At 41.0% G+C, this 72,089-nt stretch overlaps 1 protein-coding gene and 3 long non-coding RNA genes across 8 annotated transcripts in view; 3 read left to right on the top strand and 1 right to left on the bottom strand.

Moving 5' to 3' along the window:
* Positions 1–12,390, bottom strand: part of LOC308701507 — a 34,156-nt gene extending 21,766 nt beyond the window's left edge. The window contains exon 1 of the long non-coding RNA XR_014031459.1: positions 12,345–12,390. This is a non-coding gene — a long non-coding RNA (uncharacterized lncRNA). The remainder of the gene's footprint in view (positions 1–12,344) is intronic.
* A 10,485-nt stretch (positions 12,391–22,875) lies between these two features.
* On the top strand, positions 22,876–41,934 carry LOC308701502 (uncharacterized protein). 4 transcript variants are annotated; one of them, XM_081383826.1, is made up of 6 exons: positions 22,888–22,925; positions 23,047–23,086; positions 23,411–23,458; positions 23,704–23,809; positions 24,372–24,472; positions 37,976–41,934. In XM_081383826.1, exon 6 carries the CDS (start codon positions 37,981–37,983, stop codon positions 38,956–38,958), a length of 978 nt encoding a protein of 325 aa, XP_081239952.1. In that variant the 5' UTR covers positions 22,888–22,925; positions 23,047–23,086; positions 23,411–23,458; positions 23,704–23,809; positions 24,372–24,472; positions 37,976–37,980; the 3' UTR covers positions 38,959–41,934. The 4 variants fall into 4 exon arrangements, with proteins under 4 accessions (XP_081239949.1, XP_081239950.1, XP_081239952.1 ...); XM_081383823.1 differs by lacking the exon at positions 24,372–24,472 and having other exon boundaries at positions 22,876–22,925; XM_081383825.1 differs by having other exon boundaries at positions 22,923–23,086.
* A 2,313-nt stretch (positions 41,935–44,247) lies between these two features.
* Positions 44,248–50,124, top strand: LOC308701503. Of its 2 annotated transcripts, XR_014031454.1 has the most exons (4): positions 44,248–44,333; positions 45,819–45,866; positions 46,105–46,345; positions 48,596–50,124. It is a non-coding gene; the product is annotated as an uncharacterized lncRNA (long non-coding RNA). The 2 variants fall into 2 exon arrangements; XR_014031455.1 differs by lacking the exon at positions 44,248–44,333 and having other exon boundaries at positions 44,967–45,866.
* Positions 50,125–57,269: 7,145 nt separating this feature from the next.
* Positions 57,270–66,947, top strand: LOC308701505. The gene is made up of 4 exons (XR_014031457.1): positions 57,270–57,405; positions 57,649–57,750; positions 57,994–58,197; positions 65,390–66,947. It is a non-coding gene; the product is annotated as an uncharacterized lncRNA (long non-coding RNA).
* Positions 66,948–72,089: the final 5,142 nt, after the last annotated feature.

Below are 72,089 nucleotides of genomic sequence, written 5' to 3'. Positions count from 1 at the left end.
TCATATCAAAACATTTTACTGCAGCATTTTGGAGTTATGTCACATTTTACTACTTCAGAGGCTTATAAAGACCTCATTTTAAATAAGTAGAAATTCAGAATTTGTAGAGTGGTTGCTGGCATCTTTTGAATGCTTGTGACGCCATTCACCGTCGTAACTGTGGACAACAACGCCAGTCCCACTCACAACCCAGTTCCCAGCCAAGATCACCCAGACTGTGAGGATCAGCAGCATGAACCCACCGAAAGCAGCGAGAATGAATTCAATTGTCCCGTCCAACCTCCCTCTCCCACCACCTCTCCAAACCACTTGTAATAAATGTGTATGTTTCCTCAGTATCTGTATGTTTCTGCAGTCCCAAGACACTCCTGCCACCCAGTCATCTCCTCCTCCCATTTGTCCCGCAGTGCATCTCAGCCTCCTCTCAGTGGCACGGCTACATCTTGGGCCTGCTGGGAGCCATCTCCTCCTGGGAGTGTGGAGACTGTGGCTCCGCCTCCAGCCTCTGAGTGCACCGCCTCCTCTCCACCTCTACCCGTCGCCCTGGCTCCTGTGCTCTTACCACCCTCGACTCCAACGTGGACCATTGGCCATTCGGCCTCGCCGGGCTCCCTCGGCACGTCGGCTCCACTTGGGTTGGTCATCGCACCACTTTTGCCATGGACTTGTGACCCATTTGTTGCCCTGTGGCCCTCCACCTCTTCAGCTTTGGCTAGCCCCACACTCCCTCAGGCTCCACCTTCACATATGGTCGCTCCAGCTCAGCCTCTAACCTCAGGATCCCTGCTTCCACCTCAGGGGGTCGTCGCTGCGGCCCAGCTACGGTCGCATAGGTCTTTGTGTCTCACTGCCTCATGGCTTCTCTGGCTACGCGGTGTGCTCTACATCCATCACTGTCGTCACCACCGGCAGTCCCCATGGTGGCGTCTGGACTCTTCACTCCATGGCTACTGCCTCCTGCACCGCCGCCGTGGGAGGCAGTCCTGGCTGTGGTCTACTTATTAGAAATAAGTTATTTATAGGCCTCTAAAGTAGTAAAATGTTACAAAACTCCAAAATGCTGCAGTAAAATGTATTGATATGAGGTGTGCATACTGTATGGGACGTCCCCTATAAGAAATGGCCATTAGTTTTTTCTACTTATTAGAAATAAGGTCTTTATAGGCCTCTGAAGTAGTAAAATGTGACAAAACTCCAAAATGCTGCAGTAAAATGCTTTGATTTGAGGTGTGCATACTGTATGGGACGTCCCCTATAAGAACTGACCATTAGTTTTTTCTACTTATTAGAAATGAGGTGTTTATGGGCCTCTGAAGTAGTAAAATGTGACAAAACTCCAAAACGCTACAGTAAAATGCTTTGAAATGAGGTGTGCATACCGTATGGGACGTCCCCTATAAGAACTGACCATTAGTTTTTTCTACTTATTAGAATTGAGGTGTTTATGGGCCTCTGAAGTAGTAAAATGTGACATATCTCCAAAATGCTACAGTAAAATGTTTTGATATGAGGTGTACATACTGTATGGGACGTCCCCTATAAGAACTGACCATTAATTTTTTCTACTTATTAGAAATGAGGTGTTTATGGGCCTCTGAAGTTGTAAAATTTGACAAAACTCCAAAATGCTGCAGTAAAATGTTTTGATATGAGGTGTGCATACTGTATGGGACCTCCCCTATAAGAACTGACCATTAGTTTTTTCTACTTATTAGAAATGAGGTGTTTATGGGCCTCTGAAGTTGTAAAATTTGACAAAACTCCAAAATGCTGCAGTAAAATGTTTTGATATGAGGTGTGCATACTGTATGGGATGTCCCCTATAAAAACTGACCATCAGTTTTTTCTACTTATTATAAATTAGGTTTTTATAGGCCTCTAAAGTAGTAAAATGTGACAAAACTCCAAAACGCTACAGTAAAATGCTTTGATATGAGGTGTGCATACCGTATGGGACGTCCCCTATAAGAACTGACCATTAGTTTTTTCTACTTATTAGAAATGAGGTGTTTATGGGCCTCTGAAGTAGTAAAATGTGACAAAACTCAAATGCTACAGTAAAATGTTTTGATATGAGGTGTGCATACCGTATGGGACGTCCCCTATAAGAACTGACCAGTAGTTTTTTCTACTTATTAGAAATAAGGTCTTTATAGGCCTCTAAAGTAGTAAACTGTGACAAAACTCCAAAATGCTGCAGTAAAATGTTTTGATATGAGGTGTGCATACCGTATGGGACGTCCCCTATAAGAACTGACCATTAGTTTTTTCTACTTATTAGAAATAAGGTCTTTATAGGCCTCTAAAGTAGTAAAATGTGACATATCTCCAAAATGCTGCAGTAAAATGTTTTGATATGAGGCGTGCATACTGTATGGGATGTCCCCTATAAGAACTGACGATTAGTTTTTTCTACTTATTAGAAATGAGGTCTTTATAGGCCTCTAAAGTAGTAAAATGTGACAAAACTCCAAAACGCTACAGTAAAATGCTTTGATATGAGGTGTGCATACTGTATGGGACGTCCCCTATAATAGCTGACCATTAGTTTTTTCTACTTATTAGAAATGAGGTGTTTATAGGCCTCTAAAGTATTAAAATATGACATATCTCCAAAATGCTACAGTAAAATGTTTTGATATGAGGTGTGCATACCGTATGGGATGTCCCCTATAAGGACTGACCATTAGTTTTTTCTACTTATTAGAAATGAGGTCTTTATAGGCCTCTGATAGTAAAATGTGACATATCTCCAAAATGCTACAGTAAAATGTTTTGATATGAGGTGTACATACTGTATGGGACGTCCCCTATAAAAAATGGCCATTAGTTTTTTCTACTTATTAGAAATGAGGTCCTTATAGGCCCCTAAAGTAGTAAAATGTGACATAACTCCAAAATGCTGCAGTAAAATGTTTTGATTTGAGGTGTAAATACTGTATGGGGCGTCCCCTGTAAGAAATGGCCATTAGTTTTTTCTACTTATTAGAAATGAGGTGTTTATGGGCCTCTAAAGTAGTAAAATGTGACATAACTCTAAAATGCTGCAGTAAAATGTTTCGATATGAGGCGTACATACCCTATGGGGTGTCCCCTATAAGAAATGGCCATTAGTTTTTTCTACTTATTAGAAATGAGGTGTTTATAGGCCTCTGATATTAAAATGTGACATATCTCCAAAATGCTACAGTAAAATGTTTTGATATGAGGTGTACATACTGTATGGGACGTCCCCTATAAAAAATGGCCATTAGTTTTTTCTACTTATTAGAAATGAGGTCCTTATAGGCCTCTAAAGTAGTAAAATGTGACATAACTCCAAAATGCTGCAGTAAAATGTTTTGATTTGAGGTGTAAATACTGTATGGGGCGTCCCCTGTAAGAAATGGCCATTAGTTTTTTCTACTTATTAGAAATGAGGTGTTTATGGGCCTCTAAAGTAGTAAAATGTGACATAACTCTAAAATGCTGCAGTAAAATGTTTCGATATGAGGCGTACATACCCTATGGGGTGTCCCCTATAAGAAATGGCCATTAGTTTTTTCTACTTATTAGAAATGAGATCTTTATAGGCCTCTAAAGTTGTAAAATGTGACATAACTCCAAAACGCTGCAGTAAAATGCTTTGATATGAGGCGTGCATATTGTATGGGGACGTCCCCTGTAAGAAATGGCCATTAGTTTTTTCTACTTATTAGAAATGAGGTCTTTATAGGCCTCTAAAATAGTAAAATGTGACATATCTCCAAAATGATACAGTAAAATGTTTTGATATGAGGTGTACAATACTGTATGGGACGTCCCCTATAAGAACTGACCATTCGTTTTTTCTACTGTTTAGAAATGAGGTGTTTATGGGCCTCTGAAGTAGTAAAATGTGACAAAACTCCAAAATGCTGCAGTAAAATGTGTTGATATGAGGTGTGCATACTGTATGGGATGTCCCCTATAAGAACTGACCATTAGTTTTTTCTACTTATTAGAAATTAGGTCTTTAAAGCCCTCTGATAGTAAAATGTGACATATCTCCAAAATGCTACAGTAAAATGGTTTGATATGAGGTATGCATACTGTATGGGACGTCCCCTATAAGAAATGGCCATTAGTTGTTTCTACTTTTTACTAATGAGGTCTTTATAGACCTCTAAAATAGTAAAATGTGACATATCTCCAAAATGCTACAATAAAATGTTTTGATATGAGGTGTACATACTGTATGGGACGTCCCCTATAAGAAATGGCCATTCGTTTTTTCTACTTATTAGAAATTAGGTCTTTACAGGCCTCTAAAGTAGCAAAATGTGACATGACTCCAAAATGCTACAGTAAAATGTTTTGATATGAGGCGTGTATACTGTATGGGACGTCCCCTATAAGAAATGGCCATCAGTTTTTTCTACTTTTTAGAAATGAGAACTTTATAGGCCTCTAAAGTAGTGACATAACTCCAAAATGCTGCAGTAAAATGCTTTGATATGAGTTTTGCATATTGTATGGGACGTCCCCTATAAGAAATGGCCATTAGTTGTTTCTACTTTTTACTAATGAGGTCTTAATAGACCTCTAAAATAGTAAAATGTGACATATCTCCAAAATGCTACAGTAAAATGTTTTGATATGAGGTGTGCATACTGTATGGGACGTCCCCTATAAGAAATGGCCATTCGTTTTTTCTACTTATTAGAAATGAGGTCTTTATAGGCCTCTAAAGTAGCAAAATGTGACATAACTCCAAAATGCTACAGTAAAATGTTTTGATATGAGGTGTGTATACTGTATGGGACGTCCCCTATAAGAAATGGCCATTCGTTTTTTCTACTTATTAGAAATGAGGTCTTTATAGGCCTCTAAAGTAGCAAAATGTGACATAACTCCAAAATGCTACAGTAAAATGGTTTGATATGAGGTGTACATACTGTATGGGACGTCCCCTATAAGAAATGGCCATTCGTTTTTTCTACTTATTAGAAATGAGGTCTTTATAGGCCTCTAAAGTAGCAAAATGTGACATAACTCCAAAATGCTACAGTAAAATGGTTTGATATGAGGTGTACATACTGTATGGGATGTCCCCTGTAAAAAAATGGCCATTAGTTTTTTCTACTTATTAGAAATGAGGTGTTTATAGGCCTCTAAAGTAGCAAAATGTGACATAACTCCAAAATGCTGCAGTAAAATGTTTTGAAATGAGGCGTGTATACTGTATGGGACGTCCCCTATAAGAACTGACCATTAGTTTTTTCTACTCATTAGAAATGAAGTCTTTATAGGCCTCTAAAATAGTAAAATGTTACATATCTCCAAAACGCTGCAGTAAAATGCTTTGATATGAGGTGTACATACTGTATGGGACATCCCCTATAAGAAATGGCCATTAGTTTTTTCTACTTATTAGAAATGAGGTCTTTATAGGCCTATAAAATGGTAAAATGTGACATATCTCCAAAATGCTACAGTAAAATGTTTTGATATGAGGTGTGCATACTGTATGGGACGTCCCCTATAAGAAATGGCCATTAGTTTTTTCTACTTATTAGAAATGAGGTGTTTATAGGCCTCTGAATTAGTAAAAATGTGACAAAACTCTAAAATGCTGCAGTAAAATGTTTTGATATGAGGTGTGCATACTGTATGGGACGTCCCCTATAAGAACTGACTATTAGTTTTTTCTACTTATTAGAAATTATGTCTTTAAAGGCCTCTAAAGTTGTAAAATGTGACAAAACTTCTAAATGCTGCAGTAAAATGTTTTGATATGAGGCGTGTATACAGTATGGGACATCGCCTATAAGAACTGACCATTAGTTTTTTCTACTTATAAGAAATGAGGTCTTTATAGGACTCTGAAGTAGTAAAATGTGACATATCTCCAAAACGCTGCAGTAAAAATTGTTACATATGAGGTTTGCATACTGTATGGGATGTCCCCTATAAAAACTGACCATTCATTTTTTCTACTTATTAGAAATGTGGACTTTATAGGCCTCCAAAGTCGAATAAATTGACGTATCTCCAAAACGCTGCAGTAAAATGGTTTTAAATGAGGTGTGCATACTAGGTGGGACATTGAATTCCAGAAACTTTTAATGTAGTAAAAAATATATATGAAAACAAAAACCAAAAGATGTATTTAGAAAGAATGTATACTTTATTTTACTGCTTTTTTGCAAATAATTATGTTGTAAACCTCTACATAAAATTCTCTAGATATGACCTACAAAGAAAAATAAAAAACATTAGTCAAAGAAATACACAACTTGCAATGACAACATGTATATTAAAAGGATAACAAAGTACAAAAACTCTCGAAATATGGCATCTTATTATATAGTCTCTCACAGATAGATAGATAGATAGATAGATAGATAGATAGATAGATAGATAGATAGATAGATAGATAGATAGATAGATAGATAGATAGATAGATAGATAGATAAAGAAGAAGAAAAAGATAGAAAAAAAGAAAAAAAGAAAGAAAGAGAGAGAGAGAGAAGAAAGAAAAAAGATAGATAGATAGATAGATAGATAGATAGATAGATAGATAGATAGATAGATAGATAGATAGATAGATAGATAGATAGATAGATAGATAGATAAAGAAGAAGAAAAAGATAGAAAAAAAGAAAAAAAGAAAGAAAGAGAGAGAGAGAGAGAAGAAAGAAAAAAGATAGATAGATAGATAGATAGATAGATAGATAGATAGATAGATAGATAGATAGATAGATAGATAGATAGATAAAGAAGAAGAAAAAGATAGAAAAAAGAAAGAGAGAGAGAAAAAATAAAGAAAAAGGATAGAGAGAGAGAGAGAGAGAGAGAGAGAGAGAGAGAGAGAGAGAGAGAGAGAGAGAGAGAGAGAGAGAGAGAGAGAGAGAGAGAGAGAGAGAGAGAGAGAGAGAGAGAGAGAGAGAGATTTTTTTTGATTTTTCAAAATTACATTTATTACAATAAAAAATTACCAACCATAAAAAAACAATTTTTCACAATTAATTAATTCTTTACAAATTTAAAGCAAAACACAACTCTCCGTTCACAACTGAACATAAGGCTTCTCTGTAACACCATACAGATTCAAACTTCATTAAGTTATTCATTACTTTATAAAATCGAAAATCAACAACAATTCTGGATTTCACCATTACTTTAAACACCTGTACCACATCACTATCATTCCTTTGTTCTACATGATTTCTCCTACTAATGTATATAGCCATTTTCGCTTTTCCAAGTACAAAATTCAACAGCTGACATTCCCCACTTCTACTTCTCGCATATTTAAAGCCACAAATTAAAATCTGTACAGAAAATACTTCATTAAAACAATTGAAAATTGCTTTTAACATTTCAAACAAAGGCTTTAATCTAAAACAATAAGTAAAACAATGGAAAACAGTTTCTCTTTCAGAACAAAAAGGGCAATCTTGACTTGATTCAGAATTTAAAATAGAAACAAAAGCATTGACTGCAATTATTCCATGCAAAACCCTCCAATGAATGTCAGCTGTTTTTTTAGTTAATGGTGGCTTATATAACGCTCTCCACTCTGGTCTTACATTCTCATTCAATCTCAAAACATCACGCCACGGTGTATCAACTTTTTTATGTAAACCTTTTTTGTTAAAAAACTTTACACATACCTTATACAACTGTTTTCCATTAACATCATTAAAATCTAAACACAAACTCTTTAGTTGTAGGAAAATTCCAGAATGATCATTTAAATTGGGGGATAAAACCATTTTAGGAAAGGGATCCAAATCATTAGGACAAACAAGTCCTTCACAATAGTCTTTGAGCATATTAGATTCCTCTGATGTAAGAGCAGATCGCATCCTCTGTAATATTTGAGCCATTGTTCGAACAGATTTCATCTTCAGACAAGCAGTCACTTCTTCAGCATTAGCAAATTCAGCCCCCACCAAAGTTACAAGTTTTTTTAAAGTTGTGATTCCAGCTTGAATAAAAAGTTCAGTAAATGTGCTGCTTGTGCTCATTACATCCAGTCTCGCACCATTTATCAGGGGTTCTTCCAACAACCAAAATAAGGAGTTTATATTTTCAGATTTCACATTAAAACAACTCCAAACCTTAAAAAGATTTTGATAAAAAACAGGTAAACATGAAATTTCAATCTTTTTAGGATCCATTAAAAACAAGGATTTGTCGAGGTTCATCTTTTGAACAGATTTTAAAATACTGCTGGTCACTGTTCTCCAACTTTCATTTTCTGAAGTTTTTAGAAATCTCTGCAAAAACTGCAATCGAAAAGTAGCAGTTCTGCTTTGCAGATGGACCAGTCCTTGTCCACCTTCCTCTTTTGGTAAATACAAAATACTTTGTATTACCCAATGTAGCTTGTCCCAAAAGAATTCTATCAAAATTGATTGTATCTTTGACAACAAATATGTTGGTGGATCAACACAAGACAACCGATGCCACAAAAAGGATGCAACCAAGTTATTTATTATGATCGTCCTTCCTCTATAAGACATTGCTGATTTAAGCCACTTCCACCTATCCAATCGACCTTTTATCTTCTCAATTACTCCTTCCCAATTCTTCTGCACAGTAGCTTCATCACCCAGATGCACCCCCAGATATTTAAAACCATTGTTTTTCCATATTAAACCACCTGGTAGATCTGGCGTTTTTTCTTTCCATTTTCCCAGTAACACTGCATCACTCTTTTTCCAATTGATTTTTGCAGAAGAAATAGATTCAAAATCATTGGCTACTCTTATTAAACTTTGTATATCTTTCTGGCCTTCGATCATTACAACAATGTCATCAGCATACGCCGATAACTTGATTGCATTATCACATTTTGGAATTTTTAAACCAGCCAACTCTTTTCGCAGTTTATGTAAAAAAGGTTCAATTGCCAGTGCATAAAGCATTCCGGACAAAGAACAACCTTGTCTTATCCCACGATGAACCTTAAAAGGAGCGCATAAGCCACCATTAAACTTCAACACACCCTCAATGTCATTATACAAAGTTTTGATTTTATCACTAAAAGCCGAATTAAAACCGAAAGCTTTCATAACTTTCCATAAATAATCATGTTCAACACGATCAAAAGCCTTCTCTTGATCAATGGAAATCAAGCCTGCATTTAAACCAAATATTTTAACTACTTCAAAAATATCTCTAATTAATGAAATGTTATCAATTATTGACCTCCCAGGGATGCAATAAGACTGATCTGGATATATAACCTCTGCTAAAACCTTACCAAGTCTTGTTGCTAACACTTTCGAAAGTATCTTGTAATCACAGCATAACAAAGAAACAGGTCGCCAACTTGTTATTTGAGTTAAGTCACCTTTTTTTGGTAAAAGAGTGAGAACTGCTCTTCGACAACTTAAAGGTAGACATCCTTCAGTTAAACTGTTATTTAGAACTTCCAATAAATCCTCACCTATTATATTCCAATAAGATTTATAAAACTCAATTGGCAGTCCGTCCATTCCAGGAACTCGACCACATTCCATGTTTTGAAGATTCTTATACAACTCTTCCAATGTTATGGGTTTATTAAGATCCTCATTAGATTCTTCAGAAATCTGGGGTAAATCTCTAAAGAAACATTGTTCTATACACTGATCTTCTTTGGACTCATTTTTATACAACTTTTCATAAAAACTGACTGCTCTCTTACGCATTTCAATTGGATCTGAAAGTAAAACCCCACTTTCAGATTGTAAAACGTTAATAAATCTTCGTTGGCCATTTTTCTTTTCTAACCCAAAAAAAAATTTGGATGGAGCATCCATCTCATTTGAGTTTTGAAAACGTGATCTTATTAATGCTCCTTGTGCTTTTAACCCCAACAGATCCGATAAGGCTGATTTTTTAAGTTTAAAATCATCAATAAGGTCTTGATTTCCAGTTTGTGCTGAACTTTGAAGTCTCAAAACTTCAGCTTCTAAAATCTGAACAGATCTAGTCAATTCTTTGGTGACATTCAGGGTGTATTGTTGACATAGTTGTTTTATTCGAATTTTTCCAAAATCCCACCAGTTCTTTAAAGATTGAAAATTATTTTTTTCCTCTTTAAAATTAATCCAGAAACATTCTAAAATTTCTTTAAACTTACTATCATCTAAAAGTGTTGTATTAAGATGCCAATAGGCACTATTTGGCTTGACAGAATTCATGGAGATAACATATCCTATTAGACTATGATCTGAAATACCAACCGGAGAAATAAAACATCTTTTAAAAATATTAAGGTGGTGTTTAAAGACAAATAACTTGTCTAACCTTGCTAATGATAACAAGTTATCTCGAGCATGAACCCAAGTATATTGTCTAACATCTTTGTTAAAATTTCTCCATACATCACTTAAATCATGCGTTTCAATCATTTGAATGAGCCTTCTACGTGATGGCATATGTGGCTCAATATGATTTCTGTCTAGACTGCTTACTGCACAATTGAAATCACCTCCCAAGAACAAGTATTCTTCCCCTTTACACTCTTCTAAAGTTTTACAAAGAGTATCTAAAAAACACATTCTTTGTATTGGTTGACTTGGGGCATAAATACATAAAAAAATGAATACATATTTTTCAAAGTTCGCAATCACTTTTAAAATTCTTCCTTTTATGATTTCTTCCATTTTAACTGAACTGGGAACAAATTTTTTATCAAATAAAATACCAACTCCACCACTAAGAGAAGTATTATGGCTTAAAAAAGATAAACCTTTCCATTCTTTAAACCATTCAACAGCATTTTTATCATCACTATGGGTCTCTTGCATAAATAAAACATCAATTTGTTTCTGTCTCACTACCTCATATATTTCCAATCTTTTCCTCACATCTCTGGCTCCATTCACATTTAAAGAGGCAATGCGAAATTCACCCATAGTACAGGATAAGATTAGCCATAAAAAACTGAGTATGAGACAGGCCCCAAACATCATTAAATCAAGCTTCATTGTCGCTATTACTCAGTTGATTTTGAACCTTAGTGACAATTTTTTTCAGACGATACACTTCTTTGTCTAAGAAGCATCCTTCATTCATTGAACTCTTAGTCACTTCAACAAATCTTTTAAGATTTGGAAAATAATCAACGACTTGTACACCTCTTAGATTTTTTGTCACTCTTAAAAAAATCTTGATTTTTTCAGTGCTGCAGTCGTGACATGGCCAATCACTCTGAGAACAGATTGAAGCAGTGGAATCAGAAGAATCGCTCTCACTTCCAGCACCTTGGTCAATTTCATAGGCCTGTGCTTTTGTTTTTCTTACTTGTTTATTTACAATACATTCATTTCTCTTCTTCCTTTTCAGGGGTGTTTTAAACAGGTCTACTTGATCCACTTCCATCAATAAAACATTACCCTCATTATTTGGATTTTCAGTGGCAGAATCAACATCAAACAACTGACTCACTGGGACCAACTCCATTTTACTATTCACAGACTCATTTTTCGCCGATTCTAACTGTTCGCCATGCTCTTCAACGACAGTTTTTTCATTTCTTGATTCAACCACAGACTCTTGATTTACACCAGCATCAGTTGAAACTGATTCATCATTAGAAAGAACCACTTCACGCTGTACACCCGAAGGCCCGGGTTTATTGACATTCGCGTTGCTGGTCGGACAAGCACGAATCTGATGACCCGTCTTTCCACACCCAAAACATCTCATAGAGTCAGTCGATACAAAGACTGTATAGTCAAATTCATCTATTCTGAATTTTAAATTCAGATCAAGTTCGTTCCCATTGTTTAAAACCATGTATGTAAACCTTCTAAATGAAACAACATGTTTCAAAAGTTCAGATTTACTACCAATTGCGATCTTCTTAACAGGTGAAACAAGTTTGCCAAAGCGTGAAAGCTCTCTTGCTAACACCTCATCCTTGATAAAAGGTGGAACATTTGACAAAGTCACCTTCTTAGCAGGTGTAGAAAGTGGAAGTACAGATGCAAAAGAACCCCTCAATTCAATGCCCTTTTCTACCACCTCATTTGCTTTTTCTACCGTGCTCAGAAAAAGTACAATTGCATTGTTCATCTTTGAAGCAGCCAAAACGCATGCATGCCCAATCACATTTCCAACAGCTAAACTGCATTCCTCTGCACTGCCCGCCGCCACGATTTTAACTCCATGCCGACGCGTGAGGGAATCTAAAACACCACCTGTATGGGCCGCCATAGTGTACGAAAACACCGGCGTAAAGCGCCCTTAAACTTTTAACAGTCCTTTTATCACCCAGTCACAACACATACGGTTTAAACAAAAATACAAAACAACAACATACAACAAAAAAGAAAGTTTGAAAAGAGAAGCCACAGCGGGCACAAACACCTCGCACTCACCACGCGCTCAGCTGTCCACTCACTCTCACCACCATTCGCTTCGCACATGCGCACAAAGAGAGAGAGAGAGAGAGAGAGAGAGAGAGAGAGAGATCTGGGCAACTCAAGCGCTCTGAAAGCGCGTTCTCTCTGCTGTTACTGAAATTACCGTTTTCACAGTAATAGGCGCACACGCTTTTTTTTTTGGCGGCTGGCTAGAACTTCAAAATGAGTTTTAAATTCATGATTTAATAATGAGATTTTTATTCAAGTAAGGTTCTAATTCTAAATGTTTATGTTTGTAAATGCTGTGTGACTGTGACGCGTTATAATGTGCGTGCGCGTGAACACTCGAGTCGCCTTCAAACACTGGAGCGGAGATGAGTTGCCATGGAAACGGCGCGGCACCGCACTACCTCAACTGTCAGCAAAACTCCGTCTCTCGCTGTTGTTTTCACTGCTTTCAGGTGAGTTTAGCCTCTAAAATCACACAAATAATACACACAACTGTTCTTGACACTGCTCTTATTTATAATTGACACGCTTCTGTTGAATATTTACTTTATAGAAATGGTTTAGTGTCTTCGAAAAAGTCCGTTAGCATCTCAACCGTTTTCAGAAGAGTTAACGTTAAGGTTAGGCTAACTTTATAGCTTGCTTTTGTTTATGAAAGTTTGGGCCTTTAATCACATCTTATGTGTAGATGAGAGGTTTTGATAGTTTTGTAAAGATTTTGCTTTGAAGTGAGCTAATTTATTTAAAATAAACGTACTGTTAATCGGTGACGTCACTTAAGTTAAGTTACATGGAGTGCTAAAATTAGCTGAAACTAGCTAAATGGTTAACAAATATTGATAAAAATTGTTCTGTGATTTCAGCAGCAACAAAATAATCCCTCTACAACAGAGGGAAGCTCCACGACTTCAACATTTCTGAAGAAAGCTGCTGCCAGAGAAGTGGGAGACACAGGTGAAGTGAGGAAGCTCTTTAAATAACTTCATCCATTTTCATATCTGGAGAAGATGTTATTTTTCCCAAAAATACTAGTTAATGTTATCACATTGGACTGAAACTTAGTGACTTTTTGTTCGCAAAGGGTATAACTGCTTCTCAAATATTTTACAATTTTTGTTCTTTTTTACTACACTTGTGGTGTTCCTGGTCAAAAATGACTGGCCTACAAAAATAGCTTATAAATCACTTGTTATGCTATATTATCACCCAATTTTGGATTCAATCTTTCGTCAACTTGTTCTCTTGCAATTAGGACTGGTTTTATATTTCTATTTGCATCTGATTAATCGTAGGCCTCATTTATCTGAGAGAAGGCATTTATGAATAATTTTGGAAATATGAAATAAAATATGAAAACATTTGCACTGTTATATCAAACTATTCTACTTAAATGTTTCACAAGGAAGTTTGATTTGTTTTGTGTGTCTATGAATGTCAGACGGATGAATTAATATTAGATGCAGGTCAGGGTAGGATCAAGTTTCTCTCTGTGAAAAAGAATGTGTGTAATACTCAAAATAGTTTGTGTGTTTTAATGTGTGTGTGTGTTTGGGTAGCGTCTGTATGCATTTGGGTAGTGTGTGTATGCATGTATCGACACATGCACAGGTCCAAGGCCCGATGTTTGCAAGCACACATGCACATATGTGTACATGAACATAATGCACATGTTCATATTTTACTTAATACTTCCAAAATTATTCATAAATGCCTACTCTCAGATAAATGAGACCTACCATTAATCAGATGCAAATAGAAATATAAAACCAGTCCTAACTGCAAGAGAACAAGTTGACAAAAGATTGAATCCAAAATTTGGTGATAATATAGCATAACAAGTGATTTATAAGCTATTTTTTGTAGACCTATCATTTTTGACCGGGAACACCACAAGTGTTATAGGGTTTTGAACACAACACAATGGGCCCTATTTTGCACCCAGCGCAATTGACTTTGTACACCGACGCATGTTTCATTTCCCTCATTCCCTCATTTCATCTTTTCCCTCCACAGACGCACGTCGGTAAATTAGGGAATGAACTTGCGCTCCCCGGGGCGGTTCAGCGCAAAGATGAGGCGTGTTCCGGCGCAAACGTTCCCTCATGCTATTTTGCAGGTTTAGAAAACAATTCCGCCACTGACCGAAAAAAAATAGTTTAAAGTCAGTGTTGGTTGCGCATGTTATTCATATGCTATTTTAAGGGCGCATGCTTGGCCGTAATCAATGAAATGTGAGCACAACGCACACACACTTTGATTCTCTCATCTACACAGAAGCAGCAGTAAAGGAGCAGGGCTACATAAAGTCTATACTGGACTTCCCTTCATCTTTTACGCGCATTAATATCATCCTTAGGAAGAGTCCTGGTGGTAAGTTGGGGTTAGTCTTGAGCAGGAGTAAGTGCTGTGGGGTAAGAGCTTCCAGATCATTAATATCATTGGAAGGCATGGTAATAGCCCTACTATTCAGAATGGCTTCACATTCACAGAAGAACGTCTGAAGACATCCAAGTTTTGTTCTCTCAGTGTAGCACCCATGATTTTCCTGGTGGACCGGATGATTCTCTCCCACACCCCTCCATGGTGGGATCCGGATGGTGGATTGAATAACCGTCTGATGTCACGTTGGAGCAAGCTGTTCTCGATTTGTGAAGTATTCCACTCTATTATTGCCTTTCTGAGCTCATGATCAGCTCCAACAAAGTTGGTCCCATTATCAGATCTCATCTCCTTCACCTGACCTCTTCTCGCAATGAAGCGACGCAGAGCTTGAATAAAGGAGTCTGTTTCCAATGATGTTGCCATTTCTATGTGGACCGCACGACAAGCAAGGCAAGTAAATATCACCCCATATCTTTTTACAGATGATCTTCCACGTTTAATGTTGAATGGCCCAAATAGATCCACTCCAGTTCTGGTGAAGGGTGGCTCGTCTGGTACAACTCTGTTTCTTGGTAAGTCCGCCATCATTTGTGTGCCTGATGCACCATGTTGTCTTCGACAGATAGTACAACGTGATAGCATTCTTCTGATTGACGAGGGAGCATCGATAATCCAGTACTTTTGACGTACATGAGACAAGACATGATTAAGTCCACTGTGTCCCAGCCGCTCATGCGAATCCTGGAGAATCAGATCAGCCACACGATGATACTTAGGCAGGATCATCGGGTGCTTGGCTTTGGCTGGCATGGATGCTCGATTGAGCCTCCCTCCAACACGAAGGATTCCCTCTTCAAGTTGTGGATTCAGTCTGAAGATTCGACTACTCTTCTTGATGGAGTCCTTTCTCCGAAGAGCAGATATCTCTTCCTGAAACCTACTTTGCTGACAATGGCTGATGATATCCGTCTCAGCTTGTCGCAGATTGTCCACGGTCAGGTAAGTCTGTTTGAGACTCTTTTTGTAGCTCAACATCTCCCTGTTCACCCGTTGTTGATCACTGTACAATCCATTCATCTCCTTTCTCTTCCTTGACAGGTTTACCAGGGTTCCCTTGAGTTGTGTGAGCCTTCACAGCCTTCTTGAGGTGTATCCATGAAGAATAGTATTGAATTAGTTGTTGCATTGCATCAGTGCTTTCTTCTGCTGTTGTAGCATTGACAAGTATGCCTTTCTTGACCTCAGGATCTTCAGCTGTGAGCTCTTCTAGGTGATCATGTTTGTCTGGCCATTCCCTTTCAGGTTTAATGAGGAAGACAGGCCCTGCAATCCAAACTTCGTTCTTCATGAAGACACTCACCTTTTGTCCCCTGGAGGCGCAATCAGCAGGATTCAACTGAGTGTTGATGTAGCTCCATTGCTGCACTTTTAATGCTTGCAAAATTATGGCAATCCTGTTCACCACAAATGTCTTAAATCTGATGTTCTCATTTGCTAAGTACTTGAGTACGGCAGTACTGTCCGTCCAAAACCTGGAATCTGACAGTGGCAACTGTAGTTCTTTCTTCAGCATGACATCCACCTTCACAGCTAAGGCAGCCGCCGTCAGCTCCATCCACGGGATAGTTGGTGGTTTGAGAGGGGCAACCCTTGACTTTCCCAAGACAAATGAGCAGAATATTTGGTTGCTACTGTTCTTCTGGACTAAGTAAGTAACAGTACCATAGCCTGTTTCGCACGCGTCACAAAAGTGATGCAGCCGAGCTTGCACTGTTTTCCCAAACTCAGGTGGTTTAAAGCACCGATCCACCTTAAAGTCAGTGAGCTGTTGAAGTTCTTCAGTCCACTCTGTCCATTGTTGTGCGAAATGTTCTGGCACATTGTCATCCCAGCCTGTTCTTAGTCTACACAATTCTTGCAGGATGTTTCTAGCAGGCAGTATGACTGGCGACAACATTCCCAGTGGGTCGTAGACTGAACTCATCGTAGACAGGATTCCTCTCCTGGTGAGAGGCTTCTGCTCTATGTGCACGTGGAACTTGAACTGATCTGACCGGATACACCACTGTACTCCCAAAGCTCTCTTGATGGCGAGTGAATCCTGGTCAAGATCGAGATCTTTGAGGCCATCCTTAAAAATATTCTTGTTTGCCGTAACCCGACCGACCCTGTCAATTTAGTACCGACCCAATTATTTTTTTTTTTCCCTTTCAGTCCGACCGACTTGCCGGTTGTAAACTTGCGTTTAGACCGACCGATTTTTTTTTTAACTCTTCAAACAACTAATACAACTGCAATAAAATAATATTAGTTATTAAGTATTGTGAATATAAATTGCCTAGACCTACATACAAACATAAGCTACGTTCTTTCTTTTAAATAAAAACCCGTGGCGCGTCATCTATGATTATGTTTACACCATTGGTTAACCGTAAACGCATGTCACACTACTGCCTGCAAGCTAAGTTTGCTTCGTTTCATTCACTGTCAATGGTTCGCGCTTGGTAATGATGGCTGCGGCTTTACTCTAAAGATTATTTCATTTTTATATGTTGTTGAATATGGTTTATTAAAAATAAACATGCGAGAGCATGTTATAAGCTATATGTCATGTTTTAGTCAGATATGACGACGACGCTACTGCAACACGCATCGCCGCAGATGAGAAGCTGAGCATCAACGTGCAAACTATCGCAAATCAAAGTGAAAGTAAGTCGCAGACGCTTAACACACAATCATCATCATTAAATGTAAAGAAACGAAATGATCTTACCAGGGCTGTTTCCGCTTTCTCTTATTGCGGGCTTTGATTCAGAAATTTTAGCTGATGATAAATAAAATAATGTAGTCATAACTGTTGCTTTCGGTGACGTGCACTCCATTAAATCTACATATAGCGGTAATTGAAGATCGGATTTATATCCGCAAAAAAACAACACACATTTAGCCTATGTAACCAGGTGTAAATGGAATCGTTTTGATAAATCAGATTGCAATCCGATCTGAGAAAACGCATGAAGTGGCTTGGTGTAAACAGCCCTTAGACATAGGTGAAAAATGTCCCCCCCCCCCCCCACCGACCCTGATTTTTTTTTTAAAAATGAAAAAATATATACTTTTTTATATTATTTTTTATATATATAAAAAAATATAGACCGACCTACCGACCCTTTTTTTCTTTTTTTTTGCTGTTACTGCAAACCAAAATATTTTTAAGGATGGCCTGACTTCTGTTGCCCGGTCCTCAAATTTTTAACAACACATTTCGATTGTTCGTCGTCCATTTTGTCAGTCTAAAACCTCCTGTTTGACAGATGGCCTTCAAGTCTTGGAGTAGTCTGACTGCTTCTTGTTCAGTGGCAACTGATCTCAAACAATCATCTAGATAAAAATGATTTAAGACTGTATCCACTACTGCTGCACCAAACATGTTCTTGTTGTCCTCGGCACACCTTCTCAATGCATTACAAAACACCTGTAAGCTCGATAAAGTCATCACTTTCTAGGCTACTCACTTCTAGGTCTGATACAGCTTTACATGAGACTGTCTTTTGGTCTCCCATAGTAGTGAGTAGGATGTTCACATTTTTTCCTTGCAGGTGAAGGTCGTTTGCCAGCTTGTTAGTGCAGAAGGAGGCATTACTCCCTGGATCCATGAATGCATAACAAGTCAACACCTTGTTGCCTTTCTTTGCCTTTACTCTCACAGGAACGATGGCGAGGACACTACCTGTACCCCCGACCCCAGTCTGAGAGCATGCTTCCCCTGCATCCACGAATCCACTGACAACGGTTTGCTCTTTCTTTGGAGACTCCTCTTTTTGCTTCTCCTGTGAAGCCTCTTCCTTTGGTAAGTCTTTAAATTTCTGCTTTATGTGTAAGAGCGTAGGGTGTGTCGCTGAACATATCTGACAGCTCTTCTTTTCTTCACAGGCATTACTCATGTGTCCTCCTATAAGACAACTGAAACCAAGTCCTTTGCTCTTAAGTAATTCAAGCTTTTCTTTGTGCAACTTTCTTTGGAGTTTCTTGCACTGTTCCATGGTATGATCTCCCAGACAGAAGATACAAGGTTTCATGAAGGCTTTGTCCATGTTTGTTCCCTTCTCCTGAGCTTTCTTGTTTCCGGCACCAGCAGCATCTTTCTCAGCTTTTTGTTCTTTTACTTCAGTGGCTAGTTTTGTGATATTTTTCTTTCCACTTGACCTTTCAGTCTGACGCTTTGTTTGTCCTGAGATTTCACCAAACACAGGGTGTGCTGCCATTTCAGCCTGTGTGTTGACAAATGACACTACGTCTTTGAACTTTGTCCGCCGATCTTGCTTTTTCTGAATGTCTATGGCGACACTCCTGAATCTCTCTCTCAGCCTGTATGGGAGCTTTGAGATGATCGTGCGCATGTTAGCAGCATTTTCCATCTCTTCTAAGTACTGCAGATCTGACATTGCATTATTGCAGTTTGTCAAAAAGAGGGCATATGCTTCAAGTGCCTTGGTGTCATCTGCTTTAATGGCAGGCCAGTTTAAAGCCTTGTCTAGATATGCCACGGATATCTTATATTAATCACCAAAGCGTTCCTTTAGCAGTCTCTTGGCTTCAGGGTAGCCCTGATCTGGATCCATATGAAAACAGCTGCGCACTAAGTCATTAGGATGTCCATATGTGTGCTGTTCTAGATAGTAAAGCCGATCTTTGCTGTTTTCAGTCTTACTTTCTATGCGGTGCTCAAAGGCTCTCATGAAGAGATGTTTTTTTTTACAGGTTCCACTTGCAACAGTCATGCAGCAGCAACGACGAACTTGTTGAGACCGCTAGCAATCCACTTAGCACTCACCAGCCATGAGCACAGCGCATGATAAGGCTAGTAGCCGAAAGTCGGATAGTTTTTCCAATTTACAAAAAAGAATGTAAGCTGACTAATACACTTATTTTAGTTGCTAATGAAATAAAATATTCTTAATAGAAGTAGCTAGAAGTTAGCAGTTAGCAGGTGAGAAAACCGTTCGCTTCCACAGCTCTCAACATCTGAATCACATAATGAGAATCAAGGTAATGTAGCCGGAGTTTGGCCGGTTCTTAAAGAGGCAGTACACTATTTTACCATATGTACTAAATCCTATAAGAACATGAATTCTAGTATGCTTTTAACCTTTTAAGTATTATTTAACATTTTAACCATTACATGAACTTCTAAATTAAATTATTTACCTTTTTAACATTAACTCTTATTCACATTACTATGAATTGTACTTTGGCCTCTACACTAATTAAGAAATCATTTTCTGTATATTATTTCTCTTTTCTGCATTTAACCTCTGCTGTAGCTTCTTTCCTTTTAATAAAACCTGTCATTGTATAATAATATTGTAGGCTCTGTGACGAATGGTTTGTTGTGTTCCTAGATCCTTCCTTCCTGATGTCCTGAACCGTAGCAGAGTTGAGCTGATCATCATCTCTAAGGCGCTATCAACCAGATGACTAGTAAGTAAAACCAAGCCAAAGAAAAATGTACACTTGTGGACAATAAAGGAACTAAACTAAAACTTCAAACATACTCTAATGTTGTTGGTAAAAATATATATTTGTTTTGTAAGAAGTATCTTATGCTCACCAAGACTGCATTTATTTAATTTAAAATACAGTAAAAACAATAATAATGTGAAATAATATTAAAACATTTAAATAACTGTTTTCTATGGAGAAGCATCACATTATCCTTCAGAATTCATTCTAATATGATGATTTGATGAAACATTAATGATTATTATCAGTGTTGAAATCAGTTGTGCTGCTTCATATTTTTCATTTTCAGGATTATTCGATGAATAGAAAAAAAAAAAGCATTTATTTGAAACAGAAATCTTTACTCTCAATTAAATGCATCCTTGCTGAATAAAATATGAATTTCTTAAAAAAAAAAAAAAATTCTATTGAACCCAAACTTTTGAGTTTAGTAGTGTAAACTACCATTTATATATGTTCGGTCTATTTAACAATTAATCCTGGAGAGAGAAAAAAGAAAATGGAATAAACTGTTACACTGGTTTTCACAGAAATATTAAGCAGCACAATTGTTTTCAACATTGATAATACTCAGAAATGTTTAGGACGTTTGCATTGTGAGAATGTATAGTATTCAAATATAACAATGCTGACTTGTTAGGTCATGTTTTCCCATTAAAATCAGATGATTTCCTATTAATTCAATTGAATGTAAGGGAATAACTCTAGAATAACCTTCCTGATAATGTTTGGGGCCCAGAAACATGATCCTAATTTAAATCTAGATTAAAGACACATCTCTGGAGCCAAGCATTCAATTTACACATCTCATAATCTTGCACTACAGTTAATGTGATGAAATAGTAAAAAGTGCACATGATCATCTTTTGCCTGAAATAATATGTACAGCAGCAATGCTAATCTTGCTCCTGTTGCTTCCCTGTTTCTATCTCAGGATGCTCAGCAAGTTCACTAGAGATTACAGCAGCTCCAGTGTGGATCCAGCCTCACTTGTGAAGACTTCTAATGACACCAACACTCACAAAGACTTCAGATGATGGCAACTATAGATGGACACAAAACTGCCAGATATTATCCTTATATTGCATTGGCCCGGTTTCACACACCGGGCTTAGATTAAGCCAGGATCAGGCCTTAGTGAAATTAGGATATTTAAGTAGCTTTTTAAAATGTACTTTAGAAAAAAAAAGAAGGAAAAAAAAAAACATTACTGGTGTGCATCTTGAACCAAAACAATGGCACTGAAATATTTTAAGATATGTGAGTGCAAGTTGCTTCCAGTTAAGACAGTTCAAACATGCATTTTAGTCTGGGACTATCTTAAGCCTTTTCTGTGAAAAATATGTTCTAACATATTACCAACATTGTAAGAATAGCGGGTTGAAAATCTGCAAACTTACCCTTTAAAAATGTTGAAGGATAGCAATTAGGACTTTAATCTCATTATTTGTATTATCTTATGGACATTACTTTGTTGCCAGAAGATGCTCTCCAGTGAGTAGCAGTCGCCTCTGGCTGATTAAAGGATATTTTGCGATTGTATAACCTTGAACATGCATTTTTTGTAAAGCTGCTATGGAACGATTTGTATTGTGAAAAGCACTATATGGTTTTACTATGGTACAACTGTACCAACCATGTTATTATTATTTTATTTTTTTTAAACCATGGTTCAAGTAGTAATATGCATATGGTTATAGTCATGATTACCATAATTTTACTGCAATTATTACAGCAATATAATATTCAGCAATAATATTGCTGTAATAATTGCAGTAAAATTATGGTAATCATGACTATAACCATATGTTTTTAAACCTTTTTGTTGTGAAACCATGGTTCATTTTGTTAGCAACTATGGTTTTACTGCAAATGCTGTGGTAAAACCATGGTTAATTTTTATAAGGGTACAAATTATCCTACAATGTACTTGACTAATAGTCACATTGGATAAAATAATCTGATAAATGTTATGCAAATGTATCCATTTCATCTGTTCACTGAAAATTAATTTAATAAAAACAAATTTGCAACTGCTATTGAGACTGGTGTACATTGCTTTTTTATTATTATCAATAGTGTAAGGGCATTTTGGTTAGCATGAGTAACTGATTATTATAAACCGTGGTCCGCCAGAAAACACTTATTATAAACCAGCGGCACGATAGCGGACCACCGTCGGGAAAGCGGCGGCAGCCGCTGGAGGTCCGCTAGAATAACGATGAGCAAAACGCCAGTGATCCGCCGGCGGCGTCCGCCGGTGGGCCGCCACTGGCCCGCTGGACTCATGTTAGCTGGGTATTCACATATATATATATATTTTTTTTTATTGTAATAACATTTCACAATTACTGTTTTTTAAAATGTAGCCTTAGTGAGCAGAAGAGACTTTTAAAAACATGCCTGATAAAGGTTGAATAAGGCCACTGGGAAAGGCATCAAATACTACAGCATTATTCATTATTCTTAAAAAAACTGACCAAAATTATACCGTTATTGTACCAGTTTCTGTAAAATAAAGATTTATTTTTAAAAGTAATATATTTTTTTTTGTTCCAAATCACAGAGTTGAGTGGAGAAAAGTTATGCTTAAAAATTAGTTTTTGATAATCTATTATTTATTTCGTCTCGCGGTGATGACGTCACCACATTCGCGGTCGCGGCGCGTCTGGGTCTTTTGAGGTAAACAGTCTCACGATAAATCATGTAACTGTACTATAAAGTTTATTCAACATTTGGGTTTCATCGTGTGTCTGTTTCTTTTCACGGTTTACTCAACATTTTACGGGGTCTTTTCTGAAAGGTTTTTCATCGTGTGTCTGTTTCTTTTCCCATACAAAACGGTAAGATGTTAGCGAACTACTTTGTTGTTAAGAAGTTATTAGGGAATCAGATTCGTATGGACAAATTACAAGGGTTGATAATGTCATCAGCGGCTGTCTTTATATTTACATTTATATTACTGTTGTTATATATTTTCTGTATCATTATTGTATTCTCTATATTCTTGTTGAATGAGTATTGATAGTCTATGGCTCATCACTATTATCAGAGCAGCTGAAAAGCCTCTTTATTTCATGTCAATAGATCCTGTTTTCTCCTCATTCATTATGCTGATGTCTTCAGATCTGTAAATTGACACATTAAGCTCATTTTATTGTCAACAGATTTGAGCAAACGACACGATCAGCTATTTTGACATCTACAAGATATAGGTAAGTATTATAATGGCTTTTATTTCAATAATCTGTGATGAACCATGTTTCATATGCAACACAATAAACAAAAAAAAGTTGAGTTAACTCAGTTGCTGTGCCATTTGTTTCTTGCAAATCTGTAAATACATTTTTATATGTTTTAATCTTTTTTTATTCTTATTTTTTTTACAATGTGACCATAAATACTTAAAGTGGGTGAACTTTTTTTAACTTAGTAAGTGATTTCTTCTTGATTTTGCCAGATCTGCTCCTCCTCCTTGCAGTGAAGCTCCTCCTCCTTATTGAAGGACAGTGAGAACATGAGAGATCCAGAACACTGCAGAATGAAACACACTGAAGAACAAAGAGGTTGGTGTTTATTCCTGATTCTTCATTAGTGAGGCTGAAGAACATTAAGGTTATAAAGCAGTTCATCAGATTTAGCTCTGTTATAGTAGGATCAATATAGTTGAATTATAATTAAAGCAGCAAATAATATGAACCAGGTGCAAATTTTTTTTTTAACAAGGATGTTTGTTATCTGTAAGTCAATATAAGTATTATCTGAGATTTTTTTTCAGTTTATTTTACATCTGGTTCACAATTACTGCAACCATGTTACCAAAATTATGGATATGTCTTAATACAGTTTTTACGCATTCCAAAATATTGTTATTATCTTGCTAAAACACCAACATTTAAAAACAATGATCAAATAAATAGACTTTGCTACACGTGGTTTAGTTTGTGTAAAAACAGGGAGTGTTAAAATTATAGCATTATTGTGTATTTTTAAAATGTTAATATTTTAGGTAGTTGCATAGTTTATCAAATATTTAATAGTTCTCACTACAAAAATGTGATTTACTCAGAGCCCCTAAAGGGACATGGTGATGGAAAAACTATATTTCATTGTTTTTGCGTTCTTTAGGGTTGCAAATGAACAAAGACGTTTGCTTTCCTGCTCCAACCCCCTCTTTCTTACCACAAGGGCCATTAGTGATCCGTAAAGAAGTGCTGATAGTGATAAAGGTCTGTCGGCCAAGATGTGTGTGTACATCTGAGGTTTGCTAAATGTCACACCTTCAGTACGATGTGGGAAAGCTGTAATCTGCTGATTGGTCAGTTTAAATGTCTCACATTTGGTTTCAATCACATGTTTAAAAGGATTAAAGAAGATTGTGAGGCTTTGTCTACAGCAGGGGCCTGTTCTTCGTATGTTGTTTAAAACATCCGAGATCAAATGACACATCCAAGATGATATCATCGTGCTACTCATGATCTGGCTAATTAGGTTCTTTGAACACACTTGCCGGATATGATTAGTATCGCTGGATTTTTGCTGCATTAAATTAAGGCTGTATAGTCATTTCAGCTTTTAAATCTTGAGACTTTTCAGACTTTTTAGACACTGAAATCTTCCCTTTAGTTAGCCAAAGTTCATTTCATTGTGTGCCCTTGTCCTGGCTAGAGCTGCACTGTAACTGGTTTGGGTCAGGGAATGGGGTCATAAAACACCTGTCTGCAGGAACATGTCATAATCACCTATGAAGAAATGCAGTTCTGTTAGGATCAGCATAAGTGTGTGTAATACAGTGAGCTTGATATTTAATTGTGGAACTTTCCTTACCACTTTCAAATAATGTGCATAAATGTGAATCTCTGAAAATGCTTAAGTCATGCACAGATCCTGGCCATGCTTTCACATTTGTGATATGGAAGATTTTAGTCAACTGACTTTTTTTTGTTTGATATAATATTACTAATCTGGAATATTAAGAATCACAATAGTAACTGGGCTGCACATTTACATTGTGAACCCCCTTTCTGTTCACATAATCCCCTTCATTGAGGCCTTGATGGCAGTCTATGGTCTAGCCTAAAGTCTACGTTAGTGAAGCCTGAGTGACATATACTGTAATCGGCATAGTCATGATTGCATGATCTTCATAAAAAATTATGATAGCCTAAAAAACTGCTTTAAAAAAAACTGCTTTACAACATTGGGTCTTAAGTGGCTTGGAAATGCCACAAAAAAAACCCTAAAACAGTTTTTTTAAACCTAAAAGCTTCAGGTAAACTCCGAATGACACGACAGATAGCACTTTCCATCAAGTTCTACGCATCTCCAATAGTGTAAAGGAAAGAGCCACTCGCAATTAATCTTAGGGCAATGCAAACAGTTTGTGCTGTAGTTAAAGCCCGACTCCGACAAGTCGAAAACAAATGTGCGTTTCCAACAAATTAATAATGTAAATGACAATCTCACAGTCACTGCTTTCCTGGTGCTCGTGTTTCTGAAATCGCTGCTCACGTTCCCGAGATTCTGAACGATAACGAGCGCGTCGGAACTGTGGTCTTGCACGCGGGAGTGAACGACAGCAGGCTGCGCCAGACGGAAGTTCTGAAGAAAGACTTCAGGAATCTGATCGATACGGTACGCAGCACATCGCCTGATATAACGATCATTGTGTCAGGACTGCTTCCCACGTACCGTCTAGGACATGACAAGTTTAGTAGATTATTCGCGCTAAATGAATGCAGGGTTCCAGACTGCGACCAAAATGGTTAATAAGGTTCTATTTATTACATAAATGAAAAAGTACAGTTTGCTTACTCAAGCTTAAGCTTTAAAATAAATAAAACCACTTGTTTTTTTGAAAAGCATATGACTACATTTTTCCACACAGTGCTATCAAGAATCGATAAGAGAATCGTTACAGAATCGGATCGATAAGCAGAATCGTCAGTGGCATTGATATTGATAAAATCTTATCAATTCCCATCCCTATGTGAAGACAGTAAAATTATAATCAAACATTAAAGAACATACATGTTTTTTTAATAGTTTTTTGAGAGTTAAAAGATTAAAACATTTTGCTAACATGAGGTCTTGTGTCACTGTCAGTCTTTTTACATCAGTGCAAAACTAGGGTATGCAGATTAAGACCACTATTCATCAGCATGCATTGATTAATCCCATGGCATGTAGCAAAAAAAAAAAAGGTGCGACCAAATCATATGCTGGTGCGACCAACTGAGAAAGTTGGTAGCACCAGTGCAACCAGTGGAAAAGTTAGTCTGGAGCCCTGGAATGGTTAACGTCATGGTGCAATGAGCAGAAACTGCTCTTTGTAAATAATTGGAATCTGTTTTGGGAGCGTCCTAGGCTTTTCCGTGCTGATGGCTTACACCCAAGCAGTTTCGGAGCGGATCTTCTGTCAGATAACATCTCCAAAATGTTAAATACCTTTTGACTAGTAACCAAAAGTCCAAATCATAGTCTCTGCTTCACCAAATTAACTGATATAAATACTAGTGTAGAACATTGCATAGAAATTGTGTCTATTCCTCGTTTAGTGCGATCAAATAATAAATCTACTGCAGGATCTAGGAAAAACTCAGTTGTTATTAAAACAGAAAATGTTGCTATTAGTAATCAAAAACAATTTCTAAAGCTAGGTCTTTTAAACATTAGATCAGGGGTTCTTAACCTTTTTGGTGTCGGGGCCCAAATTTTACAGTACAAAGTGGCCCAGGGCCCATTCAAATATTAGCACTGTATTGGTTTATTGATCTCACCCTTGGTTTGATTTGTATTCAATAACTAAATGAAATCCACTTGCAGTTTAACAGTTCATGTGTATGTAAACCTGCACATACAACAAGATGCCAAACACACAACAATTCATGGAACAAATCAATCTGCATCAAGAACAAATTTAAAGGCTTAAGTCAGGTATATTAATACAAAAATCAGTTAGATTTGACAAATTTTACTTACAAAAAAATTAAAAATGTATATAAATAAAAAGAAATAAAATAAAAACAATAAAATGTGCTGCTAAAATAAATATTCAAAATAATATTTTTCAGTTGTAAATTGAAAATCGAAATAAAGTGCAAATGAAAAAAATATAGCTTTATAATCTGCAAAATAATTTCATAATTGTTTCAGCAGTCTAACAAGATTCAACTCCCAATGTTCCCCTCCGTCCATATCCGCAGGTAAAACCAACTCCTCCGCTATCGTGAATGCTTTCATGTGAAAGGCCCGTGAAAGGATCGTGAAAGGTCCCGATCACACCTGACGCGTTTTTTTTTTTTTTTTTTTGCAGTGAGAGGCGCACTGCTCGTTCTATGGCAGCGAGCGTTCTGCACGCTGTTTATGTTTATGCGCCTGCTGCGCCTCGCGTTTTTGCAGTTGAAAAAAAAAGCAACGAGCGGAAAAAGCGCCCGACGTCAACGCGTTTTTTTCCACTGTCCAATCGCATGAATAGAGAGGCGGGCTTTCCGTTTTAGTGATGAAAGCTACAGTTGCTTGAAAGCCCGGAGAGTGCGATGATAGAGGATAAACTTGTGGATAAACGACTTCACGAACCGTAACTACCACAATGTTAACAGAAAGTAAATAAAGTTAATAAAAGGCTGATTTGATGTTTACTTGACTGACAGGACAGCTGTTACAGTGGTCGCCTAGCAACATAAAAAACGCAGCGCACTGCTCGTTCTGTGAAATGGTAAGTGCTGTGCACCTCGCGTTTTCGAACCTGAAAAACGCGTTAGGTGTGATCTGACTGCCCCTAACTGAGGCATTACTACCACTAGTGGTGGGATGGTGTATTATAACTGTCTCATGGATAACAGTGGTCATTCTGGTGTCTTCAAATGATTACTTGTTTGGTCCCGCGGCCCTCGCGGCCCACAGGTGAAAAACGTAAAGTTTTTTGCGGCCCTCCAGGTGGCGCTCACGGCCTAAGCGTGGGCCGCGGCCCTATGGTTAAGAATAGGTGCATTAGATCACTCACACCTAAGGCAGTTATTGTAAATGAAATAGTCACAGATAATAGCATCGATGTACTTTGCCTTACTGAAACCTGGCTTAAACCAAATGATTATTTCGGTCTAAATGAGTCTACTCCATCAGGATACTCCTATAAGCACGAGCCCCGTCTGTTTGGTCGTGGCGGCGGTATTGCAACAATCTATAGAGATTTTCTGAGTGTTACTCAGAAAACGGGTTATAAGTTTATTTCATTTGAAGTACTTGTACTAAATGTTACACTCTTAGATGCTAGAAAAACATCCCTATTATCTTTAGCCTTGGCTACCGTATATAGACCGCCAGGGCCTTACGCTGATTTCCTAAAAGAATTTGCAGATTTTCTCTCAGACCTATTAGTTAATTTCGATAAAGCATTAATTGTTGGAGATTTTAACATACACGTAGATAATCAAAATGATACGTTAGGGGCTGCGTTTATAGATTTATTAATCTCCTTTGGGGTTAAGCAAAACGTTACCGGACCAACTCATCGTTTTAATCATACACTCGATTTAATTATATCACATGGAACCGATCCAACCGATATAGATATCATTCCACAAAGTGATGATGTAACTGACCATTACATGGTAACTTGCATATTACGTACTCCTGTAATATATCATGCTGCACCGCAATATCGATTAGGCAGAACAATCCTTCCATCCACCATAGATAATTTTTCAAATTGCTTATCGGATCTGTCTCAGCTGCTGTCTGAACCTAAACAAACAGATGAACTAGAGGAACTAACCAGCACTATGAGCACCATTCTCTCTGGAAAATTGGATATTGTTGCACCTATGAGAATAAAAATGGTCAGAGAGAAAATTAAAGCACCATGGTACAACAATACTACGCATGTTCTAAAGAGAGAAACCCGTAATTTAGAGCGTAAATGGAAACAAACTAATTTAGAGGTTTTTAGAATCGCTTGGAAAGACAGTACGTCACGTTATAAAAAGGCCCTAAAAGTAGCCAGGGCTGAGCATCTCCGCAAACTAATAGAAAATAACCAAAACAATCCTAGGTTTTTATTTAACACCGTGGCTAGACTAACAAATAAACAAGTGTCACCTGAACAAAATATTCCGTTACAGTTTAGTAGTAATGATTTCATGAATTTTTTCACTGAGAAAATAGAAAACATCAGAACCACAATTGTAAACGTTCAATCCTCAATCGCGTCTTATAATTCAGCCTCAATTTTCACCCCGCAAGAACTATTACAGTACTTTACAACTGTAGAACAAATAGAGTTAAATAAACTTATCACTTCCTCTAAAACAACAACATGTTTATTAGATCCCATACCAACTAAACTACTGAAAGAAGTGTTACCTATAGTGGAAGAGCCTCTCCTCAATAGTATTAACTCATCTTTAACTTTAAGTCATGTTCCAAGAACATTTAAACTGGCAGTTATAAAACCACTCATTAAGAAACCACTATTAGACCCAAATAACCTAGCAAATTATAGACCCATTTCAAATCTTCCTTTTATGTCCAAAATGCTAGAAAAAGTTGTGTCCGCTCAACTAGGCTCTTTCTTACAAGAAAATGACATCTATGAAAAGTTTCAGTCTGAGTTCAGGCCGCACCATAGCACTGAAACTGTGCTCGTTAAAATCACAAATGATTTACTCTTAGCTTCGGACCAAGGCTGTATCTCAATATTAGTTTTACTTGATCTTAGTGCTGCGTTCGATACTATAGATCACACAATACTATTAGATCGACTACAAAATTACACCGGTGTTCAAGGACAAGCATTAAGCTAGTTCAGATCATACCTATCTGACCGCTACCATTTTGTCTATTTAAATGGAGAAAAATCGACCATAACTCCAGTAAACTATGGAGTGCCACAAGGATCTGTGTTAGGCCCTCTATTATTCTCAATATATATGCTGCCACTTGGAAATATTATAAGGAAACATGGAATTAGTTTCCATTGTTATGCTGATGACACTCAAATATATATTTCATCACGGCCGGATGAAAACACTAAATTATCCAAATTGACAGAGTGTGTTAAAGATTGTAATAAGGTTCGTAGTTTTGTCGGTGTAGGAAGGAAGAAGACGGGTCGGCTGACTGGGACACTCACTTTATTTGCTCTTTTCAATAAAACAAAAGGTGCGCACAAAGCGCCTTCTCCGTGATAAATACACAGCTTCTCGCAAAACAATAATCTCAGCGTTCAGCTTGCTCTCAGTCCACATCAGCGTCCTCGTGAGGTCCCAGTCCAAAACTCTCTCGTCATCTCTCTCGCTCTCCCCGGTTATATGCAGTCTCTCCACGCCAATTACTGCCATCAGACACAGGTGTTCATCATCTGCACTTGACCTACTTACTCACCGCTCGGCCCCCTCCTTTCTCTCCCGCTACAGACTTCGCTAAACCACGCCCCCCTCGCCACATACCCCCACCGCCCGACTCAGGCCGGGGAGCCATCCGGCCTGCAGCCTCCCCCCACCTCCTCCTGGAGAGGAAGTCAGCCACAGTCATCTGTGCACCCGGCCTGTGGATCACCTGAAACTTAAAAGGCTGTAAAGCTAGATACCAACGAGTGATCCGCGCGTTGGTATCCTTCATGCGGTGGAGCCACTGCAGGGGAGCGTGGTCCGAGCAGAGGGTGAACTCCCGTCCCAAGAGGTAATAGCGGAGGGTGAGGACAGCCCACCTGATGGCTAAACACTCCTTCTCTATGGTGCTGTACATCGTCTCTCTCTCTTTGAGAGCTTCCGACTGATGTACAGCACCGGCCGCTCCTCACCCCCCACCTCCTGGGACAGGACTGCGCCCATCCCTCTGGCCGATGCGTCGGTCTGCAGAATAAAAGGGAGAGAAAAGTCAGGGGCATGTAAGAGTGGGCCGCCACACAAAGCAGCCTTTATCTGAGTAAAAGCCTGCTGACACTGCTCCGTCCACTGAACCGTATCTGGTACCTCCTTTTTAGTCAGATCAGTCAGCGGGCTGGCGAGGTCCAAATAATTAGGCACAAACCTTCTATAATATCCCGCCAGCCCCAAGAACTGTCTAACCTCCTTTTTGGTCTTGGGTCTTGGACAAGTTGCAACTGCTGCTGTCTTATCAATTTGGGGACGCAGCTGTCCATGACCCAAGTGGAAGCCCAGATATCTAACTTCCACCCGCCCAACAGCACACTTCTTCGGGTTGGCCGTGAGTCCAGCCCTTCTCAGCGTCTTCAGGACAGCCCGCAAATGCTGCATATGCCGCTGCCAATCACCACTATAGATGATGATATCATCCAAGTAGGCAGCAGCATATGCACAATGCGGCCGGAGAATCCTGTCCATCAGACGCTGAAATGTTGCCGGAGCCCCGAACAACCCGAAAGGAAGAGTGACAAATTGGTGTAATCCGAACGGCGTGGTGAAAGCAGTCTTTTCTTTGGACATGGGTGATAAGGGGATCTGCCAATATCCCTTCGTTAAGTCCAGTGTCGAATAAAAACGAGCAGTACCCAGCCGATCAAGCAATTCGTCAATCCTAGGCATTGGATAAGCGTCGAATTTCGACACAGCATTCACCTTCCTGTAATCCACACAGAATCTGACCGAGCTGTCCGTTTTAGGAACTAAAACTATCGGGCTCGCCCAGTCACTGTTGGATTCTTCAATTACTCCCATTTCCATCATTGACTCTAATTCGCTCTGCACTACTTTTTTTTTGTGTTCTGGCAGGCGGTACGGCCGGCTGCGAACTACCACACCCGGCTCGGTCTCAACGTGGTGCTGAATGAGATCTGTCCGACCAGGCAGAGGCGAAAACACATCTGCAAATTCTGCTTGCAAATTCTTTGTCAGTGAGTTGGGATGGTGAGAGGTGGTCTCCCCCAGGGTCCAGAGCGAGGGATTGAGTTTTTATAATCGCTTCCGGACCGAGATCCTCCTCTCCGCTCACCACCATCGCCAGCATCACTGACTCCACCTCAGACCATTTTTTCAGGAGGTTGAGGTGGTATATTTGATGTGCCCCGCCCCTATCTGTTCGTACTACCTCATAGTTGAGATCCCCAACTCGTCGTGTGACCTCGAAGGGTCCTTGCCACTTTGCGAGTAATTTCGAACTAGAAGTGGGAAGTAATACAAGCACTTTCTCTCCCGGTGCAAATTGACGCAGTCTAGCCCCCCTGTTGTACAACCGACTTTGTCTGTCCTGAGCCTCTAACAAATTCTCCATGGATAGCCGCCCCAAAGTGTGGAGTTTTGTTCTCAGGTCCATGACATACTGAATTTCATTTTTGCTATTTGAAGGTCCGTCCTCCCAAGTCTCTCTAAGGACATCCAACACCCCACGAGGCTGACGTCCATAGAGAAGCTCGAAGGGGAAAACCCCGTGGAGGCTTGGGGGACCTCCCGTACAGCGAACAAGAGGGGTTCTAACCATTTATCCCAATTTTTGGCGTCTTCCTGTACGAACTTTCGAATCATGGTTTTCAACATGCTATTAAACCGTTCTACCAGCCCGTCTGTCTGTGGGTGATAGACACTGGTACGAATCGCTTTAATGCCCAATAACTCGTAAAGTTCGCGTATAGTTCGTGACATAAACGCCGTGCCTTGATCGGTGAGAATCTCTTTTGGGATTCCCACCCGGGAGATCAATTGAAACAGTGCACTCGCCCAGAGTCCTGCACGGGTCCAATTTTTTAAATCCGCACCCGCCCGTACCCGCAGTGCTTAAAACCGAATCCGACCCGTTTTCCGACAGCAGCACTAATTAAAATCCGCACCCGACCCGACCCGCTTAAAATAGAACCGACACCCGACCCGCACCCGAAATAAAATCAGTTTAGACTATCACATTATAGACACACTTACAAAAATGTTCATTGCCCGTCATACAGAAGTTATTGCGCAACCATTAACACAAGGACAATCTTTCAGCCGAATCTGTCAAACGGCCGGTACATGAAGAACATAGCCAACGTTACCACAAAACTCGAGTAGCCTAATAACAGATGCGGCTACAACACTATTTTATGCCACGCAATTTTGTCTAGCTTACATCTGACAAGTTTGGGTTCAAACACGCCCTGCCTGCACACAATACATATTTAACAGTGTTAAATGTGAAAAATACTGTTCGATAGAACTGCTTACCACAGTTCCTGCGTGCTTCCTCGGCGATGAATCCACATTTGCGGCAATCCAACACGAAAATGCATGCAGCAAATCCTTTCACAATATTGTTTTCTTCAGATATCTCCAAATTTCTCCCACACAATGGACTTGATTATTGATAACGTATTGTCGACAACTTTACAATCTCTTAGTCCTTTATTACCTCTTAATCTCTTAGTTGCCTTTGGCTTGCTCAGTTGGGGATACTTAATTTAATTAATCAATCAACAATACTATTGATCAGCATTATCAAACATGGATGTTTTAAACTAGAAACAAACACTGATGTACTATTTTATTTTTATTTAATCCTGTGAAGCTGCTTTGATACAATCTGTATTGTGAAAAGCGCTATATAAATAAAGTTGACTTGACTTGACTTGACTTAGTCCTAGCTATTCTTTTCTCCAACTCTTCAGCATCCATCTCGCCGACTGCAAGCAGATCGCGCGCGCGGTTATGACGTTTTTTTTTTTCAAAGTGAAAGTAGGTATAGAGTCAAACTCCTGAGAGGGCGTGGGCACAAATAAACTGATGTGGATTTTAAATTATTTTATCAACTTGAAATACAGGCATATTTTTGTAAGTGTGTTTCTAAAAATATGCATATATCTATTTTTACGTTTGCACGTGATTGTTTTAAACCCGTGTTTAAACCCGTGTTTCCTCCGTGTCCGACCCGCACCCGTATCCGACACAGTTGGATATTTCTCACCCGTTTCAGCAAAATTTGCGGGTCACCCGCGGGTACCCGAACCCGTGCAGGTCTCTACACTCGCCACACTCTTAGCGGAAATAGTGCGGAGTGGAACTGCTTCGGGATACCGCGTTGCATAGTCCACTAGGACCAATGCAAAGCGGTGTCCCCGTGCTTCGAGGTACTAATAACTGAGTTGTATCCTGTTTTGACTGGGCGTCTTGGGTCACCCGATACAACTTATCTTTTAAAATTGAAAAATAAGAATAGGAGAGTGGTTGGTCAGGGTGGGGAAGCTGGCCATTGATGGATCGAACCTGATCAAAAGCATATTTTAGCGTATCATCCTGGGACTGCTCCAGGGGAAAATCATCGCGCTCGGGAAAGTTGATTCTTTCCAAAGTGCTCTGTTCCCCTGAAACAGTACCCAGAGGTTCCAACTCAGCTTCACCCAGCTGAGCAATCGCCTCCTTTCCTTCAATTTTTTTTTTTCAAGATGCATCCGTACACAAAAACCCTAATAATTTATTAAAGTCTGGCCAATCAGTCCCCAAAATTAACGGATGCCGGAGGTGCGGATTAATCGCTATCTCCACACTATGTTTTTGACCCCTAAATTTAATTTCCACGGGCAACATAGGATAATCCACCACATCCCTGTGTACACACCTTACCTTAACCATGTGGCCGTTATCCAATGCCTTAGGTTGAATCAGGCTTTGATGAATGGAGGTTTGGTTACAACCTGAATCAACCAAAGCCTGATAGGTAACCCCTTGATACTCACAGGTATCTGGTACTGGCCAGCTTGATCGGGGGCAGCTCGTGGGGCGTCGGGGACCCGGATCAGCGTCCCCACCTCCATCACTGGACACCGATCGATAAAGTGACCGGTGTCCCCGCAGTGCCAACAAGCCGGCCCAGGCTTCCCCTCCACTCTGTGGGCAGGAAGCGGGTCAAGGAATTGGCGTGGAGAGAACGCCGGCACCGCTTGAGGGGGGGCCGACCCAGCAAACGAGCCCCCTCCCCTGGTAAAGGCTCTAGATGGTGCCGCCGGCTCATTCTGGCTCCCCATCCTCCACCGTGTTAGGGGTTTCGGCGGCAGCCCCCCTCGGGTCCTGGGGAGGGGGACAGGTCTAGAGGGAGAGAGAGAGAGAGGAAGAGAGGCAGATGGTAGAGGTTCGCCGACCCCTGGACACGCCACCATTTGGTCCTCCGCCAGCTAGATGGCCTGATTCAGCGACGTCGGGCGGTGGCACTGGACCCACTCTGCAGTTCTTTTTGGCAGTCTTGAAATGAACTGCTCCAGTACCACTCGATGATTCCCTCGACGTCGCTTCCATCGGCCATCAGCCACTTGCGGCAGGAGTCCCGGAGCTGTTGTGCCATGATGAAGGGCCGGCCGGACTCTTCGAGGCTCAGGGTCCTGAACCTCTGTCGGTTTTGTTCTGGGGTCCGGCCGACCCGCTGTAGTATGGCACGTTTAAGATCTTCATAGACCAGGAGATTCTGGACTGGCAGTTGGTGTGCGGCTACTTGTGCTTCTCCGGAAAGCAACGGAATGAGCCGCATTGGCCAGTCCGTGGAGGGCCATCCCCTGTCCTCCGCTGATCTTTCAAATAAGTCCAAGAAAGCCTCTGGGTCATCCTGTGGCCCCATTTTGTTCAGAGGCAGCGGTGAGGATATGTCTTTAGATGGTTGGGGGACAGCCCTAACCTCCCGGTCTATCCGGCTCCAGAACAGCTCGCGGTCTTCATGCTGGCCTCGGAGGAGCGCTTCAAAGCGATGGTCTTGCTCCTCCTTTATGGCCAGCAGCTGTCGGTGTTGTTCTTGGTGAAGACCGGCGAGCGTTTGGATGATGTCTGCAAATGGCGAGGCTGGCGGGTTTTGCATGGCGGCGATGATCTTCTTCCTTCCTGGGTTTCGGCTCCACTGTAATAAGGTTCGTAGTTTTGTCGGTGTAGGAAGGAAGAAGACAGGGGTCGGCTGACTGGGGCACTCACTTTATTTGCTCTTTTCAATAAAACAAAAGGTGCGCACAAAGCGCCTTCACCGTGATAAATACACAGCTTCTCACAAAACAATAATCTCAGCGTTCAACTTGCTCTCAGTCCATATCAGCGTCCTCGTGAGGTCCCAGTCCAAAACTCTCTCGTCATCTCTCTCGCTCTCCCCGGTTATATGCAGTCTCTCCACGCCAGTTACTGCAATCAGACACAGGTGTTCATCATCTGCACTTGACCTACTTACTCACCGCTCGGCCCCCTCCTTTCTCTCCCGCTACAGACTTTGCGAAACCACGCCCCCCCTCGCCACAAAGATATAAAAGATTGGATGACGTGCAATTTTCTTTTATTAAATCCAGACAAGACAGAGGTAATACTTATCGGTTCAAAAAAACGCCCACAAAACCTCTTACAATACAACTATAACATAGTAGGGTGTCCTGTTACTTTATCCTCTACAGTAAAAGACCTGGGTGTTATATTAGATTGTAGCCTGTCTTTTGAAAATCATATTTCATATGTTACAAAAACAGCCTTTTTCCACCTTAGAAACATTGCTAAGCTACGTAATATGCTCTCTGTTTCTGATGCAGAAAAGTTAGTTCATGCGTTCATGACCTCGAGATTAGATTACTGTAATGCTTTATTAGCTGGTTGTCCTGCATCCTCAATAAACAAGCAAGAGTTAGTCCAAAATGCCGCCGCTAGAGTTCTTACTAGATCAAGAAAATTTGACCATATAACACCAATTTTATCATCACTACATTGGTTACCTATAAAGTTCCGTATTAATTACAAGGTATTGCTACTGACTTATAAAGCCCTAAATGACTTAGCTCCAGTCTATTTAACGGATCTTCTATCGCCCTATAATCCATCGCGCTCTTTAAGATCACTAAATTCGAGGCTTTTGGTCATACCTAGGATATCCAGATCAACCAAAGGAGGGAGATCATTTTCACATTTAGCTCCAAAACTCTGGAATAGCCTTCCTGATACTGTTCGTTGCTCAGACTCGCTCTCCCAGTTTAAAACTAGATTAAAGACGCATCTCTTCAGCCAGGCATTTATATAATATTTTTAATCTTACAGTTAAATCCGGTCTCTACTTCATAAACGCCAGAGGAGAACTGGCCCCTGACTGAGCCTGGGTTCTCCCAAGTTTTTTTTTCTCCATTAGGTCACCTGATGGAGTTTTTCGGTTCCTTGCCACTGTTGCCTTTGGCTTGCTCAGTTGGGGATACTTAATTTAATTAATCAATCAACAATACTATTGATCAGCATTACCAAACGTGGATGTTTTAAACTAGAAACAAACACTGATGTACTATTTTATCTAATACTGTGAAGCTGCTTTGATACAATCTGTATTGTGAAAAGCGCTATATAAATAAAGTTGACTTGACTTGACTTGACGAGTCACAAGAAAAATTATATATCTCAGAAAGTGCACTATCGCGCTGCGCTGGACTTCCCGTATCAGCTCCGTTTATGAGTTGCAGTCTAATCCTGTTAACATGAAATAAGCTCCAGGTTTTAAGATGCTTTTTGGTCAGTTGGATCACAAGTATACAAATTCCCGTTTACACCTGGTGTTTCAAATCCATCTCTTTTATCCACTTTTGTTCTGTTTCTGTTTGAACACACTCGACCACATGAGCATCTACACTACCAAAGCAATCCGGTTGAATGTGTTTTCGACTACCTCTGTAAGTGGTCAAAAGTAGACAAGCTCAAATTGTTTTAGACCCTGTTTACACCAGTGTTTAGCACGTCCACTAGTGATCTAGTGTTTTTTACTACATAATTTTTCTTTTATTGATTTACTGAGCACTTTTTTAACTTTAATTTCAGGCCCGATGGATGAGAATGAAGAAGTGAATGAAGTGGAGAAACATCAGAGAAGATCTCAGAAATCTTTCACTTGCACTCAGTGTGGAAAGAGTTTCACATGCAAACAGAATCTCAATGTTCACATGAAGATCCACACTGGAGAGAAACCGTTCACTTGCACTCAGTGTGGGAAGAGTTTTACACAACAAGGAAACCTTCAGATACACATGAGGATCCACACTGGAGAGAAACCATTCTCATGTGATCAGTGCGGGAGGAGTTTTAGACATCAAGGACACCTTAAGTCTCACATGATCATCCACACTGGAGAGAAACTGCACGAATGTGATCAATGTGGCAATACATTTTTGAGGGCTTCAAACATGAAGAGACACATGACTGTTCATTCACATGAGAAACCACATTCATGTTCTTTGTGTGGAAAGAGTTTTTCACGTCTGCAGGATTTAAAAGAACATCAGAAAACACACACTGGTGTAAGAAATCATGTGTGCTTTGAGTGTGGGAAGACTTTTATCACAGCTGCAGTTTTGAATAAGCACCAGAGGATCCACACTGGAGAGAAACCTTACAAGTGTTCACACTGCGACAAGAGATTCAGTCGGTCAGAATCCCTGAACACACACGAGAGGATCCACACTGGAGAGAAACCTTACAAGTGTTCACACTGCGACAAGAGATTCAGTGAGTCAGGATCCCTGAAAACACATGAGAGGATCCACACTGGAGAGAAACCTTACAAGTGTTCACACTGCGACAAGAGATTCAGTGAGTCAGGATCCCTGAAAAAACATGAGAGGATCCACACTGGAGAGAAACCTTACAAGTGTTCACACTGCGACAAGAGATTCAGTCATTCGGTAAACCTGAAACAACACGAGAGGATCCACACTGGAGAGAAACCGTATCACTGCACTGCATGTGGGAAGAGCTTCAGTCAATCATCTAATCTACACAGTCATACAAAAACTCACATTAAGTAGCTTATCTTCAGTTCACTTTCAAGTGTGATGCCACCTCTCTTTCCTATTAGCTTGTCTTAACCAGAAAATAAAGAAAAGGATATCTAAAGCCTGGAACACACCAAGCTAACAGTCGGCTGTCGGGCAGTTTTTGTGCGTCGACCGACTATGTTTCCTCAGTGTGTTCTGCACCGTCGGCTGAAATTGGTCTTCGTCGGCTTTTTTTCGGCCGATTCGACTTATTGAATCGGCGTCGGGCCGTCGGTGAAAGAGGGAACTCTGATTGGCTGTTCAGCTTAGTGAATGAGTCAGTGCACGAGAATAATAGCAAAACAGCGAGCAAAGTCAAAACGGTACAGATAGAAGACCATTCTAATGTTACTTCATCTTACCTGAGTGTTCTGAAAGATTATGTGTATTTTCAGTTAACTTTATTAAGATGCATTTACATGGTTACTGTGCATTAGATTTAATCAACTCTGTCTGTGTCTGCAAAGGTGTGTGCCAAATGGCCCATACAGATGAATGCCCCCATTCAGATGTATGGCCCATAGAAACTGATTGGTGTGAATGAATAAAAAGAATCAGCTTTGCTCAGAGTGGATTAGCAAGTTAGATCGATCTCCTGTGGGAGGTCCTAACATGTTTCTATTGTTTGTAGCCCATAGTCTATGTCTTCATGTATAAAGTTCTGTCTCAAGACACAGAACGCTGGATTAAGATTGTTGAAGGGTGACATGCTAACATCGCTGCTGACGGACTGCTACACGACAAACCTTCAATAAATTCTTCTCCCCACAAGAACTCTGGTCAAGCTTACTTATTTTATGTATTGGAGAAATCTAATACATTGGCGAGCCACCCAAACCACTGCTCGGCCAAATACACCAAAATCTAACAGTTCCTTGGCGAATATTTCAATATTAACACGAGAGGAGTGGAATAGAGAAAGTGTTTAGCAGGATTGATATTCAAAACGGTAAGCATGCACTGCTTTGTTTACGGTTCGTGTATCTGCAGCGTCAGGGACGTGCACAGGAATTTTGAGGGGCAGTTGCTCTGACCTAAAAACAGTTGCTCTGACCTTTAATTGTCTTGCTACACTGCAGCATAATAAAATGGTTCTCACACTCCAGTAATATTTCTGTGAAGTGAATTAATCTTGCACTTGTTCATAGTTTTGTATTATGTCTGAATATATTCAGTTGAATTTTGCCCATACAAATCGTGGTTGTGTCTCTATTAGTGTTACTCGATCTTGGTGCTGCATTTGACACTATCGACCACAACATTCTTTTCAAATAGACTTGAAAATTATGTTGGTATTAGTGAAATTGCATTAGCATGGTTTAAATCATACTTATGTGACCGTTATCAGTTTGTAGCAGTAAATGAGATCACAAGTTCAGTATGGCGTACCACAAGGCTCAGTACTAGGACCGCTGCTGTTTTACTCTGTAGATGCTACCATTAGGAGATATCATTAGGAAGCATGGCATTAGTTTTCACTGTTATGTTGACGATATTCAGCTCTATATTTCTTCACGCCCAGACGAAACTTACCAATTCAGAAAAAAAATTTACGGAAATGCATAGCGGATATAAAAAATTTGATGAGTAGCAACTTCCTACTACTTCACTCTGAAAAAAACAGAGATTCTAATTATTGGACAAAAAACTTCCTCACATAATAATCTAGAATACTGTCTAACACTTGATGGCTGCTCTGTCAAGTCTTCGCCATCGGTTAGGAACCTGGGTGTGTGTGTGTGTGTGTGTGTGTGTGTGTGGGTGTGCTCTTTGATACCAATCTTTCATTTGAAAGTCACGTGTTTAGCATCTGTAAAACCGCATTTTTTCATCTTAAAAATATATCTAAATTACGTCATATGCTCTCATTGACAAATGCGGAACAATTAGTTCATGCATTCATGACCTCAAGGCTAGATTATTGTAATGCTCTACTGGGTGGTTGTCCTGCACGCTTAATAAACAAACTACAGCTAGTTCAAAACGCAGCAGCTCGAGTTCTTACCAGAACCAGGAAGTATGACCATATTAGCCCAGTTCTGTCAACACTGCACTGGCTCCCTATTAAACATTGCATCAATTTTAAAATATTGCTGATTGTTTACAAAGCACTAAATGGTTTTGCTCCGCAGTGCTTGAGCGAGCTCTTAACGCATTATAGTCCTTCACGTCTATTGCGATCTCAAAATCGACTGCTGGCGGTAGATCCTTTTCCTATGTAGCACCAAAACTTTGGAACAATCTGGAACCGGGAACACTCCCCATAATTCCTGATGTACTTGTTACATCATAAGAAGGATGGCGTCTACGCTAATATTAGTCTCTCTGTTTATGAAGGACCTGCGCCTGGACATGATGACAAAGCAGTCCTGAAGTGTCAGCCAGTCCCTCCCCTGTTTCCTGAAGTCAGCTGGATCCCAGCCGTATCCAGATCAGATGGTGGACTTGCACCTGGACCCATCCATGACGGATCCCTGAAGTGCCAGCCTCATCAGCCCTGTGAAGGCCTCATTGACACCACAGCCATCGGCACTGATCCTCAACAAACTCGTCTCCAACCCGGCGTGATGACTTTGACTTCCAACCAGATGGAACTGGATAAATATTCTGAATGTTCTGATCCAATCTGACTTCTGACCTGTAATGCTGCCTGGATCATAATCATACACTGTTCGCTCGTTGGCCAGAGGAGAACTGAGCGACTGAGCCTGGTTTTTTCCCGAGTTTTTTTTTTCTCCATTCTGTCACTGATGGAGTTTTAGTTCCTTGCCACCGTTGCCTTGGCTTTTGGCTTGCTTAGTTGGGGACATTTAATATTCAACAATATTATTGATCTGCCTTACTTAAGGTGGTCGATGACGCAATTTGCTTCTAGAAACAAACATTGTTGTATTATTTCCTGTTATCACTGTGAAGCTGCTTTGATGCAATCTGTAAAAAGCACTATATAAATAAAGGTGACTTGACTTGACTTAAATGCTTATATTGCTCTCTGCATTTGTAAGTCGCTTTAGATAAAAGCGTCTGCTAAATGATGAAATATAAATGCATTGTATTTAACAGATTTTATAAGGAAGCAGATTGATGGAGGTAAAATGTGTGCAATGGTACTCTTGGATCTCCAAAAATCAACTGACAAGGTGGTCTACATCCCTGCCGTATGTCGCAACTTGCCTGTCATCTCCTATGGAGTCAGAAGCATCTCAGGTCGCTTCAAGCCATTCCGGGAGAGCTGAACCATGCGGCCAATGAGCTCTCATGGGTTCAGCCACTTCCTGGAGAATGGAGACTCCATCCTCAGACGGTTCAGCTGATTAGGGAACGCACTGATTAGGAAACGAATTAGTTTGGCGACGCACAGGTTGATCTCTTTGCCTCCTTAGACTCTGCCCCTTGTTTTATTCCCTGACTGACGGGACCTTGGCACGGATGCACTAGCGCACAGCTGGCCGCGGGGCCTCTGCAAGTATGCGTTTCCCCCAGTGAGCCTTCTTGCACAGGTCCTGTGCAAAATCACGGAGGACGAAGAGCAGGTCCTTTTGGTTGTGCCTTATTGGCCCACCCGGACTTAGTTCTCCGAACTGGTGCTCTTCGTGACAGCCCTTTCCTGGCCAATCCCTCTGAGGAAGGACCTCCTTTCTCAGAGACGGGACACCCTCTGGCACCCACGTCCCGATCTGTGGTACCTGCATGCATGGGTCCTGGACGGGACACGCCAGGTTTGAGTACCGTGGCTACCATCAATTCCACTAGGGCCCTCTCCACGAGACACGCCTATGCATTGAAGTGGAACCTCTTTGTCACCTGGTGTTCTTCTCGCAGAGAAGACCCCAGAAAATGCCCGATCGGGTCTGTGCTCTCCTTCCTCCAAGAAGGGTTGGAACGAACGCTATTTCCTTCCACCCTAAAGGCTTACGTGGCTCCGATCTCTGCGCATTATGTTCTTGTGGAGTCAAAAACGGGGGGACAGCATGAGGGGGGCGAGAAGACTAAATCCTCCTCGCTCTCCTCTTATACCCTCTTGGGACCTCGCAGTGGTCTTATCAGCCCTGCAGAGAGCTCCCTTTGAGCCACTGCGATCAGTGGAGCTTAAGTTCCTGTCTATGAAGACAGCGCCCCTGGACGCTTTGACCTCCATCAAGAGGGCAGGGGACCTGCAGGCATTTTTGGTTGGTAAAGCGTGCCTGGAATTCGGGCCGGCTAACTCTCACATTATCTTGAGACCCCAGCCTGGATACATGCCCAAGGTTCCTACCTCTCCTTTCAGGGATCAGGTGGTGAACATGCAAGCGATGCCCTCGGAGGAGGCAGACCCAGCCTTGGCACTGCTCTGTCCAGTATGTGCCCTCCATGCTTATGTAGACGGAAGTGTTTCAGGACCTCAGACCAGCTCTTTGTCTGTTATGGTGGGAAGCTGAAGGGAAAGGCTCTCTCCAAGCAAAGGTTGTCTCGCTGGATAGTGGACGCCATTGTCTTGGCTTACCAGATGCAGGGTTGTCCATGCCCCCTAGGGGTAAGGGCACACTCCACCAGGAGTGTGGCTTCCTCCTGGGCAGTAGCGCATGGCGCCTCGCTAACATACATCTGCAGGCTGGGCGACACCCAACACTTTCGCGAGATTCTATAATCTCCGGGTAGAGCTAGTGTCCTCTCAAGTACTCGCTTTTACTAGCCAGTAAGTAGGACCTGCTCGGTGTCATCGTTTGCTGCACCATTCCACTCCACAGACTGGATGTGTGCGCTATTTCACTCAGATGAGTTCTTCTCAGACCCTGAGTTCCTCCTGCACTGTTGATGCTGTCCCCAGAGTGCATGCCTGCTCGATCAGCCCTTGTGATTGGCTAGGTGCCGTCATGTGCATGGTTCCCCCGTTGGGGAACCCCCACATGTGTATTTCCACGGTAAGTCTCCATTGAGGACGTGTCTTTCCCGTGACTCGAAGTTGAAACATTCCACCATGCGGGCTGGATATCTCTGAGGTTTCCATATGCATCCCACTCTCGGGTCATATGTGTATTTTAAGTCCTCCCTACGGGTAGGTGCTGTGTTACATATTCCACCTGGGATATGCCACCCAGTGTACCTTGGTTTTCCTGCATTAACCCTCTGGGGTCTAAGGTGTTTTTGGGGTCCTTGAGATGTTCTGACATGCCCTGACATTTTAGCTTTTTTCAGTTGCTTATAAACATATTAATGGCAGAGGTGTAAATTCACTCTATATAGCACAACCAGGGCTACCATCATATGTGAGCACCATGCATGTACATGTTTTCATTTTTGTTTTCATTCAGCGCTGTCCTATTGCGTGCAGAGGGAATTTGAAAGACAGCCGTTTATCCCGCCCCTCGGATTGAGCCGTGTCTATGGTGAGTTTCAAGACCTAACATCTTGATGTAGGTCTGGCTTGCCAGGCTAATATACATTCAGAATTTGTTTAAAACTTGTTTTTCATGCTGCTATGGCCAAACACGCTGCAATTTAAGTTTTGGGAATTTCATCCGCATTTATGCGGGATTCACTCTTGAAGTAGCAATGAATGACATTGATAGCCATAGCATTGTTTGTTCCTGAATAAAGCAGCCTTTTTCACTGAAATGGTTGAATAGTTGAATAGCTGACTGGACTCACTCACTCATAACAGTGCTTTGCCGCCCGCCCCCTTACTGGACGTCACTATGTAAAAATCGTACTGAAATCTTTGACAAATCCCCACCAACACACAGACTGACAGCCTGTTTTGTCACAATTTATATGTTTAATATCTATAAACTAGTTTCATGCATTTAATCAAGTCTTTTGGAACAAACATTATTATCGCATTGTCACATCAATTATCCAGTTGTTTTTAGGGTAAATACTACATTGGTAAATAAAGCTAGAATCATTCTGTTGGATGTACAGTATTGTGCAAAAGTCTTAGGCATGTTAATATCCCAATCCCCCCCCCCCCCTTTTTTTTTAAGTCACTTTTAAGACAGTTATTTCTATCTTATGCTGTAGTGTGTCAGTAGGAAATATAAGTTTAATTTTCCAAACATTCTTTGTGCCATTACTTGTAATAATCCAGGGAGATTTGTGTATGCACAAGGAGTCTGACAACAGCCGGTCTGATCTGATCTCACTATCAAACTGAGACAGACTAAATCCAGAAGAACTGCGGGAACGACTCCGAGACGCTTGAGGAAACCTTCCAGCAAAGCCACCTGAGAAACTATGCGCGAGTGTACCTGGACAAAAGCCGTTTTAAACGCAAAGGGTCGTTACAACATATATTGATTTGAATTAGGGGGGAATTAAGCTATTACTCCAGTCTTCATCACATGATCCTTCAAAAATCATGATGATTTGATGCTCAACAAACATTTATGATTATTATGATGTTGAAAACAGTTGTGTACATTTTTTTATTTTATTTTATTTTTTACTTTGATGAATAGAAAGTTCAAAATAACTAAATTTAACTGAAATAGAAACTTTTGTAGCATTATACAATACCATTCAAAAGCTTGCGGTTAGTAAGAATTTATAAAAAAAATGTTGGGAAAGAAATTAATACTTTTATTGCATTAAATTGATCAAAAGTGACAGTAAAATAATAATAATTTGTTACATTTATATTCTGACTCAAACAATCTGTTTCTAGCAGCAAATACTTATAATAAAGTGAGATGATCTGCTGATCCTGAATGGCTTGTTGAATGAGTATTGATAGTCTGTGGATCATCACTATTATCAGAGAAGCTGAAAAGCCTCTTTATTTCATGTCAATAGATCCTGTTTTCTCCTCATTCATTATGCTGATGTCTTCAGATCTGTAAATTCACACATTAAGCTAATTTTATTGTCAACAGATTTGAGAAAACAACACGATCAGCTATTGTGACATCTGCAAGATATAGGTAAGTTTTATAATGACTTTTATTTCAATAATCTGTGATGAACCATGTTTCCTATGCAACACAATAAACAAAAAAAAAGTTGAGTTAACTCAGTTGCTGTGCCATTTGTTTCTTGCAAATCTGTAAATATATATGTTTTAATCTTTTTTTATTCTTATTTTTTTTTACAATGTGACTATAAATACTTAAAGTGGGAGGACTATTTTCTCAGTAAGTGATTTCTCCTTGATTTTGCCAGATCTGCTCCTCCTCATTAAGTGAAGCTCCTCCTCCTTCAGTGAAGCTCCTCCTCCTTCAGTGAAGCCCCTCCCACTGCAATTCCCCAATAAATGCCAGAATATTCCCATCAGCTACAAGTGAAGACGAGCATCAAACCATCAGGAAGAGCTGAAATCTGCAAAGACAGAGTTTATTGAAGGACAGTGAGAACAGGAGAGATCCAGAACACTGCAGAATGAAACACACTGAAGAACAAAGAGGTTGGTGTTTATTCCTGATTCTTCATTAGTGAGGCTGAAGAACATTAAGGTTATAAAGCAGTTCATCAGATTTAGCTCTGTTATAGTAGAACAAATCTAGTTGTGAATTAGAATTAAAGCAGCAAATAATATGAACCGGGTGCAATTAAAAAACACACAAAAAAACAAGGATGTTTGTTATCTTTAAAGTAGCATAGGTAACTTTTCAACCTTCATAATATATTTCCAAGACTCTTGTGATGGTACATCGACTTACAATAGGTTGAATGACATGTCTGCCATAGCCTGACGGGGTCTGTATCGTTTTTAATCGTACTTTTAAACTTCGGGGTTCGGGTAGTAACCCCCGCACACAAAAATAACTACAAAATTCGACTGCTTTACGGCATAGGCTACCTCACTTCCCCCAACACGTCCTCACATGCTGTTGGACTTGTATATGGCTTATTGTATATCACTCAGACAAGCTTTCACTCGTTGGTGTGAGCTAAAAAGCACCTGGCGTTCTTGTTGATGGATTAGTAAAGACATCTTCGGAGGCTAGCTCAACGTTCGATGTCCGACGATTTGTAAAGCGTTGTTTTTATTACCAAATCAAACTCATGTAACTGTCTGTCACACGTTTTACGGTCCACAGCATTACTTGATAGACAAAAATAGGACAAGAATGAACATCAAACAGAAACAATCCGCTTACGGAATGTTCGAGGCTCACATACAATACAGACTGCCGAAAGTTAAACAGGGCGCGCGCAGCTCTTAAAGGGGACACACCTTATTGCCACCCGTTACAGCTTCCATCCGACTGAACAGGGACCGGTATACAGGGGGGAGGGGATCAGGCCGTGAGTGAAGAGACTGCTCTGCGTGAGTGGCATTTACGACAGTAACGTTAAATACAAGTAGTCCACAGCGACTCTAGGGGTCGTTGTTTGACCAAAACGGAATTCCTACCTAGTGTGGCTTTAAGTCAATATAAGTTTTATCTGAGCATTTTTTTCTGTTTATTTTACATCTGGTTCACAATTACTGCAACCAAATTATGGATATGTCTAGTTTTTGCGCATTCCAAAATATTGTTATTATCTTGCTAAAACTGCAACATTTAAAAAAAATTATCAAATAAATAGACTTTGCTACATGTGGTTTAGTTTGTGTAAAAACAGGGCGTGTTAAAGGAGCTATGTAAGATTGTGGCCAAAACTGGTACTGTAATCACTTTCAAATCACCGTAGAGCGGTGTGTCTTAGAGCGGTGTGTTTTAAAATGTTAATATTTTAGGTAGTTGCATAGTTTATCAAATATTTAATAGTTCTCTCTTCAAAAATGTGATTTATTAAGAGCCCCTAAAGGGACATGGTGATGGAAAAACTATATTTCATTGTTTTTCCGTTCTTTAGGGTTGCAAATGAACAAAGACGTTTGCTTTCCTGCTCCAACCCCCTCTTTCTTACCACAAGGGCCATTAGTGATCCGTAAAGAAGTGCTGATAGTGATAAAGGTCTGTCGGCCAAGATGTGTGTGTACATATGAGGTTTGCTAAATGTCACACCTTCAGTACGATGTGGGAAAGCTGTAATCTGCTGATTGGTCAGTTTAAATGTCTCACATTTGGTTTCAATCACATGTTCAAAAGGATTAAAGATGATTGAGGCTTTGTCTACAGCTGGTGTTAAGATGCGTTTTGGTCAGTTGATCACAAGTATACAAGGACCCATTCCCGTTTACACCTGGTGTTTCAAATCCATCTCTTTTATCCACTTTTGTTCTGTTTCTTTGAGGGGACGGTCTTTGAGCTGGTAAATGTACGTGTTTTCAATATAATGGGTGAAATAAGCTCATGCAATTTGCATGTGAGCATGACCAGAGACGGACAGAAAAATAGACGAAGAGTTTTGTTTCTGCTCTTAAAGCTGCAAGTCCACATCAAACACAGAGTTTTCCTTCTTCAAACCAAACTTGGGTCTTCAGCCAACAAAGTTTAAATGCCGTCTGGCTACAGCGCTTCCCATAATGTTTACGCATTTGTGTCTGTTTGAACACACTCGACCACATGAGCGTCTACACTACCAAAGCAATCCGGTTGAATGTGTTTTCGACTACCTCTGGAAGTGGTCAAAAGTGGACAAGCTCAAATTGTTTTAGACCCTGTTTACACCTGTGTTTAGCACGTCCACTAGTGATCTAGTTTTTTTTTTTCACTACATAATTTTATTGATTTACTGAGCACCTTTTTAACTTTTATTTCAGGCCCGATGGATGAGAATAAAGAAGTGAATGAAGTGGAGAAACATCAAAGAAGATCTCAGAAATCTTTCACTTGCACTCAGTGTGGAAAGAGTTTCACATTCAAACCATATCTCAAGATTCACATGAGGATCCACACTGGAGAGAAACCATTCACATGTGATCAGTGTGGGAAGAGTTTTGCACGACAAGGACACCTTAAGGAACACATGATCATCCACACTGGAGAGAAACTGCATGAATGTGATCAATGTGGCAAAACATTTTTGTCGGCTTCAGCCCTGAGGAGACACATGACAGTTCATTCACAGGAGAAACCACATTCATGTTCTGTGTGTGGAAAGAGTTTTTCACGTCTGCAGGATTTACAAGTTCATCAGAAAATACACACTGGTGTAAAAAATCATGTGTGCTTTGAGTGTGAGAAGACTTTTGTTAGAGCTGAAGATTTGAAACGGCACCAGAGGATCCACACTGTAGAGAAACCTTACAAGTGTTCACACTGCGACAAGAGATTCAATCAATCAGGATCCCTGAAAAAACACGAGAGGATCCACACTGGAGAGAAACCGTATCACTGCACTGCATGTGGGAAGAGCTTCACTCATTCATCTAATCTACACAGTCATACAAAAACTCACATTAAGTAGCTTATCTTCAGTTCCAGCACTTTCAAGTGCGATGCCACCTCTCTTAGTTTGTCTTAGTTTGTCTAAACCAGACTCAACCACGGCTGTAGCCAGTTATGAAGTCACGAGATCCAGACTTCAGTATATTTCTGAGGTGTATATAACAAAGGTTGTGAAATAATATGCTAATATAGTATTAACTCTACTTTAGTGCTGCAAGGATATTGCACAGCTCCAAGATCTTCTCGTCTGAGCTCTGCGGTCTGTCGCCGCTCATCAACATCAGAATATTGAGATGACCAATCAAATTAAAGTAGACAGGATTTATGTTCACAGAAGCTGCTGAGCGCATGATCTAGCGCTTCAGTTAACGGTCATGAAGTGTGAGATCAAATATAGCTAAACTAAACATTTCATATTTGACAGCTATTTTAGGATAGAAATGATAAGTGACCGACAAAAATAATCAGGAAAACTGATGTATATAAATATCAGTTGAGCCTATGTTCATGACCCCAAACCCCCTGAACTACCTCATTTCTGGGACACCGGCGATTCTAGAACTCTACAGCCCTGGCCACAACCATCGACAGTATAAAAGAAACATTGTCAACATTTGTCACATTAAATAGTTTATATTTAACTGTGAGATTCACATCAACTCAAAGATAAAGTTCCTCCCCAAAGAGCAATATCGCATATATCATTTTGCTTAAAAGTACAAGTGTTTTTTTTTACTTTTTTTACTAACTGTTCTTGCTCAGGAAGCTGAAGAAGAGGCTGATTGAGATGCTTTATTATCTTGTTAGTCAATAAAGAGAGAGATCGGTCTTATTTGCTTCCAGTTTTACTTTCTTTTTGTATTTGCTGTACCAAGTATTAAACTTTTGTTGTCCATTTTTATTGTCTGCTCCTTCTTGCATCAAGAAAAAAAAAATAGTTGATTCTAATGTTTTCCTGTTGTTAGTTTGATTGCTTCTATTGCTCTCCTCATTTGTATGTCGCTTTAGATAAAAGCGTCTGCTATATGATCAGATGTAAATGTATTGTATTTAACAGATTTTATAAGGAAGCAGATTGATGGAGGTAAAATACAAGTGATATGAGGAGTTAAATAAAGTAAGAGACTCTCTGAAAATAAACTCTTATTGCATTTAGGTAAAAAACGGGATCCATGTTATGTGAGTCTAAAAGTAAACTGAACAAGGTTCCTAAACTGTGTGTCAAGGTAGGGGATTGTGTAATATCAAACAGAAATAGTGTTAATTATCTTGGCTGTGTCCTTGACAATGATTTAAGTGGTGCAAGTATGGCAATGAAAACTTTAGGTAAAGTTAATGCTAGAACAAAACTTCATGCTAGATATGTTAGTTTTCTGGCTAAACAAAATGTAAAACGATACTAGGTTACTCACGTAACCTCGGTTCTCTCTAGAAGAGGGAACGAGTATTTGCGTAAGCTAGCTTACGCTACGGGAAAAGTCATCTTTTTCTCGAGATACTGAAGCCAAAAATTATCCTAATTTTTCATATATTGTCAACGCAGTGCAGCAGGCAGCTCAGCAGAGCTAGAGCGGGCAATACTGCGCTCATAGTCTGCCGCGCGGCAACTGCTTAAGCCTACCAGTGAGCCCCGCATGACGTCACGCCCAATGAGCGTGTCACATCCCGCCAGAATGGGCGGAGTCAGAGCGTATATAAGGAGGGCTCGGAGGCTAAAATCTCTGGTTTCTGTCGAATGAAGCGACATGAGCTCGAGGCATGAGCACGGCAGGGAACGCAAATACTCATTCCCTCTTCTAGAGAGAACCGAGGTTACGTGAGTAACCTAGTATCCTTCTCTCACGAGAGGTTCTCTCGTATTTGCGTAAGCTAGCTTACGCTACGGGAACCCCATTGTCAACGCCGTGCGTGCCTTATATCCACACAACATTCCCGGAAGCCCGGGAAGCATAGAAGTGGAAGAACGGGTGGCCAGCGGGGCGGGCCAACACACGTTCATAAGCACCCATAGGGAAAAATAGAGCGGCGCGGCCGGTCTATATATAACTGACATACCCAAGTGCAGCTCAACCAGGAGAGCTAAATCAAGTGGCTAGCCTGTTGCACACATAAACAGGGCATATACCCGACTAGACTGACAAAAGTTTAGCCTGCAAGGCGGGAACTTCCAGGTTATAGAACCTAACAAATGTAGAGGGGGAGGCCCAGCCCGCCGCCATACAAATGTCATGAATAGAAATTCCTCTGGACCATGCCCACGACGAGGCCATGCCTCTGGTGGAATGAGCCCGTATGCCCAAAGGGCACTGCAGGTCTTTGGACGCATAAGCTGTTGCAATAGCGTCCACTATCCATCTGGATAGCGTCTGTTTCGAGGCGGCGAGACCCTTGGTGCGCCCACCAAACAAAACAAAGAGCTGCTCCGAAAGCCTGAAGGTGGCGGAGCGTGTGACGTAACGCCTTAGAGCCCTGACAGGGCAAAGAAGGCTGCTGCCATCCCCACTGCCTGATGGCAGGGCTGAAAGGGAGATAACTTGAGCTCTAAACTGAGTACCCAACACCTTGGGGACATAACCGTTCTTTGGTTTGAGAATGACTAACGAGTCATTAGGTCCAAATTTAAGACACGTAGCGCTCACTGAAAGCGCGTGTAAGTCGCCCACGCGTTTTACTGAAGCCAGGGCTAACAGAAAAACGGTTTTGAACGTCAGGTATTTCAACTCCGCCGAGTCTAGGGGTTCGAAGGGATGAGCTTTTAGGGCCTCTAGGACCAAAGACTGATCCCAAATGGGTACCGAAAGCGGCCGAGGAGGATTCAACCTCCTGGCCCCTTGGAGGAAGCGGGTGATGAGTTCATTTCTTCCCAATGCGCGGCCGCGCGCCGAGTCAGCAATCGCCGCAACATAAACCTTGAGCGTGGAGGGGGACCTGCGCACATCCAGGAGCTCTTGGAGGAAGTTCAGGACCTGTGGAACTCCACAAGATTGAGCATTCAGACTCTTTCCCGCGCACCATTTTTTAAACACTGACCATTTAGACGCATAAAGCCGCCTCGTCGAGGGGGCTCTGGACTGCGTGATTGTGTTAACTACCCCTTCTGACAGATCAACAAATATCCGTTGATTACCCAAGCATGCAGAGACCAATGCTCTGGATGGGGATGTAGAATTGAGCCTCGGGCTTGAGAGAGAAGGTCTCTCCTCACCGGGATCGGCCACGGGGCTGTTTCTGACAGCGCCGTCAGCTCTGGGAACCAAAACTGGTTCTCCCAGCGCGGGGCTATGAGCAGCACCGTGCAGCGCATCTCCCTGATCTTCGCTATCACTTGCGGCAGCATCGAGATCGGGGGAAAAGCGTACAACGGGACGCTGGGCCAAACTTGGGCCAGCGCGTCCTCGTTCTTTGAGAAGAACCTCTGGCACTGAGCATTCTCGCTCGTGGCAAAAAGGTCGACTTCCGCTTAGCCAAAGCGACGCCACAGCGTCTGGACTGTCTGGCCGTGTAGAGCCCATCCCCCGGGGGGAACGTTGTCTCTGGACAGCCTGTCCGGTCCGTCGTTCAGGCGACCGGGCACGTGCGCGGCTCTCAGAGAGCGCAGCAAGCCCTGAGCCCAGATCAGAAGACGCTCTGCCAGAGCGCATAGAGTTCTGGATCTGGTTCCGCCCTGACGGTTCACATAAGACACCACTGACATGTTGTCCGTGTGGACTAGCACATGGTGCCCGTGCAGGTGAGGGAGAAAGTGTTTCAGCGCCTTCTCGACCACTAACATCTCCAGACAGTTTATGTGAAGGCTTTTCTCCTGGTCCGACCAGCGGCCGTAGACCGGTCTGCCCTCGTGAAGCGCTCCCCAACCCGTGTTGGACATGTCTGTCGAGATCAGTTTGCGGTGTGAGATCGCTCCCAACGTAACTCCCTGTTGGTACCAATCGGCTGCCAACCAGGGCTGCTGGGCTGAAACACAGCCCTGAGTCACTCTGATTCGGGCACAGCCTGAGACCCACGCTCTGCGGGGCGCTTTCGAATTCAGCCAGCATTGGAGCGGGCGCATTCGTAGTAAGCCCAGCTGCAGGACTGCTGCAGCTGATGTCATATGGCCCAACATCCTCTGAAATGTTTTCAGGGGGAAACATCTTTTTGAAAAGACGCGGCGAGGTGTTGACCACAGCGCGCGCGCTGTGTTGACAGCCTGGCCGTCATGGCCACCGAGTCCAGTTCTATTCCCAGAAAGGATATTGACTGGCTGGGGGTTAACGTGCTCTTGGCCCAGTTCACCGAAAGACCCAGGCTTTCTAAATGACTGAGAAGCGTCATCTTGTGGGAAGCGAGCTCTTCCTCTGATTGCGCTAGAATGAGCCAATCGTCCAGATAGTTCAGAATTCGCATCCCCTGTGTTCTCAGGGGAGCGAGAGCCGTATCCATGCACTTCGTAAATGTACGGGGTGCCAGGGATAAGCCGAACGGAAGGACGGTGTATTGATATACCTGGCCGTCGAAGGCGAATCTCAAGAATGGCCTGTGACGGGGTATAATCTGAATCTGAAAATATGCGTCTTTCAGATCGAGAGAGATTAACCAGTCCCTCGGGCGAATATGCGCGAGGATTTGTCTGGTCGTGAGCATCTTGAACGGCCGGCTCATGAGAGCTTTGTTCAAATATCTCAGATCTAATATAGGTCTGAGCGCTCCGTCCTTCTTGGGAATGAGGAAATAACGGCTGTAAAAGCCTGCCTCGGTTAAAGAAGGGTGAACTCTCTCTATCGCCCCTTTGCGCAACAGTTTCGCTATTTCTGTATGAAGCAGATGGGCTTCAGAGGACGGCGAAGGAACTGAAGCGAATAGCCCCGTATTACTGTGCTCAGTACCCATTTCGACACGCCCGGAATAGCTTTCCATGCATCTGCACTCACAGCTAGGGGTCGAATGGCCTCTGGGTCTGCGCGGGGCAGGAGACTCGAAGCGGCGACAGCGCAAGTGCGCTGTCGGTGTTGGGGAGCAGGGGCTCGCTGATAGCGACGACCGGCTGAGCAGTGCTCACAGACACAGTCTCTGGCATATGGGGGTGTTTACAAGCGAGTGTGAGCGCTGAGGAGTGGGCACAGGACTCTTCATTAACACACGGCCGTTGGAATGGGGCTTTATGAGATCTAGACCCTGAGTATGTGAGACAGAGCGGGCAGTGTGTAGGCGTGAGCACTGGGGAGTGGGCACATTTCCTACGTTTAACACTCGAGCGGCAACCGCACGCTTTATGTGAGTGTGCTCTGTGGGACACACAGGGGAGATCGTGCTTGTGTGTAGACATGAACACTGGGACGTGGGCATATTCACTACACTCATAACACTGCCGGCGTGGGCCGGATGACCAGACATTGAGCTCTCTTTGCGAATTATCTGGGTCGCCGTAAAAACGGCGTTTGGGTGCAGGCGAGCGAGGCCGGGGACCCCGCGGGGCCGGCGGCCTGTGCTGGCTGGATGACCGCGACCTAGGGCGGCCACGCTGCTGCGAAGACGGAGGGCGAGACGAGCGCTGAGTAGAGCTGCGTGCAGGAGGCTGTTTCTGAGAGCGGCCTGCAGCGGAGCTCGAGCGGCGAGACAGGAACAGGTTCATGGCCTGCGAAGCTTTCGGCACCACAGAAAAACGGTCCACCAGGCCGCTCACTGCAGGGCCGAAGAGGCCGGTGGGGGAGAGCGGGGCGTTAAGGAAAACAGACCGCTCTGCCTCTCCCATGTCGGCCAGCGTCAGCCAGAGGTGGCTCTCTGTGACGGTCAGCGAAGCCATCGAACGCCCGATAGCCTGGGCTGCGCTCTTCGTAGCGTGAAGGGAGAGGTCCGTCGCGCTGCGCAGGTCCATCAAAGCGGTGTGATCCGGGCCCTTTTCATCCGGCTGACGGAGGAGATTGGCCTGGAAAATTTGTAGGACCGCCATGGTATGCAGGGCTGAAGCGGCTTGACCAGCGGCGGAGAAAGCGCGGCTGACAAGGGCTGAAGTGGTCCTGCAGGCCTTCGACGGGAGGGCAGACTTTGAGCGCCATCTCGCGGATGGGGGGCAAAGGTGCGCTGCGACCGCCTGTTCAACCGGAGGGATGTTGATATATCCCTTCTCCACGGCTCCGTCCACGTGCGAGAGGGTCGCCGAGGCTGGAGAGCAAAGCCTGGCTGAAACTGGAGCATCCCACGACTTAGAGAGCTCTGCGTGGAGCTCTGGTAGAAAGGGCGCTGATCTGGACGTTGGCGACTGGCGGTGGCTGGGCAAGAAGAACCCGTCGAGCCTGTTTGTCGCGGGCGCCGCAGGCGGGGACCATTCGAGGCCCAGGTTGTCGACGGCCATAGTGAGGAGGCGGAGAAGCTCGGCGTCCACACTGGCATGGGTCCTACCAGACTCGCGTGTAGAAGAAGAGGCGGAGCGGTGAGAGCCGGACCACCCTTCGCTATCTGACGCCAGTAGAGAGCAGCTGTCCAGTAAAGCGTCGTCTTCCGCTTCATCCCCTGAGGCAACGGCATCGCGGGCGAAAGCCGCCGGCTGCGCGTCGGGAAGCGGGGGCGGAGAGGGAGAGAGCGAGGCTCGCGGGAGGGCCTCCGGCAAAAGCCTGGCTCGCATCTCGGTCTCCGGTGGTCTCTGAGAGCGGCGGTTCTTGCGCGGCCCAGAGACTGGAGCCGCAGGAATTGTGAGGCATTTTGTAACAAATGCCTCTGCTCTTTTAGTAGTGTCGCGTGAACGACCACACACACACACACACACACACACACACACACACACACACACACACACACACACACACACAGCGAGAAAAGGATATGTGTCGCCGGATAGCTGAGCTGGCACGGCAGGCTGAAGGTGGCGAGAGATCGTCCGGCTTCCTCGGGTGCTGTCCTGGCTCGGTGCTTTTTCGACGGCGGCGGCTTCTCTCGGAGAACAGCGATGCGAAGAGACAGAAATCAGAGATTTTAGCCTCCGAGCCCTCCTTATATACTCATTGGGCGTGACGTCACGCGGGCTCACTGGTAGGCTTAAGCAGTTGCCGTGCGGCAGCCTATGAGCGCGCAGTATTGCCCGCTCTAGCTCTGCTGAGCTGCCTGCTGCACTGCGTTGACAATATATGAAAAATTAGGATAATTTTTGGCTTCAGTATCTCGAGAAAAAGATGACTTTTCCCGTAGCGTAAGCTAGCTTACGCAAATACGAGAGAACCTCTCGTTAGAGAACTACTTGCATCATGTTTAGTGCAATGTCATTTTGAGTAAGCATGCATTTCTTGGCTGTCTGATCTGTTCTGTGTATGGTTGGATAAGTTACAGAAATCTCTAAATAAATTGATATGATTTTGGGTTTGAGTAGTTTTTCACATGTTGATGATCCCATTTTAGGGATTCACTGATTTCCAATTGATTTATTTTATTTCTTTCCCCAGCCAAAATATTAATACAATTTCTTTCTGATCCTAAAGTTTTGAACGGTAGTGATTAATATTACAAAATGTTTATATTTCTGTTCTTTGTAACTTTCTATTAATCAAAGAATCCTGAAAAAAAATTTGAGCATCAAATCCTCATATTAGAATGATTTCAGAAGGAGTAATGATGCTAAAATTCAGCTTTGGTCTCAGGAACAAATGATACTTTACTATATATTTACATATAATTATTATTTTTTTTAATTGTAATAACATTTCACAACATTACTGTTTTTTTAATGCAGCCTTTGTGAGCAGAAGAGACTTTTAAAAACATGCCTGATAAAAGTTGCTACTGGGAATGGCATCGAATACTACATCAAACTCTTTAGTAGTTACAGGGATCTTATAATGATTAAGGAATTCACAGTAAAGATATGTTCATTATTCTTAAATAACTGTCTGACCAAAATTATACCGTTATTGTACCAGTTTCTGTAAAATAAAGATTAATTTTTAAACGTAATATATATTTTTTTTGTTCCAAATCACAGAGTTGAGTGGAGAAAAGTTATGCTTAAAACTGTGTTTTTGATAATCTATCATTTATTTCGTCTCGCGGTGATGACGTCACCACTTGACTTTCGCGGTCGCGTGTCTCCTGAGTCTTTTGAGGTAAACAGTTCACACGTTAAATCTCGTAACTGCACAATAAAGTTTACTCAACATATTACGGGGTCTATTCAGAAAGGTTTTCATCGTGTGTCTTTCTTTTCCCATACAAAACGGTAAGATGTTAGCGAACTACTTTGTTGTTAAGAAGTTATTAGGGAATCGGATTCATATGGACAAATTACAAGGATTGATAATGTCATCAGCGGCTGTCTTTATATTTACATTTATATTACTGTTGTTATATTTTACTGTATCATTCTTGTATTCTCTATATTATTGTTGAATGAGTATTGATAGTCTGTGGCTCATCACTATTATCAGAGCAGCTGAAAAGCCTCTTTATTTCATGTCAATAGATCCTGTTTTCTCCTCATTCATTATGCTGATGTCTTCAGATCTGTAAATTACAGATTTGAGCAAACGATACGATCAGCTATTGTGACATCTACAAGATATAGGTAAGTTTTATAATGGCTTTTATTTCAATAATCTGTGATGAACCATTCATATGCAACACAACAAACAAACAAAAGTTGAGTTAACTGTATTGGTGCGCCATTTGTTTCTTGCAAACCTGTAAATATATTTGTATGTTTTAATCTTTTTTTTTTATTCTTTTTTTTTTATAATGTGACCATAATAATACTTAAAGTGGGTGGACTATTTTTTTTTGCTCAGCAAGTGATTTCTTCTTGATTTAGTTGGATCTGCTCCTCCTCCTTCAGTGAAGCTCCTCCCACTGCAATTCACAATAAATGCTGGAATATTCCCATCAGCTACAAGTGAAGACGAGCATCAAACCATCAGGAAGAGCTGAAATCTGCAAAGACAGAGTTTATTGAAGGACAGTGAGAACAGGAGAGATCCAGAACACTGCAGAATGAAACACACTGAAGAACAAAGAGGTTGGTGTTTATTCCTGATTCTTCATTAGTGAGGCTGAAGAACATTAAAGGGCACCTATTATGTTATTTCATGTAGTGTGTAACATAGAGCTAAGTGAACAAAAACATCCTGCAAAGTTTTATATATGAAAGTTCACCGTAAAAAAAGTTATTGTCTCTCAAAAGTAGGAGTCGACTCTGAGTCAATTTAATGAATCGTTTTTCCAATGAGTCATTTTGCTTTTTGTTGTGACATCAAGACGAAAAATTATCAGTATAATAAAAAAAAATAATAATAATAAAATTATTATTATTATTATTATCATTATTAATTCAGGGCTTAAAGTATTCCGGCATGAGGGCAGGTCCGGCCTCCGGCGCAGGCAAAATGTATTTATCAGGCTGCAAATTACAGTCGGAGGCACTTTAATCTGACTTGAATAACACACCGGTCCCCTTCAACCTACCTGTCACCACTATTGCCACCCGCTGGAGAACTCGACTGTTATATATTTGTCCCGATTTTCCGTGCATTTGTGAAAAAAAACTAGCCTTTCCCGCACTTCTTGCTGTCCCTGAATACATCTCACACGCAGCCTCGCTCTAACGTGCTTCTCTCGGAAACCAAAACAATGACTACCGTATTTTCCGGACTAGAAGTCGCTCCGGAGTATAAGTCGCATCAGTCAAAAAATGCGTCATGAAGAGGAAAAAAACATATATAAGTCGCACTGGAGTATAAGTCGCATTTATTTAGAAATTTATTTCACAAAATCCAAGACCAAGAACAGACATTTAATCTGGAAAGGCAAGTTATTTAACTAACGTTACACAGTAGCACACAGAACAACAGGCTGAGTAGGTGTCCGGTATGTTAACGCAACACATTAACAGTTATTCAGCTAAGTTACACAATAGCATAAAGAACATATACATGGAAGGCGGAATAGGCTAACATAAGCCAGGGAGTCCAACAAGCAAGTTACCAGTAAACAAGTTCACCAAGCTCCCGCGATCTCATTCCACATCACTGAATCCATTGAATTTTCTTCATATGGTATCGCTTCTGAATAACTCCGCCAACTAGAGCGCCCTCTCGCGGCTGTAGCAGTAATGTTTTCTCTTGGTTCATCTCAGTCTGAATTAATTTTGATATATAAGTCGCACCTGAATATAAGTCGCAGGACCAGCCAAACTATGAAAAAAAGTGCGACTTATAGTCCGGAAAATACGGTACGTGGATGCTGTAGCTAGTGTTAATGGCTTATTTACAACTTTAAACATCTAAAAGAAGAGGCGATGGGCTAGGGCAGGTGGAAGACAGGCCTGTTGTTGTGGATTATGCAAAAGAAGTTTTGCAAAATGGACGCTAATGATCGACCAGAGGAGTCATCGGATAAAGAGGCGAAGAGCAGCAAGTTCTACGACTGATCCACAGTGAGTGTAGAGTTTATATGCTTATTCTGTGGAATAAAGTCGGGTGAACGGGGTCGCTGCGTTGTCGCGCTTATCACCGGCGCTAAAATAAGCACTAAAAGGCTCTGTCGCTCTCATGAATTCATTCGCTGCATTGGATCTGTCCATCCCCGGTACCCCACACGAGAGCACGGTGTCGGACCATCCCCGCTCCGCTACGTGCCGTGCCAGATTTTCTTAAAAACGGCCAGATTTTCATCCTAGGTCTTAAATTTCATTTAGTCAGGTCTAAAAAAGTGTTTACCCTTGTTCACTTCCTGAAACATTGAAACACATTGAAAGCTCAGTCAACATGAAGGATGGGGGTGCACCCAAACACTACTAATAAATATAAGCTAATGTGTAAATGTCAGTAATTTATCTTTTTTGACTCATTCTTTTTATAAAAAATTATTTAAAGGCTGAAATATGAGGTTTGTCTTTGTATAAAACCTTTTTTGTCAAAACTTTATTTGAACTTGTACATGTTAGTAGATAAGTAGTATTAGTAGTATAAATGTAGTATTAGTACTTTTTGAACAGGATTCTGTGATAACCGTGATAATTTTGGTCACTTTAATCATCTCATCATTTCCTCTCTAGTTATGATCAACTATGATCAACTGAAATTAACAATAATTGTGTTTTTACAGTACAATATGCAAAAGTACAATTTTCTATTAAAAAAAAATCTACCTCTCCCTCTCTCTCTCACACACACACATCAGATAAGCATAGATAGATAGATAGATAGATAGATAGATAGATAGATAGATAGATAGATAGATAGATAGATAGATAGATAGATAGATAGATAGATAGATACTCTAATGATCCCGAGGTCTAACTAATCTAACTTGCTATCTAACTAAACTAACTATCTATCTAACTTGGATAATGCGTCTTGTAGGTCTTAAATTTCAATCTTCATGGTCTTAAAATGTCTTAAAAAGGTCTTAAATTTGACTTAATGAAACCTGCAGAAACCCTGATTAACAAAACATGTATGAGACTTAATCCTTTATTTACTAGATAATTTTGAAAAATATTAACTTCACATTTTGGTCTATACTTGTATTTTACCTCCCATATATTTAGTGTTTGCACAAATTGGAGATAAATTGGGTCCAAATGTAGAGTAAATGTGTAATAAAAAATAAATATAGGCGTAGGCTACATTACCTATAAACAGTAGTCTCTAAGTTTTCTTTTTCCTTTTAAAGTACCGGATCGATAAGGAGTATCGATAAGAGGAGTAGTATCGATAAATACTTAACGATGCCCATCCCTAACAGTGACAGTATCATAATACTTAGTTTGGGGTTGAACTGGAGTGACAGTCCTATAGACTGTGAAAAACTTGCTCTTCTACAGTATATGGGCTCTTCGACTTGCTCTTTGTGTAACCCGATTTGGCAAACCTCGTCAATAGAGGATGACCACTGTATTGTGTGTTTTAGGTTATCTTTGCCAATAAAATGTATTCAAATCTGAATTACATAACATTGTATTGGCTGTCAATCACGATGGGAGAGTAGACGAGTTACAGCATGTCCACCATATCTTGTGGGGGTTTTGCATTAAGCCATTTGTGGTGCCCTTACCACATTGTGCCTCATATACTGTAAATGTTAGACCCAGTGACAGGCTGGCATAAATGGCTTGCATAATACTAAGTAAGGAGGCCATAATATTTTTGACTCATGGCTGAAGTTAAGTTTCTCCAGCTCTCCCAAGGTTGGCAAAAAAATGCATCTCAAAATGCATCAGATTGATGCTTTTAAAATATGGAATTTTCAAAATGTTCTTCCCGGGGGATCATGCCCCCAGACCCCCCTAAAGGGGTAATATCCTTCTCACCTTTTTCACCCCTGACCCATTTTCATGCCTGAAACGGGCTTGGTAAAAGTCCTGGTTGAGCCACAGAAAGTTCAGGCTCAGGATTTTTTAGACTAAAGGTGAAAGTCTCCCCTACAGCTAATCCAATCAACCTAACGATTCAACGGGCCAGGGGCTCCGAAAGCCATTTGGCCTCCGAAAGGTGAGAATCTCAGTGATCTGACTCATTTAAAACACAATAGAGAAAACAGGACTGGCCGGAAAGGAGACTCTTGCTGGAGACTCAATAATCATCTGAAATCAGTCTACTAAACTTTATCAGTTTATATAGCCTACTATTGCAGTGGAAAAACTAAATTAAACATTAAATACATTTGTAATCCTACACCACCTGGGCATTAGACAATAAATACATCATGCTTCTTTAAATAATGTATACAGTTGTACATAATAATAATGTTCCATTTGAACTAAGATTACAATTTTAACACATAATGAAAATGTGCATGAGTGTCAGATGAATTTATACAGCACAACATCGATGCACCGAAAATATAAACAATTAATTTACTAAATTAAATTAGAACAGAATATACCTTTCTAATAAATAAAAATGCAAAACGAAATAAATCAGAATCAAGTCACAAGATGAGGAGCAAATGTGTGCAAAATGCCTAAAGTGCAGGGGAACATATATTCAAAACACAAGCCAGAAAAATGGAGCGCAACTGGAAGAAAACAAAACTAGAGGTATTTCGCATTTCATGGAAGGAGAGCTCAATTGCATACAGAGAGGCTTTAAAAGCTGCTAGATCTGCTTATTTTTCAACCCTATTAGAAGAAAATAAACAAAACCCTAGGTATTTATTTGAAACAGTGACTAAATTAACGAAAAAGAAAGCTTCAATCCCAGACGTTTCAAGCAGCACAGCAGTAATGACTTTATGAACTTCTTCACTTATAAGATTGATAATATCAGGGAGAAAATTATAACGCAACCGTCTACTACAGTATCGCATCAGGCAGTGCATTGTAGTCTCCCGGAGGAAAAATTTGATTCATTCGTTGCTATAGGAGAGGAAGAATTTACTAAACTCGTTAAATAATCTAAATCTACAACATGTGTGTTAGACCCTATACCGACTAAGATACTGAAAGAGATGCTTCATAGATCCTCTTCTTAATATAATTAATTCATCTTTGTCTCTAGGATACGTACCAAAAATTTTAAGCTGGCTATGATTAAACTGCTTGTTAAAAAAACACAACTTGATCCTACAGAATTAGTCAATTACAGGCCGATCTCGAATCTACCTTATCTGTCAAAGATACTAGAAAAGGCTATATCTTCACAACTGTTCATTTTTTGAAAGAAATGATATCTGTGAGGATTTCTAGTCAGGATTTAGACAGTACCATAGTACTGAGACTGCTCTCATTAGAGTCACAGCACTTGTATGCTGATTGAGGACAGGGTTTTAAAGTAGAAAAGGAAAAAGGTAAAATGCAAGTGTAAAAACAAACATAAGAGAGACAAGGAACAGTTCTGAGACTGAACAGGTGATTTGTACATTTTATTTACAAAAAGAATAAGTAATTTACATACCATTGGGTATAAGTGTTTATCTGTCTTCATATAAAAAAGGTGGTTCCTTGTTTTTTTTGTTTTTTTTTCCTTATTACATTAATGTAAAACAAAAAAATATTTGTTATTTTCTTTTACCATTAACATGTGTATTCTGGTATTTCTTTGGAGTTTGGCAAGTTCATTCATTTAACAAGGTACTGCATGATTTCTAGGAAACTAGAATTAAGAATTGTTTAATTTATTATTTTAGTAAAAGTATTGTGTAATTGGTATAGGGAAAAAGATACTTTACGTTAATTTTCATTTAAAGAAAAAATACCGGACAAATTCACCCTTCACTGCCGGGAATCCAGGTTTCTTTCTTAATTGGGAAACATTAAAATTAACCCCTAGAGTTAAGAAAAGGGTTACATGCAACAGAGATTCTAATTATTGGACAAAAAACTTCCTCACGTAATAATCTAGAATACTGTCTAACACTTGATGGCTGCTCTGTCAATTCTTCGTCGTCGGTTAGGAACCTGGGTGTGTGTGTGTGTGTTCTCATTGATACCAATCTTTCATTTGAAAGTCACATGTCTAGTATCTGTAAAACCACATTTTTCCATCTTAAAAAATATATCTAAATTACGCCATATGCTCTCATTGACAAATGCGGAACAATTAGTTCATGCATCCATGACCTCAAGGCTAGATTATTGTAATGCTCTACTGGGTGGTTGCCCTGCACGCTTAATAAACAAACTACAGCTGGTCCAAAACGCAGCAGCTCGAGTTCTTACCAGAACCAGGAAGTGTGACCATATTAGCCCGGTTCTGTCATCACTGCACTGGCTCCCTATTAAACATCGCATACATTTTAAAATATTGCTGATCACTTACAAAGCACTAAATGGTTTAGCTCCGCAGTACTTGAGTGAGCTCTTAACGCATTATAGTCCTTCGCGTCTATTGCGATCTCAAAATTCCGGCCAGTTGATAATACCTAGAATATCAAAGTCGACTGCTGGCGGTAGATCCTTTTCCTATTTAGCACCAAAACTTTGGAACAGTCTTCTTAACATTGTCCGGGAAGCAGACACACTCTGTCAGTTCAAAGCCAGATTAAAGAGACATCTCTTTGGCCTAGCATACACATAACACATTATAGACTTCTATAATTCAATGTTAGAATTACAATGTTGCAGTTAACAACAGAGCTCAAACTATGTGCTATTTATTTTTAGATATAATAATCAACACTCAGATAAAAAAAATTACTATAAATTGCACATGTGGCAGGTTTTGCTTGCTAAATCTAATTATAAAGTACATTTTCTGGTCCAAGTCATTGGACAGAAATGGAATCATTTACTCAGTGGCTGTTTTTTTCATGACAAATTTATTTAAACATACAATAAATAATACAATTATTAACAGGTTAAGTAAATATAATGAATAGACTAATATAGCGCATATATGAAATGCCTCTCTAAATGCAACACTAAAAGCTGGAGGTAAATGTGAGATATTATTCTCAAGCTGTTTTATTGATATCTTTCCGCAGTTGAAACACTGGTTGAGAGACGTAAACATATCGATCAATTGTCTCTTCTTCTTCTGCACTTTTTACTGTTAGCAAACAGCATTACAGCATGCCTAGTGTCATGCCCCCTTCTGGATTTGAGCCTGGATCGCCTTTGACTTAATGTATTCGTCGAGCGACTGCATGCGCCGAACCATGACATCCGTATCGTACGGTTCTGTGTGAATACATGTACTGTTGCACCCCTAAAATATAGTCACAAACTTGTAATGGTCTCCCACATATTTTTTACAATACTAACTGTCCGTGGTTGGTAGTGATAATAGATGAGAAATATACAGTTTTACACCAGCATACTGATAATGTTTCTTTATTCGACAAAGCCACTAAAGCCTGAACCACTGCCTGAGGCCGCCCTTACATCTCCCTCGCAAAAGCGTTTGCCTTCCCACGAGAAATTTTGCGTTTACTCGCAAATATCTCTGAGGTTTTGCGAGTATCAAAAAGTTTCTTGCGGGAACACAAAAGCATTGAAATATTATTTCCTCCCATCATAATATCCAATTATTAGGGCTATATTTGTGCCTTTAATGAATAAATAAAAATAATGTCTAGTACATTAATGAACCCCTTTCATGGAAAATTCCAGGGACATAATGGATCAAAATCATCATAATCTTGTATAACAGTTGTTTGAACAAAACTCAGTACTTTCTGCCATTACATCTGGGTTTTATATAATTTTTTTTCACTAGATCATTTTTCTTTTATTGATTTACTGAGCACTTTTTTAACTTTAATTTCAGGCCCGATGGATGAGAATGAAGAAGTGAATGAAGTGGAGAAACATCAGAGAAGATCTCAGAAATCTTTCACTTGCACTCAGTGTGGAAAGAGTTTCACACGCAAACAGAAGCTCAATGTTCACATGAGGATCCACACTGGAGAGAAACCGTTCACATGTGATCAGTGTGGGAAGAGTTTCACGTGCAAACCGAATCTCAAGATTCACATGAGGATCCACACTGGAGAGAAACCGTTCACATGTGATCAGTGTGGGAAGAGTTTTGCACATAAAGGAACCCTTAAGTCTCACATGATCATCCACACTGGAGAGAAACCATTCTCATGTGATCAGTGTGGGAAGAGTTTTACACAACAAGGACACCTTAAGTCTCACATGATCATCCACACTGGAGAGAAACTGTATGAATGTGATCAATGTGGTAAAACATTTTTGTGGGCTTCAAACCTGAAGAGACACCTGATAGTTCATTCACAGGAGAAACCACATTCATGTTCTTTGTGTGGAAAGAGTTTTTCACGTCTGCAGGATTTAAAAGGACATCATAAAATACACACTGGTGTAAGAAATCATATGTGCTTTGAGTGTGAGAAGACTTTTATTACAGCTGAAGATTTGAAAAAGCACCAGAGAATTCACACTGGAGAGAAACCTTACAAGTGTTCACACTGCGACAAGAGATTCAATCGGTCAGGACATCTGAAACAACACGAGAGGATCCACACTGGAGAGAAACCGTATCACTGCACTGCATGTGGGAAGAGCTTCACTCAATTATCTGCTCTACACAGTCATACAAAAACTCACATTAAGTAGCTTATCTTCAGTTCCAGCACTTTCAAATGATAAGTGACCATAACGAAAATACGATTACGAAAATAATCAAGAAAACTGATGTATATAAATATCAGTTGAGCCTATGTTTACTTTCTTCACTGACACAGAAACAAATCAAAAGAATATCAGAGAAAGCTCAGCTTTAGGAGGGGAAGAGACAGACCATAGTAAAGAGACTGAGAAAATAAGAAAGAGTGATGGAGATGAAGAGAGAGCAGATATTGACAAACAATCCACTGCCCACTGACATGATTTTAAAGCTATTACTATTTAAAGCTATTACTAAGCTATTACATTGTTTAGCCTTCATATGTCTTGAAATGCACATATGTAAATCAGAGAAATCAAAATTTTCTCGGGGGAGCGATTCTATAACTCTACAGCCCTGGCCACAACGATCGAAAGTATAAACAAAACATTGTCAAAATTTGTCACATTAAATAGTTTATCTTTAAGAACAGCAGTTTCTACTGTGAGATTCACATCAACTCGAAGATGTAGTTCCTTCAAGCAATATCGCATATTAATGTTGCTTAATATAATCTATATGTTTAAAAGTACAACTGTTTTTTTTTTTACTAACTGTACTTGCTCCGGAAGCTGAAGAAGAGGCTGATTGATCTTGTTAGTCAATAAAGAGAGAGATCTGTCTGATTTGCTTCCAATTTGACTTTCTTTTTGTATTTTCTGCACCAAGTATTAAACTTTTATTGTCCATTTTTATTGTCTGCTCCTCCTTCTTGCATCAAGAATAAATAATTTGATAATTTTACTTTAGTTACATCTTAAAGTCATGCTGAGTAGAAATACATAATCATGTTTCTCTTGGTCCCTTCAAAGTTGCATTGGATTTTCTCCTCAGCGTAAAGGTTAAGAGACCCATCTATCACTGGTTTACAAATGTTTGTAGAGTTAGTTTCTAGAGTAAATATATAGGCTTTAATCTGTATCTCGCATCTTCACGAAAGTCGTCGAGGCAGCCCTTGTGCCACTCCGGCAACACGGGGTTCGCATCCTGAACTATCTCAACGACTGGCTGATCCTAGTTCACTCTCGAGACCAGGTTTGCGAACACAGGGACATGGTGCTCTGGCACGGCGCCCGTTTGGGCCTTCGGGTATGCTTGTATGCTTGGCTCTGCACCGTTTCTAGGCGTTGCTCAAGGACCAACACGTAGTAGTCCGTTCAGACAACATGGCGACAGTAGTGTATATCAACCAACAAGGTGGTCTACATTCCCGCCGTATGTCGCAACTCGCCCGCCATCTCCTCCTATGGAGTCAGAAGCATCTGAGGTTGCTTCAAGCCATTCTCATTCCAGGAGAGCTGAACCGTGCGGCCGACAAGCTCTCATGGGTTCAGCCACTTCCTGGAGAATGGAGACTCCATCCCCAGACGGTTCAGCTGATTTGGGAACAGTTTGGCGGTGCACAGGTTGATCTCTTTGCCTCCCTAGACTCTTCTCACTGCCCCTTGTTTTATTCCCTGACAGAGGGGACCCTCGGCATGGATGCACTAGCGCACAGCTGGCCGCGGGGCCTCTGCAAATATGCGTTTCCCCCTGTGATGTGCAAAATCAGGGAGGATGAATGAGCGCAGCTCGCACAAAGAAACTCAGTGAACAACACACTGCCTATAAAATCTTTTATATTTTTAACATGATACTGTTAAGCAACCTCACGCGCCAAGTGCTGTTTCCCGAATACCATCACGATTGAAAATATGACATTGATTTCATACAACAGTTCAATAAACAGTTAAAATTAAGTCACTTAGTGGAACCATTCCCCTTGGCAACAACTTCTCCCTTCTTATATCACCAGTGACATCCATGTTCCCCATTAAATTGTTTTATATTTTGGACAGTGCAGTGATCAACACACAGACAAGATTAAACACACGAACATTCAAGCTTTGTGCATTACTGTTAGACTTTCCTGCTCTAGTTGAATGCATTTATCGACAAATGGTATAAAATAATTCATTTTGGGCTTAGAAGCACCAAACCACTAACCAGCAAGCAGCACATCTGCTTCTCATGTCTGGGGGAAGCCAAATGTGGAAAGGAGACGCTTTAATAATGGGGATACCAACAACATTCCTTTTGGTTGCGCCTTATTGGCCCACCCAGACTTGGTTCTCTGAACTGGTGCTTCTCGTGACAGACCCTTCCTAGCCAATCCCTCAGAGACGGGACACCCTCTGGCACCCACGTCCCGATCTGTGGAACCTGCATGTGTGGGTCCTGGATGGGACGCGTCAGGTTTGAGTACCCTACCACCTCAGGTGGTGGTTACCATCAATTCCGCTAGGGCCCTGTCCACGAGACACACCTATGACTGCATGTCTGTGTAGACTGCGTTGAAATGGAACCTCTTCGTCTCCTGGTGTTCTTCTCGCAGAGAAGACCCCAGAAAATGCACAGTCGGGTCCGTGCTCTCCTTCCTCAAGAATGGTTAGAACGAAGGCTGTCTCCTTCCACCCTGAAGGTTTACGTGGCTGCGATCTCTGCGCACCACGACCTTGTGGAGTCGAAAACGGTGGGACAGCATAACCCAGTCATCAGGTTCCTGAGGGGGGCGAGAAGACTAAGGGCCTGTCCCAATACCTCCCCTTACCCTTGATTTCTGCCCTAACCCTTGTTTTTGCGCGTTCTTGTGTAGGGGTAGGGTGTCCCAATACTCTAAAGAGCAAGGGGGAGTGCTATTCTCCCCTTAAAATCAACCCTCAAAACATAGTTAAAACGAAGTGGAAGATGAAATTACGCAGGATACCTTGCAGACTCAGCAAGCCGGTACATATTTTTAAAAAAGATGGCGGATACTGCTGGAAAGGAACAATTGAATTGTAGAAATATTTTCGCAAATAAGCATGATACATGTTAAATATACATCTGATCTGGGTAGTTCATCTAATTTTATTTTCGATTTTGGCTTCCAAGGATTATAAAAAGAAGATGTGAGGTAAAACTATTAAAAACTGGCGCGCGTTCGGAAACGGACTGCAACTAGACAAGCAAACTATACTTTGGGTTTCATGTGCGCGTCTAAACGATCAAATACAGATAAAAATATGGCTAAATGACCGGTTTGGAGATTCATTTTAGCACAGTTTATGTCTTAAATGGGAGTTAGTTGTGGAATAGTTGGGAGAAAATGTGTATTATTAGATCTGCATTCGGTCTTAAAGTGGCAGCGTCTAAATTTTCTGAATGAAAGTAGTAGTAGTAGTAGTAGACACGTCGACGCTGTGCGTGATATAGTGAGGTTGGCTGCGTGTGCTGTAGTAACGAAAATAACGACTTTATCCAACTATTAGTGTTCTTCAATATGGGCCTCTGACGAGAGTTCACGGGAGCGCCACGACGCATGCGTGAGAACTGAGATTACGGCGTTCTTCTTCTTCGCTCTACAGCGTGCGTCTTCCTCTGCTTATAAACAGACCGTTTTGCGCTTCCGGCAATGTCGGGACGTCATCTTGTACATAGATATCATATTATTATATGATATCTATGATCTTGTACAGTAAATGGCGGTAAAACTCCTAAGGAGTGAGCAGCCAGTAACAATAGAAGAAGAACGCCGTAAGCTCAGTTCTCGCGCATGCGTCGTGGCGCTCCCGTGAACTCTCGTCAGAGGCCCACATTGAAGAACACTAATAGTTGGATAAAGTCATTATTTTTGTTGTTTTTCCGCACAAAAAGTATTGTCGTCGCATGATAAACGTAATGTAGAGCCACTGTAGTCACTTTGACTATTTTAACGATGTTTTTAATAACTTTTCTGGGCCGACGAGTTTCGGTCCCTCTGAAAGCCTATGGAGAAGTGAGACAGCCGTCAGATTTCATCAAAAATATCTTAATTTGTGTTCCGAAGATGAACGAAAGACTTACATGGTTGGAACAACATGAGGGTGAGTAATTACTGACAGAATTTTCTTTTTTGGGTGAACTAACCCTTTAATAGCCGAGTTTCCAATGTCGGGCCAGTGCGAGCCAGGGCTTTAAACGGGCCGTGCCGGGCTAATAGCACCGGGCCTGCGTTTCCACTGTCGGCCCGGAAGCTCCACAGCGCTTCACTAAAACACGCCCGTAACACGCCTCACTGGAACAATGTCACACTAACCCATCATTTCACCAACAAATAGAAGTTTTATGAGAAAACTAATCAAATATCACTGGAAACAGCATTGAAAACAAACATGATAAAAGCGGCCGTTTGCTGGCATTTCTTTTTGTTTACTTGAATATTTAAAACCCAAGCATCGATGTTTTACCACAGGTTTACAATAAAAAGTGATACATTGATCATAATGAATTCGTTTGTCAAAATTGGTCACTCAGAAATAAATTACCGTTAGGTCTATTTCACAAAAGAAAGAGGACACACTTACTTCAGTCACGTCTGTTTCTTTATCTGGTAGATACAGGACATATTTACATCACATTTAGAAAGAATGATCATTTCTAGAAATATATGCCATACGACCTGAGGAGCTTTAGCACTCTCTCGACTCCCAGACAGATATTTTCAGTCAGAAACAGAGGAAGCTCCCGAAAAAAAAGTTGCTTTATTTTATGATAGTCCATTATACACAGACGATACGTAGGCTACTGACAGATAAAAAAAAAAACCTTTTTTTTACTAAGCGTATTACTATGGTAACGATTAGTGCGCATAGTCTTTTGCATCACAAACAGAAGGCATTCAAACATGAACGCGAGTTAAATCATTTTAAATGTCTTTAATGCTGACAGAATCATCTGGCGCTGGCGTCTCCTGACGGTAAACTCCGCCTCTGTTGGTAACCACTCCTCTAGCCCGAGCTGGCCCGCTTTGGCCCAAGGTATTCGACGGGCCAGAAATCCTGGCCGTTGGCCCCGAGTAGGCCCCGGGTAAGCCCCGATCAAGCCCCGAAAGTGACAGTGGAAATGCGACTGGCCCTGGCACGCACTAGCACGGCCCGGCCCGGCCCGGCCCTGGCCCGACGGTCGAAGCGCGGATAATGATATGACGCCTAGTGTGCTGGCTTTGGCATGCGTTTGTATATAAAATAAATAAGATCGTGGAGAGGACGCAGCCCTGGGGCAGGGTATCCGCGGGGTCTTGAAAAGTATTAAAAGGTGATAAATCAATTTTGGGAAAATTAAGACCCTTAAAAAGTATTAAAAAGTCTTATCACGGCTTTATAAAGTCTTAAATTTTGATTTTTTTTTTTCTGAATTAGCTGTCCAACAGTTTGAGTCCCAAGTGTGTGAATTTAGTCATTTTTATTAAAAAAACCAACAGGTACATAAAAAACGTCTCGGTTACGGATGTAACCCTCGTTCCCTGAGTGGGAACGGAGACGTTACGTCGGATGACGACGATTGGGGTTTCGCTTAGAAGCCTATCACCTTCAAGTATTAGAAAACGAGCCAATGGCAATGAAATGCCATGGGTCTGCGGAATTTGCCTAGCGCAACTCCGCCCGCCGCAGGGGGTATATAAGGAAGTACGCTAGCACAATGCAGACATGCCTTCGCTGAGGAGCCGAGACTGGCCCCAGGCGTTTTTCAGCGGTACAGCGGAAGTGGCAGGAAGACGTAACGTCTCCGTTCCCACTCAGGGAACGAGGGTTACATCCGTAACCGAGACGTTCCCTTTCGTGGTCACTCCGAGTTACGTCGGATGACGACGATTGGGGTTCCAGTCTAATCACGCCACCTCGGCTGTCTTCCAGTGCCCTGCGTAAGTCTGAGCTCCCTGTTGTGAGACTAGCACGAACGAAGGAGTCCTACTTAACACAGGGATACCAAGGTAAACTGGGGAGCATATCTCAGAGAGAAGTATGCAATTACGCCCAGCCATTGATGGGGGGGACTT

Source organism: Scardinius erythrophthalmus, assembly GCF_964197995.2.
Source record: "Scardinius erythrophthalmus genome assembly, chromosome: 14".
Taxonomy (NCBI): Eukaryota; Metazoa; Chordata; class Actinopteri; order Cypriniformes; family Leuciscidae; genus Scardinius; species Scardinius erythrophthalmus.
The sequence above is the reverse complement of the archived record's forward strand: the minus strand, read 5'-3'. Positions and strand labels throughout refer to the sequence as shown.

What these genes read in the sequence shown, in the direction of transcription:
- LOC308701502 (XM_081383824.1), top strand. Translation starts at nt 23,761, where the DNA reads ATGAGAGATCCAGAACACTGCAGAATGAAACACACTGAAGAACAAAGA. An exon ending in ACACACTGAAGAACAAAGAG is followed by an intron (nt 23,810 to 37,975) that starts GTTGGTGTTTAT and finishes CTTTAATTTCAG; the next exon opens with GCCCGATGGATGAGAATGAA.